At 39.7% G+C, this 60,948-nt stretch overlaps 2 protein-coding genes across 2 annotated transcripts; both read left to right on the top strand.

Moving 5' to 3' along the window:
* The first annotated feature begins 6,685 nt into the window (after nucleotides 1–6,685).
* On the top strand, nucleotides 6,686–19,320 carry LOC119262790 (killer cell immunoglobulin-like receptor 2DL3). Its single transcript, XM_037536021.1, has 7 exons — nucleotides 6,686–6,733; nucleotides 8,123–8,186; nucleotides 9,396–9,668; nucleotides 16,782–16,883; nucleotides 17,356–17,427; nucleotides 17,510–17,584; nucleotides 18,628–19,320. The coding sequence occupies exons 1-7, from the start codon at nucleotides 6,686–6,688 to the stop codon at nucleotides 18,633–18,635; spliced, it is 642 nt and encodes a 213-aa protein (XP_037391918.1). The 3' UTR covers nucleotides 18,636–19,320.
* Nucleotides 19,321–23,520: 4,200 nt separating this feature from the next.
* Nucleotides 23,521–59,288, top strand: LOC119262791. Its single transcript, XM_037536022.1, has 5 exons — nucleotides 23,521–23,539; nucleotides 23,749–23,997; nucleotides 26,586–26,726; nucleotides 58,590–58,703; nucleotides 59,176–59,288. Exons 1-5 carry the CDS (start codon nucleotides 23,521–23,523, stop codon nucleotides 59,286–59,288), a joined length of 636 nt encoding a protein of 211 aa, XP_037391919.1.
* The last annotated feature ends 1,660 nt before the right edge of the window (nucleotides 59,289–60,948 follow it).

The following is a 60,948-nucleotide window of genomic DNA, read 5'->3' on the forward strand; positions in this document are numbered from 1 at the left end:
GTGTCTGCATGGGCTTCCTCTGGGTGCTCCAGGTACCTCCCACAGTCCAAAGACAGGCAGTCTGGCCAGGAGGACTTGCTAAATTGCCTCCAGGTGTGATTGTGTTTGTGGACATATATGTCTGTCTGACTGCCCTGTGATGGACTAGCGAGCTGTCCAGGGTGTATCCTGCCTTCCACCCAGTGACTGTTGTGACTGGCTCCAGCTCCCCCATGACTCAGAAGGATAAGCGGTTTAGAAAATGGGCGTGTGTGTGTGTGTGCGTGTGTGTGTGCGTGTGTGTGTGTGTGTGTGCGTGTGTGTGTGTGTGAAATTTGGCAGGAATTCTTTCTTCTCAAGTCTAATTGATAAAACCCAAATGGCTTTTTCCACTACAGATAAATGGCTTAGTTTCTCTTATAATGTCTGACCTTAATTATTCTATAAAAATTAGTGACGTTCTTTTTTTTATCTTTAAAAAATTCTCTCTCTCTCTGTCTCTCTCTGTCTCTCTCTGTCTCTCTCTCTCTCTGTCTCTCTCTCTCTCTCTCTCTTCTTATAAGAACATCACTTAATCATGTGAACAGATATTAATCAAATGAAAAAACTCATTAGACCGTGAAAGGGTGAGTTGTAGTCTTGTCAAAATGCTGTTTTAAACAGTTATTATTTAGCAGCAGACAGAAAACCTCACTCACACATATACAAAACTGTGGGAACATCTCACTGATCATATATATTTATAGTATATGAGTAGAATGTTTGTTCACTTTATCCACCAAACTCAGTCTCAGAGGCCTGAGAACAGAGAAGAGTTAGAGACGTGTCTGTGGTCTTGTGACTTTTATTCTGGTAAAACTGCAGTAATGACAACATCAACCAAATAAGAACTGAAGCCTAATGATGTTTTTAGGTTGCACTCACTGCATCTTTTACAAGCTATAAATTCCTATTTATTACAAGATAATCTTTTATTCACGTATTTACAATCATACTGATCTTCATCTTTCAGGCTCTCGACATGTCCGTCCTTACAATCTAAGTAGTCTTGTAATGCTGGGTCTCTCTGCTTTGGTGTCTGGACTGAACTTTTCCCTGGACTCTGCACTGCAGTCAGTTCTCACGCTCAGTTCTTTCCCCTGTGGTCTGAAGACTGTCAATGTTTTTCTGATGTATTTTATTGCAGGAATCAATTTCATATGTTAAAAAAACAATGAAGGTGATAAAGTAGAATATTTTATCTTTTCTTTGAACTGTTTAATTTCAATAAAATACAGGTCAAAGCAGATTTAAAGATCAAGTCCTTAGTATAAATAAACAGTGAAAATATACATTACAAATATATATTAATTAATTAAAGATTAAGTGTTAAATGTATAAATGTACAAATAAATGTATAAAGTTAATGTTAAATGTTAAAGCGGCCTCTCTCGACGGCCAGGCTGTGGTCACTCAGTCTGTATTTGGTGAGGATCTGTCTCTGCTTCGTATCTCGGACAGTGAGGAAATACGTGGCCAGGGCGTATTCGTGTTTTAGGGTCAGAAAGCAGTTCAGTCTGTTTTGGGAATGAGTTTGGGTTCTCCAATGTTCCAGATAAGTGTTTTTGCAGTGTTTAATAATTTGGGTTATTCTGATTGGTGTTTGGGAAGCAGGGCTGGTCAGAGAGTTGGGGTTATTAGGGGTCAGTGTGTTGGTCAGTCTCTGGACCAGCTGACACAGGGGACTCTTTTCAGGGTTCAGCTCTTGGGATTGGAGGGCCTGAAACTGTAGGCTTGTTGTGGGACTTGATTTTAGGTGCATCCAGAATTTGAGAGCTCTTTTTTTGATATTAATGATTAATGGGAATCGGCCTAATTCAGCTCTGCATGCATTAGTTGGGGTATTTCTCTGGACACGTAAAATTAATCTGCAGAATTCTGCATGCAGGGCTTCAATGGGATGCTTGTCCTATCTAGTGTAGTCATAACGACTGAGTGGACCCCATACTTCACTACCGTACAGCGCAATGGGCTGGATTATACTGTCGAAGATTTTCAGCCAGATTGGAATTGGGATGTCAATCTTGTTGAATTTGAGTTTTAATTGAGTAGAGGGCTCTGCAGACCTTCTCTTTCAGTGCATCCACTGCCAGACCGAAGCCTCCTGAGGCGCTGATTCTGAGCCCCAGGTAATTATAGGAGAGGGTGTGGTCTAGGGCGGTGTCTCCTAGATAGAAAACATGTCTGCTTTCCTGAGATCTGGCTTTCGTTTGGAAGATCATGATCTTAGATTTATCAGGGTTTACTGTCAGGGCCCAGGTCTGACAGTACTTCTCTAGCAGGTCCAGATGCTGCTGAAGGCCCTTTTCTGTGGGCGACAGCAGCACCAGGTCGTCTGCGTGGAGGAGGAATTTAACTTCCGTGTCGTTTAGTGTCAGGCCAGGATTTGCAGAATGCTCCAGTAACACCGCTAGATCATTGATATAGATATTAAAGAGAGTAGGAGACAAGCTGCAGCCCTGCCAGGACCACGCCCCTGAGTGAAGACCTCCATCGTTTTATTGCCAATTTTTACTCCACATTTATTACCGACATACATGGATTTAATGATATCGTAGACTTTACCCCCTACACCATTCTGGAGAACTTATTATAATCCTTCTTGCCAAATTGAATCAAATGCTTTTTTAAAATCTATGAAGCAGGTGAAGACTTTAGTGTTATGTTGTTGGTGTAGATGTTGGTGGATCAGGGTGTGTAGGGTGTAAATGTGGTCAGTAGTGCGATGGTTTGGTAAAAAGCCAATCTGTCCTTTACTCAAGACACTGTGTTCAGTAAGGAAGGCCTGTATCCGGGCGTTAATGATACAGCAGAACATCTTCCCCAGGTTACTGCTCACACAGATGCCTCGGTAGTTGTTGGGGTCGAATTTGTCTCCACTCTTGTAGATTGGGGTAATAAGCCCCCTGCACCAGATCTCAGGGAAGCAGTCGGATTGGAGGACAATGTGGAAGAGTCTGAGCAGAGCCTGCTGCAGCTGAGGACCGACTGTCTCTCTCTCTCTCTCTGTCTCTGTCTCTCTCTCTCTCTCTCGCTCTCTCTCTCTCTCTCTCTCTGTCTGTCTCTCTCTCTCTCTCTCTCTCTGTCTCTCTCTCTCTCTCTCACTCTCTCTCTGTCTCTCTCTCTCTCTCTGTCTCTCTCTCTCTCTCTCTCTGTCTCTCTGTCTCTCTCTCTCTCTCTCTCTGTCTCTCTCTCTCTCTCTCTCTCTCTGTCTCTCTCTCTGTCTCTCTCTCTCTCTCTCTCTCTCTCTCTGACGTACTGTGTGTGTAAGAACACAGGAAATGCTGAGTGTTGAACACAGAACAGTCAGTCAGTCATTACTGGGACAGTATGGAGCTCAGTTCTCTCTCTGTGCCGCTCTGTGAGTAAAGCTTCTCTTTATATCTTCATTAGATTCAGTGCTGCTGTATGAAGTTATTGATAAAGTGATTGTCTGTAATTCAGCTGCTTTTATTTGATGTCTGTACTTCTCTGATAGGTGGGTTTAGTTATATCAGGCTGAGGGTCCGGCTGTAAGAGCTTGAAAAGTCTAGAAAATTGATTTTTAACAAACACAGCAAACACAAACTCTATAAAACTCCAATCTTTTATTAATATAATATCAGCTGTGCTGAGGCTGAACTTTAGCCTGATTAGCTCAATAGTAAAATGATGTTCATTTGATTTTTCATGTGAAAGAACATAAAGTGATCACATCCTTTACACAGAACACACTTCTGCACAGTTTCATGCACAGCGGCTGTTTATTTGCTGATTTTAACACGCTGGAAAAAAAGAAAACAGAAATTACGACATTTTATATTTCATGTTTATCTTTTCCAATTTGTTAAACTCTACAAATAAATAAAAACATGTTAAAATGTGCAGAAGATTATGTTACATGTCGTATTTAAGCGTCTTCTCTGTAGAGGATGTTCATTTATTTTACACTTAGTGATGTTTAGCAGCTCCATTTTGCTTGATGTCACATTTTATTTAGCTGCACCACCCGAGGTGAGACTTCTGTCACCTACACTCAGTAACAGACTTTTTACAATAAAAAGCTCATTAATATCATATAAAACCATCTTTACTGTTTGTTTAGTGTGAATCTTTAGGAATCTTGAGATGTCTGTCAGATTGCTGTCAAACGCAGCAGATGATGTGACTGTGGGACCAAGAGAAAGTGACCAAAACCGTCTTCACTTTAAACCTGTTGGATTTGTTCTTGAGCTAAAAGCAGGCCTGTGTTTTAACTGTAGATTTTCACTGATTTGTTTACTGCATGTCTTTTGAAATGTACATTGTTTTTTTCTTAATTCTAATCTGTGATGGTGCAGCGGTCATGGTGATGGTGAAGAGCGAGCGCTTTGTTCATGATGTTGATTCTGATTCTTACTCACACTGTGTGATTTGAGCTGATTGTCCAGCTGTGCACGGCCTTTTTCAGACTTCTTCATTCTACCTGTGATGCCAGCTAATACTTCACACTAATGCACCATGTTCTCTGTTCCTCTCCTGCTTTAGTGCTGATTGTGCTCATCCACTGTGGACAAACTCAAGGTGAATCATTACCTGATTCTACTGATTCTATTTCATTGCTTGTTCTGCAGGGTGTGGAGTCGTGATTTTGCTCTGTAGGCATGTTTAATAAGCTAGATGACAGAATTTCATGTTCACGGTGGAAAATATTAGATTTTCTCAGTTCAATTAAATTGAGTATTAATCTTAATCATTTCCTCCCTCTCTTCCTGTGTTTAGAAATACAGGAACTTTATTAATCTCAGATTTACAAGAACTCAAGGAAATAATGATCAAGCCATTTACTATTATTTTTATTACTGCTAATAAACGGATGTCCAGCTGTGCTGACCATAATTTACCACAAATCCATATTGTTGGGGGAAATATTGGCTGTTCATCACCGTCTCTCTGTAGATTATAGATCTTGAATAAGGTCTAATGTTTATCTTGCTGAGCCTTCAGCCAAAATCCTGTCTTCAGCTGGTCACTGATTACTTTGCAGTGCATAAGAGACCCGCCTCCTGATCTGATGTGATTGGCTTACAACCTATGAGCTCTGATATGATTGGATAAACGCTACATTAGCCAATCTTTGGTAGTACAGAAGAGGCAGTGCTGCATTAGAGCAGCAGCGCCTCCCCCAGGTTGTGCCCTGCTATAACAGGATACTGTTAATGAGAAAAAAGTGCAGATGATTTGTACTAGTAATTTTTATTCATGGTTATATGAGGTTATATAAGATTATATGAGGTTATATGAGGTTAAATGAGGTTATATGAGGTTATAGCAGCTAAATTTGTCCTAGTAAGTTTTGGGGAGATTAATTTCATAAAGTTCAGCTGCACTCAGGACTCATTCACTACACAGCTGTGTTGGTGGAACCGCTGCTTCTGGGTTGGTGCTAGAGGGGCTCTAGGGGGTGTTCAGGTGTCCCTGGTAGCAACTCCAAAAGAGTTGATTGGGCTTTTCCTGTAAATGATGTAAATGTAATCAGGCTACCAGTTTATCAACCTTAGGAGCTGCTGCTGTCCACTAATGAAACTAATGACGCCTTGATGACGTAGAACATTCACTAAGCCGCGTGTAACCCGTATAAAATGAAAACAGTGAAACAGGTCAAATGAATAAAGTCTTTCTCGATATCACGTGATCAACGTGCAGATTCTCACAGGCCTCATTTACATATACTGCGGCTGTGTGGCGCGAGCGGCGCGGAAAGTCCGCTGTTCAGTGACCGGCGCTTTCACGCACGCTGCGCGTGCGGAGCGGCGGAGTCCCAGACGCCGCAGTGAAGCGCCGCGGTGTTGAGAGAGAAAACCTGAAATCAGCCATAAAAATAAATGATAATAAACAGAAGATCATTAAAACCAGGCTGTGCTGCAGACAGATCTCCCGGATGTTCTACCAGGCCTGAAACTGCTCTCTAATCCGAAGTCTGAACGCTGTCCATGATCAACAGACTCACCCTGTACATTTAGAGATGGGAGTTCTGTTCATCAGTGACCGAACTGACCACTTATCCATCCGGACACAGGCAGTGAAGAGCAGCACAGCAGTAAAGAAGAGCTGAAAAAGGAGAAAAGGAGAAATCAGCACCTGGAGTTCTGCACATATTCAGCAGTGTGGGTTCCTCACTCTGTCACATTCCTGCTAAACGAACCTCTCTGAGCTCTTAATCCCCATTACAGTCCTGTAGATGAGCGTTCCCTCTGAGAGAAATCAGAGCAGCAGCACACTGAACAAACAGCCCCTGCAGCTGAAGTTATCAATGCACCATAGATCAAAGATGATAAAAGGGTCTTAAAGAGACAAAGTCAGGAGTTACAGTGCAGCCCGAACAAACTCATTCATAGAACAGAGGAACATTAAACTCGTTAGTCTCAGATCACGAGATTAGGATGATAAACTACCTCTTATATTATAAAGAGTAAAGCGGCTCTGCTGACGTCATCATTTTATATCAGCAGGTAAAGCCAGACTGAGAGTGGATCCTCAGAGCTCAGTCTATACTGGAGACACAGTTACTCTGACCTGTGAGACGCCGTATCAGTCTGACTGGAGCTTTTACTGGAAGAAAGACTCTCAGTATATAAATAATCATCATCAGAGCACATACAGTATAACAGAGTCTCATCCAGGAGAAGCAGAGTTTAGTTGTATAGCAATGATTGGACACTATCAGACAGAGGACAGTGATCCCGTCAGGATTACAGTGAGAGGTATGACATGTTTTCTGTTTACTTTTTTTTTTTTACCAGTGACTTGATTTTAGAAAGACTGTTATTTTAATATTACATTTCCAAATTTTCATTTTAATTATCTTATAAAATTATTTCACAGTTTTCTATAAAGTTATAAAATAACTTTATAGAATAAAATAAAATGAGTTTTCAGAGAATTAATGGCCCATTACACTAAATCCTATAAAACTGAAGGTCCATTAAAAATAAATAAATAACTTATTATATTAATTTAATAGATTATTATTATTATTATTATTATTATTATTATTATTATTATTATTATTATTATTATTATTAAATATTAACAGTGATTGTTTTGATGTATTTAAGTCCAGTGTAAAGTAATAAATCCAGGCTAGTAATAAGATAAATAGTTATAAATCAACATTTATAGGGATTTTCTATTGAGAGGCGTCTGTCCTGAACCCTCACCTCTACATTTACACTTGTCTACATAATATTTTCTCTTTGGTCCCGTTTTAATAAAACATTTATTTGATCAATTATAAAAATAATCAGAAATGTTGTCCCTCATTTTCATGTCCTTACTGTAACAGGGGGTCCTTATTTTAGCCACGCCCCTGCATTTTAGAGCAGGCAGTGAGGCTGCATCTCTGCCCCTCATGCTGAGCAGTTTTCACTGTTTTGAGGTAAATTTGCCCCAAAGCTGAAAATCCTAGTGTAACATCAGGAATCGTCAGCACTGAAACACATTTTCTAGAATGAAGTTGATTTTTGTGCTTCAATGAAAAATATTATGGTTGTATGTGTTTCCAGCTGTTCAGAGCTGAGCTTGCTAATCATATAAGAAAGCATTATTGAGTAAAATCCCTACTGAAACACTCACTATGAAAACAGTTGGTAAAGTTCTGGAAGTGTTATGGATGTTTTTCTAGTGAAAAATTGGAATTATTAATGATTTGTTTAAATAAAATAAACTATAAAGTAATTAAGCTATAGAGTCATTCAAGACTAAATGATTTCAGTCTAAATTCCACATCAGTTAAAATAATCCATTTACATTAAAACTCATTTTTGAGCAGAGAGACCAAAAGATTCCACTAAAATCAGCTGTTAATCTTTTTGAAAATCATACAAATATACAGATTTTAAAGATGCTCTTCAGATTTTCATCATATTGTCATCTTTGAACAGAGAGACCAAAAGCTACAGTGAACGTCCAGCCAGCTGGTCATGTGTTCATCAGAGAGAGAGTCACTCTGACATGTGGAATAGAAAGTGGAGATGACTGGAATTATGAATGGTATAAGAATAATAATCTTCTCAGAGATGCTCAAAGGAAGAAATATGAAATCTCTAATGTTGATCAGACTCATGCAGGTGATTATACCTGTAAGGGAACACAGTCAACAGGCCGAAACTACACACAGACCAGTGCAGCTGTTACACTGACTGTATCAGGTGAGTGTGGCGTCTTTCTCACTGTATTTCTGTCATTAACAGTCAAAAATATATTACTGTAATAAAATAAATGTAAAAATAATGAACCACACATATCAGTGGGGCTGGTTTTAGGGTTTTCTGGAAGTGCAGTGAAAAATGTTCTGCTTTCCCCCTTTTTGAGTTTCTCCAGTTTAGTTGAATGTATTTATTTTTCTCTCTCAACCTCCAGAAAGTCACACATTCAATCATGTTGAGATCTGATGTTTAACTCTGTTGTTTTCTTTTTATCTTATAATAATTTTTCAGCTCCAGTTTAGGAATCTTCTGGTTTTTCACTTACTTGGCATTTCCTCTTCCTTTTGACTAAGTGGATTAACTGATCTCCTAGAAGTTTCTCCTGAACAATCAATAACTTATAGGCTGTATTCATTGGAATTAAATAAAGTTTTTCTCTACATTGACCTACAACTTTAGTACAAGTTTAACCACAGACAATAGAAATAAAACATTTGTTTGTTGGTGTAAATAGAGTCTAGTCTAAAACTGGACACTTCCAGTCCTACAAGAGAACCTCAGAAGTGCACTGTAAAAGCATTTTATTTGGGTCACCATATCTGATGATCGATCATCTTGAGAAATTATGCATTAGAGAAGTTCTCATGGTCAGCAATAATTAACCAACTACAAAATCCAGAGAAAGTCCTGCCTTCCTTAGTTACTGTTGCTACGTCCATCATCCTTTTAGTTCTGGTAACCTGGTAGCATCTGTAACACTAACAGACTAAAACATTGAGATATAAAGAAGAATTCAGAAGCTCACAGAGCAGTAAGTCTGGTAACATGTAACATAGAAACTGACTGTAAAAGACAGTGAAGACTTACATGATTAAAATGGACAAAATATGAATGCTGGCCAATTTAAAGTGAACAAAAAATGGGTTGAGGAAACCGTGTTTACATTAGTCACACCAGCAGATTTGTTTAGTCCAGGGTGTCCAGTCTGATCTGCAAAAGTTTGATGTGTCTGTAGATTTTCATTCTGACTAAACAGAAGCTCACCTGAGTCCACTTGTTCAGTCAGTTGGTCTCAGTCTTCAACAACTGACCATGACCTGTGTTACACTGAACATAAGCTGTCTGTGTTACATTAAACCAACACTGCTACATCTCTAAATAACATGAAGCTGAAAGTCTAAATTCTATCAGCTGAACTTTGTTCTTCATCAGCAGTAAAAGTCAAACCTACAATCACCTCAAACCCTGAAGGAGCTGCACTGACAGGAAACACAGTGACTCTGTACTGTAAACTCCATCAGTCTGCTGGATGGACGTTTTACTGGTCCAAACACACACAGAGCTCTGAGAACGAGACCATCACCAACGTCTACACCATCAGCTCAGTTAGTCCCTCTGATGGAGGTCAGTACCGGTGCAGAGCTGGCAGAGGAAACCCAGTCTACTATACACACTACAGTGATGCACTCTGGGTAAACGTTACTGGTGAGTAAGAGTGATATTTTATAGGGAATGGAAAGTGGTTTTACTGTAGCCTCACTCAAAGAATTATTAAAGTGTGAAACATGTAAAAGTCTGAAGACGGCAGAAGCTCAGGAGATACTCTGCAGTTCATTAATGTGAATCAGCATGTCCTGATTGTTAAACTGATTCATTACAGTATTACAGACCATCCATCCATTTAAGGTTGAAAATTAATTGATAACTGTATGCTGTATGATAACAATAAGTACTTAAATACACCTTAATTATACATTAATTAACTGCTAAGTGAGCATTAGTTACAGATTAAGTGCTTAGTAATTAGTAGTTGAGTAAACTGTTACCTGATAGTTTAGTTTGTCGTTAGTTCACAGCTTATTTATTCATTAATTGTGCACTTATAGCTGCTTTTTTACCTGCTAGTGAGCTGATGAATGTTTACGTATATAAATAATGTGAGAAATAACAACTCATATGTTAATTTTCTGTTAACTAATCTACGGAATTATTGATATTAATTAACTACTTCTTTGTGTTCCTCCCAGTAAAGTCATTATTCTTGCCACTAATTAAACTATGAACTCATAATTAGGACTTGAACATCTTAATTTCTCTCTACTTGTTTTTGTCTCCCCTCCAGTAAAGTAGAAAATATACAAACAATATCAAATTTTATTCTAAATGATTCTATGCAATAAATTGGACACTTCAGTTTCTTATTGATTGGAAAGTCCTTCATACTTCATTTCATCAATGATCCAAAATTGGTTTTCCATGGTATCAATTCAAAAAGAATGCTTGTGGCTTGTGGTCACTGCATATCTATCTACATATCGCTGCTGTTGTAACAAAACCTTGTATCTCTGTTTTTGTCATTTTACAGGTTTTGACATATTTTGAAAATGACTGTTGTCGTTTAAATTGTGTGTAAATTTCAGCCCTAAATGACTGTGAGAAGGTCTGGCTCCATTGACTTACATTAAAAGCAAAGTGTGTATTTTCTGTCTCCTGTAAATTTACCATTTTGGAGATACAAGGTTTTGTCCCCACAACGATATGTCAGGCAGCCTGTGTTGTAGGCCTGACCTGTGAGTCCAGTTTCTACAGTGATTCACACTGAAATGTATTTCTGCTGCTTTTAATCATGAATTAGTAGTACAATTAGTAAATTAGTAGTGAAGGTAATCGCTTCACTTGAAGGGACACACAAAGTAGTAATTAATGGTTAAGTAGCATTAAGTAATGAGGAATTCATGATGAACATGTAGAAACAGTTGTGAGTAGAGAGAGGCAGCAGAATATGAGGAGGTGAAGGAGAGTTAAATAAGCTGTGACCTAATGACTAAACTATCAATTAACAATGGACTCAATTGCTAAGTGTTTAATCTGTAACTAATGCTTAATAAGCAAGTACATAATACATGAACGAGTATTTTAGTATTGAATAGCACATATTTATCAATTAATGTGTGACCCATAATATAAACATTTACCATTTAATTTACAGTCAAAATGGCCTTTAAGTACAAGCAATTAATTTTTTCAAGAGATATTTCTTAGGAAGTTACATACAAGGTAATCCTCATGCATAAGTGGGGAAAAAAACAAAAAAAAAAGATAGACCACCAAAGCTCAATGATCAATGCTCATACACAAAATCTAGAGACAATATACACAAGATATAGTGAAATATACACAAAATCTAGAGACAATATACACAAGATATAGTGAAATATACACAAAATCTAGAGACAATATACACAAGATATAGTGAAATATACACAAAATCTAGAGACAATATACACAAGATATAGTGAAATATACACAAAACATAGAGACAATATACACAAGATATAGTGAAATATACACAAAATCTAGAGACAATATACACAAGATATAGTGAAATATACACAAAATCTAGAGATGATATACACAAGATATAGTGAAATATACACAAAATCTAGAGACAATATACACAAGATATAGTGAATTATACACAAAATCTAGAGACAATATACACAAGATATAATGAAATATACAGAAAATCTGGAGACGATATACACAAGATATAGTGAAATATACACAAAATCTGGAGACGATATACACAAGATATAGTGAAATATACACAAAATCTGGAGACGATATACACAAGATATAGTGAAATATACACAAAATCTGGAGACGATATACACAAGATATAGTGAAATATACACAAAATCTAGAGACAATATACACAAGATATAGTGAAATATACACAAAATCTAGAGACAATGTACACAAGATATAGTGAAATATACACAAAACATAGAGACAATATACACAAGATATAATGAAATATACAGAAAATCTGGAGACGATATACACAAGATATAGTGAAATATACACAAAATCTAGAGACAATATACACAAGATATAATGAAATATACAGAAAATCTGGAGACGATATACACAAGATATAGTGAAATATACACAAAATCTGGAGACGATATACACAAGATATAGTGAAATATACACAAAATCAAGAGGCGTTTCAGTTTCTTCAGTGTTTACTTTATCCAGATTCCCAAATTCTTTTTGTGAAACTGCAAACAAACATTGCATATCTTAAGTTTAAGAAAAACATCAGTATAATTATAAAATACACTGACATATTAGTAAAGCACCCTGCTTGTATCTACAAAGAACATGTCATAGAAAGGCATCTAACAGTACTAACAGCTTACAAATGTGTTCAATATACTGCTCATCCATATCTTAAAACAAAATAGACAATGTTTTACTCACAAACAGTGATGTCTAAGGCACAAAACGTGAGGATGGAGAGAGATGAAGTTACATCTGCTTCATTACACACACTCAATCTAAGATGGCTGTGCTGACCTCAAAACTTCATCATGTGACTTAACTAGCGAATCAAATTAATTAAAAGAAAAGTTAACATACAATAGCAGTGCCATCTAGTGGCTGTGAAAGGGAATATCCAGTATATAAAACAACAGTCAGAACACTAGAGACAATATACACAAGATATAGTGAAATATACACAAAATCTAGAGACAATATAGAATAGAATAGAATAGAATAGAATAGAATAGAATAGAATAGAATAGAATTCAACTTTATTGTCATTGCGTATGTCGCAGGTACAAAGCAACGAAATGCAGTTTGCATCCATCCAGAAGTGCTTAGCAGCAATATAAATATATATCTTACAATGTACAGTAAGTATAGTATATACAGGTTAAAAAAATATGAGGGGGTATGAACATGAAGGGGGTTATACAGGTTATAAACAAGAATGTACAGGTTATAAATATGAAGGGGTATGAAGTACTATGAACAGGTTATAAATATGAGGGGGTATTAAGTACTATGAACAGGTTATAAATATGAAGGGGTATAAAGTACTATGAACAGGTTATAAATATGAAGGGGTATAAAGTACTATGAACAGGTTATAAATATGAAGGGGTATAAAGTACTATGAACAGGTTATAAATATGAAGGGGGATAAGTATGTACTTATGAACAGTAGAGTATTTACACAGTATATACAATAATGGGCAGTATATACAGCAGATGTAAGTGCCGGCAAGTGGTGTTGAGTGGTGTGTAAGTCTGTGTGTTATTGGTGTGTGTTAGGGTACAGTCCAGTGTTATTTATTTAGATGTCAGGAGGCAGAGTTCAGGAGTGTGACAGCTGTTGGAAAGAAGCTGTTCCGGTACCTGGTGGTCTTAGTCCGGAGGCTCCTGTAGCGCCTCCCAGAGGGCAGGGAGGTGAAGAGTCTGTGTGCTGGGTGACTGGGATCTTTGATGATTTTCCCAGCCCTCTTCAGACACCGCTTCCTGTAGATGTCCTCTATGGCAGGAAGTGGTGCACCGATGATGCGCTGGGCAGCTTTCACCACCCTTTGCAGCGCCTTCCGGTCTGAGGCAGAGCAGCACCCGTACCATACTGTGATGCAGTTGGTCAGGATGCTCTCAATGGTGCAGCGATAGAAGTTCACCAGGATGTCTGAGGACAGGTGGTTCATCCTCAGCCTCCTCAGAAAGAAGAGGCGCTGGTGAGCCTTTTTTACCAGCTTGGAGCAGTTGGTCGTCCAGGTGAGATCCTTGGAGATGTGGACACCAAGGAACTTGAAGCTGTTCACACGCTCCACTGCCGTCCCCTTGATGTGGATGGGTGGATGTGGGTCAGCATTCCTTCTGAAGTCCACAATGAGCTCCTTAGTTTTCTCAGCGTTGAGCAGAAGGTTGTTTGTGACGCACCACTCAGCCAGACGATCCACCTCCTCCCTATAGGCTGTCTCATCGTTGTTTTTGATGAGGCCAAGCACCGTGATGTCATCTGCAAACTTAATGATGGTATTGGAACCATCGACAGGCTTGCAGTCATGGGTGAAGAGGGAGTAGAGGAAGGGACTCATCACACAGCCTTGTGGTACACCGGTGTTTATGGTGATGGTGGATGAGCAGTGGTTGTCCCACCGGACATGTTGGGGTCGGTTGGTCAGGAAGTCCAGTAACCAGTTGCACATGAGGGAACTAATACCCAAGTCTGTGAGTTTTGTGATGAGTTTTGAGGGGATGACTGTGTTGAATGCTGAACTGAAGTCTACGAACAGGATCCTGATGGAGGTATTTTTATTGTCCAGGTGTGACAGGACAGAGTGCAATGCTATGGAGACTGCATCTTCTGTGCTCCTGTTCTGGCGGTATGCAAATTGGTGGGCGTCCAGGGAGGGGGGGGGGGGGGGTGGGGGGGGGCAGGATTTGAGCTGTGCTAGGACCAGCCGCTCAAAGCACTTTGTGATGATGGGGGTGAGGGCTACTGGGCGGTAGTCATTCAGTCGTGATGGTCTGGAATGTTTGGGTGTCGGGACGATGGAGGTGGTTTTGAAGCAGCTTGGTACCACAGCTTGGTATACACAAGATATAGTGAAATATACACAAAATCTGGAGACGATGTACACAACATATAGTGAAATATACACAAAATCTGGAGACAATATACACAAGATATAGTGAAATATACACAAAACATAGAGACAATATACACAAGATATAGTGAAATATACACAAAATCTGGAGACGATATACACAAGATATAGTGAAATATACACAAAATCTAGGGATGATATACACAAGATATAGTGAAATATACACAAAATCTGGAGACAATATACACAAGATATAGTGAAATATACACAAAATCTGGAGACAATATACACAAGATATAGTGAAATATACACAAAACAGAGACAATATACACAAGATATAGTGAAATATACACAAAATCTGGAGACGATATACACAAGATATAGTGAAATATACACAAAATCTGGAGACGATATACACAAGATATAGTGAAATATACACAAAATCTAGAGACAATATACACAAGATATAGTGAAATATACACAAAATCTAGAGACAATATACACAAGATATAGTGAAATATACACAAAATCTAGAGACAATATACACAAGATATAGTGAAATATACACAAAATCTAGAGACAATATACACAAGATATAGTGAAATATACACAAAATCAGGAGACGATATATACAAGATATAGTGAAATATACACAAAATCTAGAGACAATATACACAAGATATAGTGAAATATACACAAAACATAGAGACAATATACACAAGATATAGTGAAATATACACAAAATCTAGAGACGATATACAGAAGATATAGTGAAATATACACAAAATCTAGAGACGATATACACAAGATATAGTGAAATATACACAAAATCTAGAGACGATATACACAAGATATAGTGAAATATACACAAAATCTGGAGACAATATACACAAGATATAGTGAAATATACACAAAATCTAGAGACGATATACAGAAGATATAGTGAAATATACACAAAACCTAGAGACGATATACACAAGATATAGTGAAATATACACAAAATCTGGAGACAATATACACAAGATATAGTGAAATATATACAAAACATAGAGACGATATATACAAGATATAGTGAAATATACACAAAATCTAGAGACAATATACACAAGATATAGTGAAATATACACAAAACATAGAGACAATATACACAAGATATAGTGAAATATACACAAAATCTAGAGACAATATACACAAGATATAGTGAAATATACACAAAATCTGGAGACGATATACACAAGATATAGTGAAATATACACAAAATATAGAGACGATATACACAAGATATAGTGAAATATACAGAAAATCTGGAGACGATATACACAAGATATAGTGAAATATACACAAAATCTAGAGACGATATACACAAGATATAGTGAAATATACACAAAATTTAGAGACAATATACACAAGATATAGTGAAATATACACAAAATCTGGAGACGATATACACAAGATATAGTGAAATATACAGAAAATCTAGAGACGATATACACAAGATATAGTGAAATATACAGAAAATCTGGAGACGATATACACAAGATATAGTGAAATATACAGAAAATCTGGAGACGATATACACAAGATATAGTGAAATATACACAAAATCTGGAGACGATATACACAAGATATAGTGAAATATACACAAAATATAGAGACAATATACACAAGATATAGTGAAATATACAGAAAATCTGGAGACGATATGCATTTTAAAGTGACTTGAGTGACTCAGTGTTACTGTTCTTTATAGTGGCTTAGTGTTAAAGTGTTATTGTCCATAGAGATGATATGATACAGTAATAATGACAAAGTGACTGACTGAAAATGGTAGTTGGGGAAGAAACCACAGCTTCATAGCTTCTTCAGAAGCCTGACAGCCTGTGGGTAGAAACTGAGAAATCAACCGAAAAACAAGCTCCTCTCTTCCTTCAGCTCTGAAAAGAATCCACAGATGAGCAGCTGTCAAGACGCCGTTACTGAGCAAAGGAAAAAGACAAAAAGAAGAGTTTGTACTAGAAAGCATAAGCTGACCATCTGAGACGGGTTAAGGTTTTATGGACGAGTCTAGAAGTGAGATATTTGAAAGTAACAGAACGCAGTATATAAATCACTGAACAGGACAACATTGTTTAAATACAAATTAATTCATATTTCAAATTCATCTTCCTCTCTCCAGCTTCAGGTCCTGGTGTAATAGTCGGAGTGTCAGTGGGACTGAGTCTAATCTTGCTCCTCATCATCATACTGGGCCTGATTTGCTGTTACAAGAAGAGCAAAGGTTTGAAGACACACTTCCTCTGTCCTGTATGAGTTTATGCAGCTGAGTAAAGACAGATTTCTGTGAGCTGTGCTGTTTGTACTGGTGCTGATATAGAAGTATATAGTTTGAATCTCTTATTCAAAGATGTATCTCTGTCTCCCTCTACTGGAAATCAGCAGAACACCAACCAAAGCCAGCGTCTGTCAGGGTCTGGGGGGTCTCTCTCAGGAAACCCACCACTGCAGGCTGCTCAGTTTGCATTACTAACATAATCACTAGCATTTAGTTTTTATAGCAGTTACACTGTTTCAGTAAAAGATCTCATTCACTCTGTAATAAGCAGTGATCACATTTATGGATTATTGATTTCATATTTAACAGGAATGCGACTAAATTTCCTCTTGTTCATTAATACTTGTTTATAAGTGAGGTGTCTGTGATGATGTGAGAACACAGTGGCGTCTCTGATGAGTAACTTCTTCTGTTCCAGGTGATTCTGCAGCTCAGCCCAGTGATGACACTTACGCTGAGATTATGACTACAATCAGCTACAGAGGAAGCGGTAAGAACTGCATCTCTACAGTAACAGATATATTTTCTCTTTAACTGGTTTTAGTATTAATGTAAATTGATTTCTCTTTCAGATGAAGGAGCAACACAACCAAATGATGTCACTTATTCCCAGATTCAGCTGAAAAACCTGGAACATCATGAAAAAGGTGCGCAATACCACCTGCCCATTTTTTAGAAGAACACATCAGACTGACTGTAGTAGCACAGCGTTGGCTGTTGCTCTACCTTGTGACTCAAACGTTACTGATGAATAAATGATTTGAACAGATTTGAATGAATTTCTTTGTACTCCAAAGACGAATTGTGCAGCGTCCAGTGATGTGCTTTATTCACATGTTGAGACGAAAACATGAAGATGGTTTTTTAAAAGAAAAGATGAATGAAAACAGTGTCTACAATGTTATAGACAAATATGTAATGACACAAGTACTTAATGTCGTGGTATTCGTGTCTAATTTTTTCCCTGTTCTATTACATACACACATAGTGTGGGTGATGACCGTGAGCTGTGTATGAGTTTCCTTCATCTAAATTACATTCAATAAATGTTCTCTGATCATCATCGGTGATATGAAGTGGGTGTCAGAGACGTCCACATCTAATGTGGGAGCTTCTGTGTGAACTGTAGCCTTTAAACAGCGACAATGTTGGCCACCTTTTATTTTGAGGATCCTTAATATCTTAAAGCTCACAAATGCCAACATTGTTAACAAACTAATTCATTAATTGAAGCTCTACCTGTAATTTAAATGATGCATGAGACAGAAGATTTCAGAGCTTTATTAAAGCCTAGACTCGATCTCCAGACGACAGTAATGCCTAAACTATCAGACTCAGTAAAGAAACCTGAGCGTGTTTAAAATACAATTTAAACATTCACAGTAATTTGATTCTGGCAAATAAAAGCTTCTGAATGAGTTGGTTTAAGTAAATGAGCTGGAGTTTAGTGACGTCACAGAGACAATTAATTCAAAGGGCTGTTTTTGCTGCTTTCTTTCCATATATGGAAAACTTCTTCATTAAAACCAAGAAAGGGAAATTTGATTTATAATATATTACACTGATATTGCTGTGAGTAGAGTGGATGGTTCTAACAGCAAAAACATGTCAAAGCCTTGAAGAAAATCTGTTTTTGTAGACTGTCAATTATACACTAACATGTAATTCATAAAGCGCTTTTCTCTTGTAGGTCTGTGAAGAAAACTGCTGCTGTTTCAGTGCAGAACAGTAACCATTCACAGAAACTCCTGGTTGGGTTCTAAGGAGTGCAGACAGAAGAGGACCTGAACACATTTAGACTGTCAGAACTTTCATACGTGATTTGAACAACTTCATTTACTAATCATAACACATTTCCTTTGGAATAAAATGAGTATTTATGTGAACTAAACCAATGTGAGCAGCACATAATCAGAGCTTTGTACAATCAAAACACATAAAAGCTCAGTTTCTCAGGCTGAAATTGAGCTTAATCCTCATCTAAAAACTCTGTTCACAGATAATCTCTGTCCAGAAAACAGACTCAAAATATCAAGAGTTGTTTTTCTAAGTGACGATAAGCAAACCTCAGTCATGTCCGTCAGCTCAGGGGATCAAATCGGCAGCCTTGCAGTCACAAGGCTGGTTCCCTAACCACCAGCCCACGATGATTCAAATAGTGCCAAATTTTGTTTGATGAGATTTTTTGTAGTTATGAGTTTTGATGTTTAATGTGTGTTAGTTTTATTTTTTATCATTTATATTATTCTTTTGCCTAACCCAACTAACAATCTTCATACAGTAATGCTGATGACAAAAAGCAGTCTGGTCCTACGCTGTGCTATTCTTCTTGTACTGTATTGTATTCATGTATTGTTACATATTTCTGTTTTTGATAGAGTTGAATTACATTTATAATAGTCATCCATCCATTTACCAAGCCGCTTCTCCCTCAGGGTCGCGGGGGGTGCTGGAGCCTATCCCAGCGGTCTTATAATAGTCATGTTTTCATAAAATAATACATTACTTTGATCTTTTAGCAAGCTGAAGCAATACATCTCTTCCCGCTGTATTTTTTATTATATTTGCAGATGCCAGAAAGTGGCACAAATAAATATATTATCCAACCACAACAACTTCTGTTCTTTATTCAGAGACAGAAATGAGCTTTGATCAAAGACCTAATGGAACAGTACACATCTTATTTTAGTTCATAAATATACAGTATATTATATATATATATATTAGGGCTGAGGGAAGAACTTGAGTCTTAGATGCTCTGTGATGCGGATGTGAACGATTCTGAATCGACTCATAAACGTCAAAAGTCGATTTTCTAGACATTTAATTTATAAGGTAAAGTTGACGGAACGTAAAAAGCAGAACTTGGAAGTGAGCAGCGCCCAGACAGCCTGTGGAGGCACATAACAAAAACACACATGGAGCGAGAAATCCGACAGGCTCTGCTTTAAAGCCATTAAAGCCAGTTAGGAGTCACAGCCTTTCTCTCTAACCTGTTTGTCTCTAGACAGACAAAGCACTTTTTGTAAGTCGCTCTGGATAAGAGCATCTGCTAAATGCTGTAAATGTAAATCTGTTGTTAACAATAACTGATTTGGGCCAGCTCTGTAATACAACTTTATCTCATACATTTTATTCCTATGTTTTTTGTCACTGTTATTATTTTGGCATTATGTTATTTTTAATTATTATTATTTTTTCCTAACCTGATAATATACCTATTTTTTCCTGTAACAAACAGTATCAAAATTGTTGTTGTATACAAATGTGACCTTTTTACCTCACCTCTGTTGTTTCATCATTTGTTGTCATATTTGATCATATTGTGACTTTGGATCTACTTTATATTTAGATTGTTTACCCAGAAATAGGATAAATGTACTTGAAGTGTAATTTTGTAAACTTCAAATAAAGAATGTATGAATAATTTTAATAATAAATTATGTTGATGCCGTCTATTCTGAATGACTGAGTCAGCCATTCAGAACCAGAAGGGCTGTTCAGCCCCATGTGCTCACATGGGTTTAAGAGGATTTTTCTTCTACTTTTTTTTGGTTTTGCAGTTTTTGGTCAGGTCAAAAATGACAGAAATTACATATCTGCTCATTAACATCCACATCAAACTATAATCATCGAACTCTACCCAACAGAATGAGGCCTACAGTAAATACTGTATGTACAGAAAAGAGGATGCATGCAAACTCAAAAATGAGGCATCTTGAAAATATATGCACAATTAATGAACTTGATGGTGCCCCTAAAATATAACTCAAAACAGTATTTTTACAGGTATTACCTTAAACAATGCTGCACTGCTGATGACTTGATAGAACAGAGAATGAGTATAGCTGGAAACATTAAACGTTTATTCATTAACATATTTACCCACCTGCTGGTGCATGGTGATGTAATCAAAACTCAGAATGTAGAGATGGATGATAAGCACCATATTTGTGTGCCATCGCAAATATTCTCACAACGTTGAGTTTTTTCCCATTAATGGATATTTTTAGGTTTGAAACTGTGTGCGCATGCACATGCAAGTGACTGATACTGGACCAGTCCAGCATTCCACAGTCAGCTTTCAATGGTTTTATAACAGTCAAACAGATTGAGAACAACAACTCAGCCACGAAGTGGTCAGCCATGTAAAATGACAGAGTGGGGTCAGCGGATGCTGAGGGGCATAGTGCGCAGAGGTCAACAACTTTCTGCAGAGTCAATCGCTACAGACCTCCAAACTTCATGTGGCCTTCAGGTTAGCTGAAGAACAGCATAGACAGCTTCATGGAATTAGTTTCCATGGCCAAGCAGCTGCATCCAAGCCTTACATCACCAAGCGCAATGCAAAGCATCAAATGCAGCAGTGTAAAGCACCGCCACTGGACTCTAGAGCAGTGGAGACGTGTTCTCTGGAGTGGTGAATCACACTGCTCCATCAGGCAACCCGATGGCCGAGACTGGGTTTGGCGGTTACCAGGAGATGGTACTTGTCTGACTGCATTGTGCCAAATGTAATGTTTGGTGGAGGGGGGATTATGGTGTGGGGTTGTTTCAGGAGTTGGGCTCGGCCCCTTAGAGATTTTGGACAATTTCATACTCCCATCTTTGTGGGAACAGTTTGGGGACGGCCCCTGCCTGTTCCAACATGACTGCACACCAATGCACAAAGCAAGGTCCATAAAGACATGGATGAGGGAGTTTAGTGTGGAAGAGCTTGACTGGCCTGCACAGAGCGGTCTCTGACTGAGGCGGTCTCTGACTGAGGCGATCTCTGACTGAGGCAGTCTCTGACCGAGGCAGTCTGTGACTGAGGCGGTCTCTGATTGAGGCGGTCTCTGACCGAGGCAGTCTCTGACTGAGGCGGTCTCTGACTGAGGCGGTCTCTGACTGAGGCGGTCTCTGACTGAGGCGGTCTCTGACTGAGTCTTTATGAAAAGTGGGAGTGAGCTGAAACAGTCCCATCCTACCTCAATGCTGTTACATCTGAATGGCACAGTAATGTAATGAAGGGGGGGTTGCAGGACAGATGAACAGGAGAGCAGGTTGGTGATGGTGAGGAGGAGGCCCTCCTGGATGGGAGGACAGTTATTATCTCAGGAAGAGTAAAGATACAAAATTAGTTCTGGTCAGGAGTTTGACTGTAATAAAAAGATTTCCCCCAGAGTGTGGCTGGTGACTCTGGCAGATCTAACTATAACAGCATGAAGTAAAAGGAGAGAACCAGAAGGTAGCATAGATATGAGAGAACCCTGAGACACTGGGATCCCCCCACTCACCGTCAACAAACCTGTGTGATCGCATGAAGTGGTGGGTTATAGTAGGTTACTCTAAAGTATAGGATGACAGTCTAATGTCCCTATAATTCCTTTAGGAAGTCTTATTTAGCCAATAGCTGGTTGTTAATTGGCTGCTTATTACTACTTTATTAAGCAATAACTAACTTAAGTAAAAAGAAAAACGTTTTTTTTGTTAATGCATTATTCAGTGCCACTCCCAAACTGTGGAATACCTTTCCTCAGCTTTCCTTAGCTTTTCCTCCAGCTTAGAATAATGCTGTACTTATATTACAGAGAACACATTTATAAAACTCAAACTGTTGTTTAACTCTTAGATTTTTATCAAATGTCATTTGATTTCAATAAATGTCTCACTTTTGTATGTCTTTATAATATTTTACGTTTACTTGTTTATGTTTACTTGCCACTGTCCACTGGCCACACCACATCCATGAATAAACATACATATATAGATACTATATATAAACATATATAACATATCTTTTCATTCTGTTATTATTATTGTCCAGTTCGTACTCCATTGCAGTACAGATGTCATATTCATATGATGTCATATGAATTTCCCACCCACTGCTCACCACCCTGAGCTAATGCCCTATTTGGTGAAACAACGTGAAAAAAAAAAAGCAGACTTTGACTTTTTTAACTTGTATAGCAGCTTAAGCAGTCTGAGAGAGGCACTAAATGATTAAAATATCTATAAATAATACTGTGCACAATCATTTTCTGAGTAATGGGTCTGTATGAAGTGCACTTACTAATAAACTCTGTGATCACTGTGAGCTTGCAGCTTGTCTGAATTGTTTGTTATTATGTTCAATGCTCTAGTTTAGTATTTTTTTGTTTTTCTGAATGTGCTCTTAGTATATTACCAACCTCTAAATAAAAATGACATCATACTCTAAAATGCAACTGTAGCCATTCAGCACAGTCCAGGCCCACGTGGATAAAACAAACAATACTGGTTTTATTATCATTAACCCAAAACAGGCATGGGTCAAAACCAGAAAACGCAGAGAGATCACAATATTGATCATAACACCAGGCGAACGACGAAGGGCAAGACAAAAGACGTAGTTGGTAAATCAGGTAAAACAGGTACAATACTGAGACCAAGAGCCCAAAGCAAAGGTACCAGAGGGAACAGCAAAACGGCGTAAACAAGTCAAAAGGTGGGAATCAGAAAAAGGCAATCAATACAAACGCTCAGTAAGTTCAAGAAGAAGCAACACCTCACACTGACTCTGACTAAAGCCCGGGCTTATATACTATCTGGACTAAACATGTTACAAATATACACAGGTGAGGATCTTCTAGTAATCAGGAGACTGTGAACGCTGATAGGTAGGCACAAGACTGTCATGAGTCACATGATCCCTGAGAGTGTTGTGGGTAATGTAGTCCATTTCGGTTTGAGGGTTTGTCCTATACGTGACAGCAGCTTTACATTTCTAGAGAAAATGTAAACCTAAGTTGTTACTTCACTCTGTATCACTTTCTCTCTCCTACAGATGGTGATGTGATTCTGGACAGTCCTGTCCATCCTGTGACTGAGGGAGATTCTCTGACTCTCCTCTGTTTATTTCGCTCCACAAAGCCCTCAAACCTCACAGCTGATTTCTATAAAGATGGATCGCTGCTCCAGACCCAGACGACAGGAGAGATGATCATCCGTACTGTCTCAAAGTCAGATGAAGGTCTCTACCACTGTAAACACCCAGAGAGAGGAGAGTCACCACAGAGCTGGCTCTCAGTCAGAGGTGAGAACAGTTTCATGTTATTTGATTCTTTCTGTAACTCTACAGTTTCATATTTTAATTACAGATTCCATCTTGTAGCATGTAAACTATTTTCACCTCACTGTGGTGGTGCGGGGACTCTGTCTCTGTTTTAACAATGTGAGAAACCAGCCCTTGGAGGAAGGTGATAGAGTGCTGCTTCACAATGTTGGATTGACAGGGAAACATAAATTGCAAGACAGATGGAGGTCATTGCCTCATGTAGTGGTTGGGAAAATGCCAAATTTACCTGTGTACCATGTCAAGTCCAAGAGAGGGACTGGACCGGTCAAGACTTTGCATAGAGACCATCTCTTACCAATTGGATATTTGGTAAGAATGCCAGAACCTTCAGGCATTGAAAATGTGCCACAGAGATCTGTAACAAGGGTACAGAGACAATGTGACAGAGCAAAAACTGTAGAGTCATGAGAAACTGGAGGGGAAACTGCTGAATCCGAAAGTGAAGAAATGTATGAACCTCCTCAGATTGATGTTAAAGATGTACGAAGGCGACTAGGGGACATGTTGGAACCCTCTGACAGGATTGATGCTGTGGAAGGGGGTGACTTGGCTCTGAATAATGGTGAGCTGGACAAAAATACTGATGTAGGTGAAATGCCCAACAGCACCAACCTGGAGAATGCTGGAACCGAGGAGATCTCACAGCCACCTACTAATACTGGGGTGGACCCAGATGTAGAGGGGGGAGACGTCCCTGACTCTAATGTGTTAGTGGAGGATGTTGAGCCTGTGTGTACCCGTTCTTCCAGGAGAGAAAGGAGACCTGTCATTCGCCTAAGTTATGATGAGCCTGGGGAGCCTACAGATTCTCCAGTAACCATTATTCATACTGGTATGATTATACAGTTTAGTGACAGCTCAGGAGTTCCTGGAATCTCAAGGCGTACTTGACAGAAACAGCCTGTAGCGGTTTGCTCTGTATGTTCAGTCAGGCTAAGGCCATGCAACAATAAAACCTATTGTCGAGAAAAGAAGGTCATGTTAAAAGATAAAACTAGGCCTAATGAGGACATTAGCCATTTAGAAGGGGGAGGATGTAGCCCCGGCTAAAATGATAATCCTTTGTTTCTAATATAAATGTAAATTTGTCCAAGATAAAAATGTTATGCACAGTGTAAATAGTTTAACATACAGATATTACATATTTAGTGTGTGTTATTTTTGTTTTAATAAAATATAGGCAGCTTAAAATCTGTAAGCAGAAGTGAGAGGGGAGGGGCGCTGCGGGGGGTGAGAGAGAGAGAGAGAGAGAGAGAGAGAGAGAGAGAGAGAGAGAGGGAGAGAGAGAGAGGCCGCAGGGGGGAATGGCCGCAGCTGGAAAACGATAAATGCGTTGAGAAAAGTTTTCCTACTCGGTAAACTGAGCCTGTTCTGCTCAGCCAAGTCTCAGAGCGCCGAATCGGTAATGAAGTGATGCGGCCAGTGAAGCTGAAGAGAGGAGCTCGTGCCGCGTTTCTAACGACATTTCAACCGAAAGTCTGTTTGTTTTGTGCTTAGCTAGCCTTGCTAATAGTGAGCGTATGTGCTAGCTAGCTCTGCGGTAGTTCACTCCGCGCTCAACTCTACCAGCGTTCATAAAGACTGCTGTGTGTGAGAAACGAGAGTGTCACTCTGTCTCTCCTCGACCCGTCGGACACAGAGACTCAGTAATTCCACCCCAGATAGCGCTCAGAGTTCCTCTGGCGACGAGGGAACCGCTCTCATCCCCGCCGTCGCTGCCCGTGGGCGGGTCCGCCGCACCTGCACAACAGCACGCTCCAGTTCTCCATCGTTGCCCGGTGGGGGGGCGGTGGTCCGCCTCGTGTCCAGCTCTTCTATTGCTGCCTGGACAGGTTCAGACATTTGTCTCAAGTCAGGTACTGATCTAATATTTTCTATTGAGTGAAGCGGCCTCCTAAGTTTCGGGTCTCCAGCTCCGACTCAGGCCTGCGACGTTTTCCTTTGTTTACTCAGTTGAGGCTTTTGAGTGTGTAAGGACGCGGCCCACTGGAGTTTAAACCCTTCCAGAGGTTTATACTTTGTCCCTGTGTTCAGAAACTCTTTTATGAGCTGCTCTATATTTTCCACTGCTCAAGTACCATTACAGGTGTGTTTAAAGGGGAAATTCTACATAAGTCAAATTCATGATATGAGTTTAAATTAGAGGTGAATTTATACAAAAGCTACTTGTTTGGCAAGTGTGGTGTACATTGAACATTTGCTTAATCTGTAGCTTGGAAAAGCTCTGGCATCTGGTTACTAAAACTCTGAAGTATAATATAATTTTAAAAATCTAAGCACTGTTATATTGTAAAGGTATTTACAGTTTACATTTTTCTGAACCCTGATAATTCTGAAAAATCCATAAGAGAACGTACTTTGATAAAATCTGATATTTTTCATGCGTGAAACACTCAGTAAACCTCTGGTATTTTGTATCTAAGTCTATTTGAGTATTTACTTTCTCTTGCGTGTTTGTTTTACTTCTGCCAATCAGTTATATAAGGGAATAGGGAGTGATATATTGGATTCAGGGCCCTTATTCGTGCCACATATATTTGGGATAGGGGTTACAGATGGATCACTGCTTCAGAACCAGACGACAGGAGAGATGATCATCTGTACTGTCTCAAAGACAGATGAAGGTCTCTACCACTGTAAACACCCAGAGAGAGGAGAGTCACCACAGAGCTGGCTCTCAGTCAGAGGTGAGAACAGTTTCTTGTTATTTGATTCTTTCTGTAACTCTACAGTTTCATATTTTAATTACAGATTCCATCTTGTAGCATGTAAACTATTTTCACCTCACTGTGGTGGTGCGGGGTCTCTGTTTTAACAATGTGAGAACACAGTGGCGTCTCTGATGAGCAGCTTCTTCTGTTCCAAGTGATTCTGCAGCTCAGCCCGGTGATGTAACTCATGCTCAGATTGTGACTACTGAAATGGTAAAATCTGCATCTCTACAATAACACAGATAATAATCTTTAATTGATAATAATCTTTGTGTTGTTTACTCTTATTATTTTTGTTTTATTCTGAATTATTTCAGTATCAGATGAAGCAATGACAAGACCAAATGATGTGACATATTCTCAAAGAGAACATGAGAACATGCAAACTCCACACAGAGAGGACCCCAGTCACCCAGCCGGGGAATCGAACCCAGGCCCTCCTTGCTGTGAGGAGCTACCCACCACGCCACCGTGCCATAATAATAATAATAACTTTATTTATAGAGCACTGATGGCAGCTCAGTATGCTTTAAAAAGATACAGTGCAGTTCTCCATTGATCTGAGCTCTTGTTTTTGATTTTTTCTTTGAATACCTAATAAAAACAACATTAAATTAATTAACTCTGCTTGTTAACATATTAATATGTGTCTCTGCATCACTATAGACCAGGGGTGTCCAAACTACGGCCCGCGGGCCAAGACATTTTATAAATAGAATAGAATATGGCCCGCACTTCAACTACTGCACTTCTTAGTTTTAACACCAGGGGGAGTTGATCAAGGCAGTTGCTCCACCAAAAAAAATTCCCCCAAGTTACTAAACATGGCAGAACCAAAGAAGCAAAAGGTAGAAAGTGAGTGCAGAAAATTTCAGAAACGGCGGGAGTGTGAATATTTCTTTAAAGAATTCAAGGGGAAGTGTGTCTGTCTGATCTGCACTGAAACTGTGGCACTGATGAAAGAGTATAAGTATAATGTACGACGGCATTATGAAACCAAACATCAGGCCTACGCATCCTACACTGGAGCTGAGCGAGAGCAGAAAGGAAAGCAAACGGTAGCTGTCCTCCAGGGTCAGCAACAGTATTTTATTTGTGCTCAAAAAGTCCAGGAAAAGGCTACAATAGCCAGCTATGAGGTCGCCCAACTCATCGCAAGACATGGCAAGCCTTTTTCAGATGGAGACCTCATAAAACAAAGTGCAGGACTTCAACGTCAGCATGTCCAGAAGTACAGTGGTGCGACACATTGAAGACTTGTCAGCCAACGTTACACTGCAACTCTGATAAAGCTTGTACTTTTGATTTTTACTCCATCGCATGTGATGAAAGCACTGATGCCACAGACACCGCACAGCTGCTGATTTTTTTTTTTTGCGGAGTGCCGAGTTTTTTTGGATGAGAACTCTGGAGTTGCAGAGGAGCTGCTCGGTCTTAAGAGTCTAAAAGCTTTCTGCCCTCGCTATTGAGTGCATCTTGTGACAAATTTATACTGTACTGCACTCACAAACACACACACCCTCACCCACATACACATACATCACAGTAATTTGTGCAGTATTTCCAAGTGCTGTAGGTCTCAGGTACACTTTCTTCTCTTTTCTCAGGAGCAGCAGTTGGTGAACCATCGCCGTGGCATTTGCGCTGTTTTTTCTGCCCTTTTTTTATTTCCCTTTTTTTACTTTCTCCCCCCCCCCCCCCCCTTTATCCCTCCTCTCCCTTCTTTACAGATTCCCCTGGCCTGTCTAGCATGATGTTAACACATTTCATTAAAATATCAAATGTATAAACAAAATGAAATTAAATAATTAAAAAAGAAAGAAACACTGACAAGATGAGCCTATAATCTATAGTGCTCATTTTGGAAAAGTAAATTTGTTTGGCACAGTAAAGCAGTCTGACCATAATTCTGATTGCAAATCTGCCAGACAAGACAGGCAAAAAAAAAAAAAAAAAGTCTAAAAGGCACAACAACGGGTATGGATATTTTTGAAGCTTTGTCAGACTCAATTGACAAAATGGGACTTAAATGGGACAAGCTGTGTGGAGTTACAACAGACGGGGCTCCAGCTATGGCAGGTGCACACAAAGGAATGGCCTCTATGATGTGCTCTAAGGTGAAAGAGACTGGAGGTATGGCTTTTAAAATGCACTGCACTGTTCACCAAGAAGCCCTTTGTGCCAAGACAGTCAATCTTGGAGATGTAATGAACAAAGTTGCAAAAACTGTCAACATAATTCAAACAAGGGGACTGTACCACAGAGAATTTCAGGCTTTCCTTTCTGATGTCGATGCTGAATATGGGGATCTACTCTATGACTCGAATGTGCGCTGGCTAAGCCGCGGCGTTGTGCTGAAGCGTTTTTACTCCCTGAGGACAGAAATTGACCAGTTTTTGAAGGAGAAGGACCGACCTCTTCATGAGCTGAATGACCCTCTATGGTTGGCAGACCTCGCATTTTTAGTTGATCTGACTGATCATTTAACCACCCTGAACAAGAGCCTACAAGGGAAAGAGCAGCTTGTACCACAACTTTATGCGCACATGAAAGCATTTTGTGTGAAGCTCAATCTCTTTAAGACACAACTGCTCAACTTCAACGTTGTGCACTTCTGCATACTCTCCGAGATCAGAACTGCTTGTCCACAGGCCAACCTTTCTGCTAAAGAAGGGAAATATGTGTCTGTGATTGCATGTCTCGAAACGGAATTCAGACAACGCTTCCAGGATTTTTCTGTCATTGAAAAAGAAATCAAGCTATTCATGTCTCCTTAATTGGTGGATCCCGAAGAAGTGGAAGAGAATCTGCAATTAGAACTCATCAAAATCCAGTGTGATGATTCTCTGAAGAATCAACATCAGCAGCTTTCCCTCCCCGAGTTCTACCGGGGCTTGGAAAAGGAAAAGTTTCCTCTGATGAGACGCCACGTGAAAAAAATGATCATTCTATTTGGCTCAACATACATATGTGAGCAAACATTTTCGCTGTTGACACTGAACAAAAGCAGATTGAGAACCAAAATGACCGACAGCCATCTCTATAATGACCTTCGCATCTCAACCACTAAGTTTACTCCAGACCTGCCAGCCATCCTTCGCTCCAAAGCGCAGCAGCACTGCTCCCCCTGAGTGCAATGCCGTTCCCACTTTAGGTGAGTAAAAAATATATTCCACAGTACCCGTGAGTTAATGCATGTGCAAGTATACATGCTGCAAATGTCAATAATGCGCATCAATTCTGTCACTACCCTGCTTTTGCGCACCACTTTCTTATATGCGTTTTTCTTGTTAACACACACAGTACAAAGTCAGCTGATCTCATCTGATGCAGATGTGCTGCTTGATCAAGTTACATCTGTCCGGATTTTTGGCACAAGTGGCGTCGGATCAGCACCACAGCTGGATGGCCTGATTTACATACCTAGCGCAGCTGATACTCACCAGAATAATTTACTAAAACTATATGCACTCCTGTTATTAAGTCCAGTTCAATCTGCTAATGTTGATAACCGTTTCAAACGAATGTTAATAACTTAAATAACAAGCTTAAAATTTACTCGTCCCATTTTCCCCTTTATTGTTTTTTCTCTGTACTGTAAATCTTCTAAGAAGAAATCTGAGCCTGCTGTTCTAAGAGAAATCTACCAAAGTTTTTTTTATAAATCAATAAAGATCCATTTATGGAAAGTTGTCTTTAATTATATTCAACAATATAAAATATTACGCGGCACAGTGGCGTGGTGGGTAGCGCTGTCGCCTCACAGCGAGGAGGGCCTGGGTTCGATTCCCTGGCCGGGCGGCCAGGGTCCTCTCTGTGTGGAGTTTGCATGTTCTCCCCGTGTCTGTGTGGGTTTCCTCCGTGTTCTCTGGTTTCCTCCCACAGTCCAAAGACATGCAGTCAGGCCAATTGGACATGCTAAATTGCCCCTAGGTGTGAGTGGCTGTCTGTGTTTGTCTGTCTGCCCTGCGATGGACTGGCGACCTGTCCAGGGTGTGTCCTGCCTTCCGCCCGAAGACTGCTGGGATAGGCTCCAGCATCCCCCCGCGGCTTGAAAATGGATGGAATATAAAATATTTGACCACTTTTAATTGATTTTTCTAACTTTAATACACTAAAGTTAAGGTTATATATCTCATTTCTAGTAAGTGGCCCAGCCCCTCCTATATTTTTATGTATGTGGCCCTCAGTGAAAAAAGTTTGGACACCCCTGATCTAAAGTGTGAATCTATGTTAACCTGCTTCTCCACTAATGTGAAAAAGAGTCTGAGTAAAATCTTTATAATCACCAAAACAACCAACTACAACAAGCCCTAGTGTATCATTTGGTCTTCTTAAAACATGAGAGACAAATTATTATCTTTTAACAACGTCACCTCAAGGCCTTGGATAAATTAGACGGTTATCAAACAGTCTCTCATGGTCAACGCATTACTTTGGCCATCAGTGAACAGACTCGAGTCATCAGACATCCATGAATAATTAGTAAAACAAATGAACATTAATGATAAACAAATGATATTAATCAAATGAAAAACTAAGTAGACTGAAATTATACTGTGAAAGGGTGTGTCGTGTTTGTAAATGTGGTGTGGAGTGAGGAGGCGGACACATACGCTGAGATAAGCGAATTTTATTAGGGGCAAATCCAGGGTCAAAGTCACAACGGTCCAGGGTCAAACAGCCATGACCAAATGAAAACAGGATCAAACATACAAACAGTACACAACAAAGACCAACACAGACCAAGGCCAACACAGGGTTTATATACACGAGGGTAAACGAGGAACAGGCGGGAACACAGGTGGATACAATCAGGGGTGGAATCACGAAACAAGGGGGCTGGACTAAAAAACCAAAACAAAGAACTCATGGGCTAAGAACACATGCTGCCTGTTACAGAAGCTCCCGTTCATGTTCTTTTGTTTTTGCTCGTTACTTTACCTTTTTAATAGTTTATTTATTTTGACGAGGCAATATAGGGAAGCTGTGCCCTCTCGAAACATGCGAGTAGAGAGTGTTTTTTTGTCTGTTTTTTTCGCCGTGAAAGTGCTACTTTCACTCACTCCCCGTGTCCGCCGCGGCGATGCAGCATGGCCGTTTTGTTTACACTCGGGACCAGCTGATCGCACTGCAGCCGGTTGGCATGGCGACCAGGACAACGAACATCCCCAAAGAGCTTTGGAGATGGACACACAGGGGATGCAGAGGGGGAATTAACCAGCGCACGGGGAAAGCGAGGGAGAGACGGTGGAGGCTTATGGAAAAGAAGGGATATGGGCAATGTGAGGTCACTGGCAAATAAGATGGACAAGCTGAAAGCACCAGCCAGGAGTCAGAGGGAGTACCGGGAGTGTAGCTTAATGTGCTTTTCGGAGACATGGCTACACCAGGACATCCCGGATGACCATGTTTCAATCAATGACTTCCAGACTATTCGGGCTGACTGGGGCTTCACCGAGAGCGGTAAGCGCAAAGGAGGTGGGCTCACTGTGCTAGTCTATAACCGCTGGTGTAACCCTGGTCACATTACCATCAAGGAACGTACCTGTTGCCCGGACATTGAGCTGACGTGAGTATTCGCATGCCATCATCGTGACTGTCTACATTCCCCCTTCTGCCAACCCGACGTAGGCAAGTGACGTCATTTATTCAACTACAGCACGTCTCCAAACGCAACACCCGAGTGCCTTTATCGCCATATCGGGTGACTTAACCATGTCGCTATGGCCAAGGCACTACCACACTTCACTCAGTATGTGGACTGTCCCATCAGAGAGGAAAGATCACTGGACTTGCTGTATGCTAATGTTAAGGACGCATACAGCTGCTCCACCCTCCCCCCTCTTGGTAGGTCAGCTCCTGTTATGTGCCGCTGGTGAAGAGTCAGCCTGTGACCAAGCGGACAGTGAGTAGATGGTCTGGGGAGACGAGGCACAAAGGATTGCTTTGAGGCTACTGATTGGTGCATCACTGAGTGGACTGGTAGCCTGCCCCCCTCTTGTGACAGCCCATCTCACACCTCCATCCCTCCCCCACCCACCACCTCTACAGTGTGTCTCACTGCTGACCAGGTGAGAAGACAACTGAAGAGACTCCACACAAACAACGCTGCAGGCCCTGTTGGGGTTCTACCCAGGGTGCTTAAAGCCTGTGCCACCCAACTTTGTGGAGTACTTCAACATGTCTTCAACTTGAGCCTGAGTCTCCAGAGGGTCCCCATGATGTGGAAGACATCCTGCATTGTTCCTGTCCCAAAGACGCCACGACCCAGTGATGCCAAGGACTACAGGCCAGTGGCACTGACGTCTCATGTCATGAAGACCATGGAGAGGCTTGTCTTGGATCAGCTCCGACCCATAGTGCAGCCTTTTCTAGATCCCCTCCAGTTTGCCTATCAGGCGGGCCTGGGAGTTGAAGACGCCATCATCTACCTGCTCAACCGAGTTTATGCTCACCTGGATAAGCCAGCCAGCTCTGTGAGGGTCATGTTTTTTTACTTCTCCAGCACATTTAACACCGTCTGGCCCGTTCTTCTGGGTGATAAGCTCACAGTGATGCAGGTAGATGCCCCCTTGTGTCCAGGATTGTTAACTACCTGACTGGCAGACCACAGTATGTACGCCTGCAGCACTGTGTGTCGGACAGAGTGGTCAGCAACACTGGAGTCCCAATAGGTACTGTCCTCTCTCCCTTCCTCTTCACCCTCTACACCACAGACTTCAGCTACTGCACAGAGACTTGCCACCTTCAGAAGTTTTCTGATGACTCTGCAATACTTGGATGTATCAGCAAGGGTGAAGAGGATGAGTACAGGGTGACGGTGAAGGACTTTGTCGCTTGGTGCGAGCGGAACCACCTGCAGCTCAATGTGACAAAGACAAAGGAACTGGTGGTGGACCTGAGGAGGGACAAGGCATCGGTGACCCCTGTGTCCATCAGCGGGGTCAGTGTGAACACTGTGGATGATTACAAATATCTGGGTGTGTATATTGACAATAGACTGGACTTGGCTAAGAACACTGACGCCCTCTACAAGAAGGGCCAAAGCCGTCTCTATTTTCTGAGCCACCTGAGGTCCCTTAACCGGACTGCCGGACTATGCTCAGGATCTTCTATGAGTCTGTGATGGCGAGTGCTATCCTCTATGCTGTTGCATACTGGGGAAGCAGGCTGAGGGTGGCAGATGCCAACAGACTCAGCAAACTGATCCCCAAGGCCGGTGATGATGTGGGTGTGGAGCTGGACTCGCTGAAGGCAGTGTCGGAGAGGAGGAGGCTGTCTAAGCTGAAGGACATTATGAACAATGGCTCCCACCCACTCTATGACACAGTGATGAGACACAAGAGCTCATTCAGCTCAAGACTCACTCTACCGAAATGCACCACAGAGCGCCACAGGAAGTCATTCTTACCTGTGGCCATCAAACTCTATAACTCCTCCCTCAGTGTGTGACTCACAAAACTCAATACGAAACTGTTCATATGTGCAATAATACCAATTGTGTGTGCAATAACTCAGAGGGACACTAACTTAATTAAAATAATTTAAATAATTGTAACTGCTTTATACCTGATGTTTCATATTACTATCACAATCACAGCCACCTTACTATATTCTTAAGTACTTAAATCTGATGTACATACTGTAAATTCTCTATATTGTCTTAAATTATTAGTAAAGTGTTTATTTTTACATAAATGGCTGCAACTGTAACAACTGCAGTTTCTTCCTGGGATCAATAAAGGAATCTGAATCTGAAAACCAAAACACAACAAGACACATGGACAAGACTGGTAGGGGCCAATTGTGACAGTAAACTATTATCTCATCAAAATACTGTTTCATTCTACATGTGGGCTAATTTAAAATGACCTCTAAAACAGCAAAATGAAGAACTCAAAGTCAGGAACTCAGCTCTCCACATTTGCTGCATTTCTCATTGATAATTTTATGGAATCATTTAATTATTTAATTATTTTGCAGAGGACAGAAAATCTCACACACAAAGGTACAAAACTGTGGGAACATCTCACTGATCATAAATCTGTAGACTGTGAGTAACATGTTTGTGCACTTTCCCAGCCACATTTAGTGTCAGAGGCCTGAGAACAGAGAGGAGTTAGAGACGCGTCTGTGGTCTGATTTCTATTCTAATAAAACAGCAGTAATGACAACATCAACCAAATAAGAACTGAAACCTGATGATGTTTTTATGTTACACTCATTGCATCTTTTATGTAAAGCTACAAAGTCATATCTCTTACTAGATAATCATTTTTTAAATATATATTTATAACCATACTGATATTCCATACTGACTTCCTGGCTCTTTCCATGTCTTTCCTTAAAATCTAAGCACAGCCATAAAGCAGGACCTCACTGTTTTGGTGTCTTTCCCCCAGAGAAGTGGACTGAACTTTCCCCTGGACTCTGCATTGCAGTCAGTTCTCACGCTCAGTTCTTTCCTCTGTGGTCAGAGGACTCGTATCTTCAGGTGCTACCTATTTTAACACCTTTCTGATCTCATTGACTCTTTTTTCATAGATGTGCCACTTACCCACTAATACCCTCCCATCCCCACCCCCCTAAAAATGACAGACGTTGGTTTGAACTTTACTCTGGTAACAATAGTCTGTTTCTTCTTTGACCCAGAGAACACACCGTTCATTATTTCCATGAATAATCTAGAGGTCTGACTTGTCAGACCACAAAACACATTTCCAATGTGCATCAGTCCATTTAAGATGAGCTTGAGACTTTTGATGTTGTTGAGAAATGACTTCCACTGTGCATAGTATAGTATAAACTTGCATTTCTGGATGCAGCGACAGATGGTACTTATCTTTCTCAGTGTTCCTAGTCTTAAGTTGAACTGTTTTCATTCAAATACATTTCAAAGTAGATTTAAAAATCACTGCCTTCTCTTTTTATTTATATTTTTATATTTTATGGCCCAAATCCAGCAGAGTCAATATCAGACCCTCCAAGAAGGCCCGTTTCGAGGCCCTCGTAAAGGAGAAGGAAGAAGGAAGAGGACTGGAAAGTGGTATGGAGACTGCTGCACTCCACCCAAACTCCTGTTGTGGCCACCATCGCCAGCCTTTGTGCAGTGAGTGGCCGAGGACCATCAGTAGGATAAGGAGGATTGGGCAGTCTGATTACTCCGCCATCCTCACAGGGAAGACCCAATTGGCTACTCAAAAGCTTCCAGGGCGGTTGCAACTGGATTACACGGAGTTAAAGAAAGCCATTTTTCAGCAAGTCGGCCGTACCTCGGAGCAGCACTGCCAGCATTTCCAGACATTGACACTTCAGGAGTTTGACTGACCCTTCGTATTTGTGCAGCAGCTCCAGTTCTCCTGTAGGAGATGGCTTTTAGCTGGGGAATGGGACTCGGAGGAACTTATAGATCTAGTAGTTCTGGAACAATTCATAGCCCAGTTACCAGAAGGGAATGCACCTTGGGTTCTTTAATTTTGGGGACAAATTGGCCAAAGTTTCAGGGGTTAGTAAAGGAACTGACAAAGAAGAATCCCGTACAGAGGAATGGGGTGACAACTATGCAGCTTCGCAGAAAGATGAGCTAGCAGGGTCATCACACACTTCTCCAGACTCAACTTTATTGGGGGGTGGGGAATTGGATAGAGATGCCAATCCCAAAAGGGGGCCTTTCCTCCAGAGCTCCTCCCTAGGGATTCCACTAGGAGATTTTCCCCAGGAACACTCACGTACCCCCACCTCTTGAGCACATCAGTGAAGTGCTCAGGTGTTCTTCTTTTCAGCTTTAGCCTGTGGTTCTCAATCCTGACCCTGGAGTTCTCCTGTTCTGCATGTTTTAGTGTTTTACTTTCTCCAACACACCGGATCCAAGGTGTAATCAGGGAGCAGGGCCGGAAACAACTGGCCTGAGGGATGAATTTACAGCTCACTCTCTGTCGTGCTCTCGTTCGCACATGCGCAGTCTGTCACTCTCTCTCTCACTCGCTCTCTCACTCGCTCTCTCACTCGCTCGTGTTTTGTCTGTGAGTAAAGAGGAAGTGTTGAGGTCATTGTTCAGTCATTACTGGGGCAGCATGGAGCTCAGTCTGCTCTCTCTGATGCTCTGTGAGTAGATTCTCTTTATATTCCTGTTGCTTTTTGTATTTATGTTTGTATTGTTGTTGTGCTGTGTTTGCACTGTAATTCTTATGTACAGGACAACAGCACATTAATCTGAACAAACAAACGGAAAGATTTAGTAAGACCACATCTAGGAGAACAGACATAAATTAGTTTTAATTCATAAAAAAATATTACAACAAAAGCTACAAGTTCACTGAATTTAAAACATCTACAGCTGTCTTCTGTTTTTCACAGTGTAATTTACATTCTGGGTGAAAAAAGAATAAGATACTCATTCCAGTTAAAAAACACTCCATGCATTAAAAAAGCTGGCCATGGCTCTTTCCACACAAGTAAAGTTGTTTTCTGCGCTAAATCAGCCATTAGGGGTGTACTTTGTGTACTTCTGGTGCCGGTCCCAAGCACGGATAAATAGTGAGGGTTGCGTCAGGAAGGGCATCCGGCGTAAAACTTGTGCCAAAACTATCATGCGGATCACGAATATGATTGCCATACCGGATCGGTCGAGGCCCGGATTAACAATGACCGCCTCCGGTGCTGTTGACCAGCAGGGTGCCAGTGGAAATTGGACTACTGTAGGTCGAAGACCATCAAAGAGGAGAGGAGGAAGGCGGATTAGAAGGCAGCAAGAGAGAAGGAAAGGCAGGGGTGTGGAGGTTAGAGTAGGGACTCTGAACATAGGGACTATGACTGGTAAAGGCAGAGAGGTTGCAGACATGATGGAGAGAACGAAGGTAGATATTCTGTGTGCTCAGGAGACCAGATGGAAAGGAAGCAAGGCCAGGAACATTGGAGATGGATCCAAACTGTTCTATCATGGTGTAGAGAGGAAGAGAAATGGAGTAGGGATAATCCTAAAGGAACAGCTTGGGAAAAGTGTTCTGGATGTAAAGAAAGTGTCAGACAGGATCATGAGCCTGAGGTTGGAGGTTGATGGTGTAATTTTGAATGTGGTCAGTTCATATGCACCACAGGTTGGTTGTCAGTTAGAGGAGAAAGAGGAATTTTGGAGTAAGATGGATGAAGTGGTAGATGGTGTCCCTAGAGAGGAGAGATTGGTGATTGGTGCAGACTTCAATGGACACGTTGGTGAAGGGAACAGAGGGGATGAAGAGGTGCTGGGCATGTATGCTATGAAATGTGGAAGGTCAGATGGTTGTAGATTTTGCAAAGAGAATGGAAATGTCTGTGGTGAACACGTATTTTCAGAAGAGGGAAGAACACAGGGTGACATACAAGAGTGGAGGGAGGTGCACACAGGTGGATTATATCCTTAGCAGGAGATGCCACCTAAAGGAGATTGGAGATTGTAAAGTGGTACCAGGGGAAAGTGTAGCAAGGCAGCATAGGGTGGTTGTCTGTAGAATGAGATTAGAAACAAAGAAGAGGAAGAGAGTGAAGACAGAGCCAAAGATTAGATGGTGGAAGCTGAAGGAGGAGGATGGTTGCAGGCAGTTCAGGGAAAAATTGCAACAGGGCAGTGAGGAGCTACCTGAAGACTGGGAAACTACAGCTAAGGTGGTGAGAGAAACTGGCAAGAATGTGTTGGGTGTTTCGTCTGGTCAGAGGAAAGAAGACAAGGAAAGTTGGTGGTGGAATGAGGAAGTCCAGGAGAGTATTCAGAAGAAGAAGGCAGTTAAGAAAAAGTGGGATAACCAGAGAGATGAAGGAAGTAGACAGGAGTACTGTGAGGCTAGTCACATAGCAAAAAGAATGGTGGCAAAGGCAAAGGCTCAGGCCTATGGTGAGCTGTATGAGAGACTGGACAGTAAAGAAGGAGTAAAGGACTTGTATCGTTTGGCTAAACAGAGAGATAGAGCTGGAAAGGATGTACAGCAGGTTTGGCTGATAAAGGATAGAGAGGGAAATGTACTAGTGAGTGAACAGAGAGTGATGAGTAGATGGAAGGAGTACGTTGAAGAACTAATGAATGAGGAAAACGAGAGAGAGAGGAGGACAACGGGGGGAGAGATAGTGGATCAGGAAGTGCAGAGAATTAGTAAGGTGGAAGTGAGGGCAGCTTTAAAAAGGATGAAGAATGGAAAGGCAGTTGGTCCAGATGACATACCTGTGGAGGTATGGAGATGTTTAGGAGAGAAGGCAGTGGACTTTTTAACCAGGTTGTTTAACAAAATCCTGGAGAGTGAGAGGATGCCTGATGAGTGGAGAAGCAGTGTACTGGTCCCCATTTTTAAGAACAAGGGTGATGTGCAGAGCTGCAGTAACTACAGAGGTATAAAGTTGATGAGCCACACCATGAAGGTATGGGAAAGAGTTGTTGAAGCAAGGCTAAGGCGAGAGGTTCAGATCAGTGAGCAGCAGTTTGCCCAGAAAGAGTACCACAGATGCAATTTTTGCGTTGAGAGTGTTGGTAGAGAAGTACAGAGAAGGTCAGAAGGAGCTGCATTGTGTCTTTGTGGATCTAGAGATGGCATATGATAGGGTGCCAAGAGAGGAACTGCGGTACTGTATGAGGAAGTCAGGTGTAGCTGAAAAGTATGTTAGGGTGGTGCAGGACATGTATGAGGATAGTGAGACAGTGGTGAGGTGTGCAGTTGGAGTGACTAATGGTTTCAAGCTGAAGGTAGGGTTACATCAGGGATCAGCTTTGAGCCCCTTCTTGTTTGCAATGGTGATGGACAGGTTGACAGATGAGGTCAGGCAGGAGGCTCCATGGACCATGATGTTTGCAGATGACATTGTAATCTGTGGTGAGAGTAGAGAGCAGGTGGAAGAGAATCTGGAGAGTTTGAGGTTTGCACTGGAGACAAGACGGAATACATGTGTGTGAATGAGAGTGAGGCAGGTGGAAAGGTGAAGATGCAAGGAGTAGAGGTCGTAAAGGTGGATGACTTCAAATATCTTGGGTCCACCATCCAGAGCAATGGACAGTGTAGAAAAGAGGTGAAGAAGAGGGTGCAGGCAGGATGGATTGGGTGGAGACGGGTGTCAGGGCTGATGTGTGACAGAAGGATAGCAGCAAGAGTGAAAGGGAAGGTTTACAAGACAGTAGTGCGTCCTGCTATGATGTATGGTTTGGAGACTGTAGCTCTGTCTAAAAGACAGGAGGCTGAGCTGGAGGTGGCGGTGATGAAGATGCTGAGAATTTCGTTGGGAGTGACAAGGATGGACAAGATTAGAAATGAGCAGATCAGAGGGACAGTGAAGGTGGAGCAGTTTAAAGCCAGAGAGGTCAGGTTGAGATGGTTTGGACATGTGTTGAGGAGGAATAGTGGATATATTGGTCAAAGAATGTTGGAGATGGAGCTGCCGGGTAGAAGGAGAAGAGGTAGACCTCAAAGAAGGTTTATGAATGTAGTGAAGGTGGACATGGAGATGGTTGGTGTGAAAATAGAGGAGGCAGTGGATAGGGCAAGATGGAGGCAGATGATCCGCTGTGGCGACCCCTAAAGGGAGCAGCCAAAAGAAGAAGACCTTAGTGTAGCGCATAGTGGTTGTATGAGATTTTATGCTGTTCCATATTAGATTCCAGGATGAAAATATAAGTAAGAATCAGTGGATTCTGTCATTTAAAGTGTGTAAAACTGACAGGTTACCATCTTCAAAGAGGTCTTTTATCATGGTTACGCTCCTGAAGCTCCATTCTTCACTGTGTTATAGTTTCTTGTTGAAGGTAAAATAGAGGATTGTCCCAACATATTGAAAAATCCTGAGCTTTAAAAATGTTTGTTTTGTATATTGGCATTGCTTTCTAGTTTTCTAGCTATAAACCAGGTTTTTTTGAGGTACCAATGAGGATTTTTTTAAAGAATAGCCTGAGCCTGAAATGAGTCTGATTCATTCACCTCACAGCGATAGATACAGTGTGTTAGATTTAAGAAATGCACAGAATTACCAAACAAATCCACTGAGAACTCAGAATTAACTCACAATTGGTTCAAGGTGTTCAGTAGAAACACCAATTTTGTCATAATAGGAGTGCCATGCAAGGAGTCCCATCTACTGTTTATTGTAAGTTAATCTAAACCAAGTGAATGATAAAATAGTTACCAGAAACTCAATTATTAATTCCACTATAATAATAATAATAATAATAATAATAATAATAATAATAATAATACAACCCCAATTCCAATGAAGTTGGAATGTTTGTTAGAAGAGAAACATTGTTTTTAATCTGTTGGTCTATTTGCTCACGCAGTTGTTCACAAAGTGGTGAACCTCGCCCCGTCCTCGCTTATGAACGACTGAGCCTTTCAGGGATGCTCCCTTTATACCCAATCATGACACTTACCTGTTTCCAATGAACCTGTTCACCTGTGGAATGTTCCAAACAGGTGTTTTTTGAACATTCCTCAACTTTCCCAGTCTTTTGTTGTCCCTGTCCCAACATCTTTGGAACTTGTTGCAGGCATCAAATTCAAAATGAGTGAATATTTGCAAAAAAAGACGATGAAGTTTATCCGTTTGAACATTAAATATCTTGTCTTTGTAGTGTATTCAATTGAATATGGGATGAAAAAGATTTGGAAATCATCGTTTTCTGTTTTTATTTATGTTTTACACAACTTCCCAACTTCACTGGAATTATATATATATATATATATATATATATATATATATATATATATATATATATATATATATATATATAAAATAGACAATTTTGACTTTTTTATTTTTATATTCTGAAAAAAGTCTTGACTTGTATTCATCTCTAGTGGTGTTGATGTGGTAAACAAATGGTATACAATTCCTTTAACAAGGATTGTTAAAGATTTTAATTGCCATGTTCATGAAATAGTTGTGATGTTTGTCAGGAGTAGCTGGTCTCCTCAGCTCTGAGTTATCATGTTCTCACCTGCTGAATGTGGATCTGTGGCTGAAATCTGCACTGACTGCTTTTACACACTCAGCTAAATCATCAGCATTTTGGAATTTGGTTCAGAGCAAAATGAAGTTCAATTGTTTCAGATGCTGTTTTCTTTAAGTACATTATATCGCTGTGATACAGAATGGAGCTGTTAATGTGTTAGTGTGTAAAGGATTCAGTGTGTATTGGTAAAATACTCATTTGCTGCCATGGTAGGAGCCACACACATGTATGAATGACTGCCTACTTACCAATGACCTGAATGAGTTCCACTGCCCATTAAATGCACAAAAGGTCCTGATCCTGATCCAACTGACTTAATTGCATTATAAGCCTAAAATACTGAATCATTTTAGAGTCAACGACATGAATAGAATCAGACAAATTTACTCTGTTTTCTAAAGTGTGAAGGACAGTTCAGAAAATGATTTATGGTCAAATGATTTGAGTTACTTGGTTCACGGCAGTCGGTTTATCAAACTTTCACTTCACTCATCAGTTTTACAGTGTAGTGAATATTTCACACTAATGCATCTTGTTCTCTGTGTCTCTCCTACTTTAGTGCTGATCCACTGTGGACAAACTCAAGGTGAACCATTACATGAAAATCTACTGCAGTGTTTTATTTGTGTTCATGTAAATTTACATATAATTCCATTCCTTTAATAAATGACTTTGACAGACAGCCCAATTCAGTAAAATCATACATGATAACACATTGACTGTAAATGAGAGATCAGCACATTCATTAATTAATTTAGACTTTTAAATAATGACTTATTATTATAGATTAAAGTCCAATCTGGCTGCACTGAAACATTCATAGAACACAGACACATTAAACTCATTAGGCTCATTGTGTTTAAGATGATTAAACTACTTCTTATACTGAGAAAAGCAGCTCTGCTCATCATTTCACACCAACAGACCAACTTAAACTGACAGTGGATCCTCAGAGCTCAGTCTACACTGGAGACACAGTTACTCTGAGCTGTGAGCTGCCGCAGGGTGATGGATGGGAGATTTACTGGAGGAAAAACAGTCAGTATTTAAAACATTTAGATCGTCTGAAAACAATCAGTGTTACTGAGTCTGATCCAGGAGAAGCAGAGTACGACTGTGTAGTGATTAAAGATTTACAGACTACATTTTACAGTGTTAAAGTCAAGATTACAGTGAGAGGTATGTCATGCTTTCTGTTTGCTTTTACAAATTACTTGAATTTAGAATAAGTGGAAGAACAAATCACTCATTCCACTACATCCATGAAGATTTAGAATTTAATGAATGTTCAGTAAGTAGATATTTTAAAAGGATTTATCATCTTTGAACAGAGAGACCAAAAGCTACAGTGAACGTCCAGCCAGCTGGTCATGTGTTCATCAGAGAGAGAGTCACTCTGACATGTGAAATAGAAAGTGGAGATGACTGGAATTATGAATGGTATAAGAATAATAATCTTCTCAGAGATGCTCAAAGGAAGAAATATGAAATCTCTAATGTTGATCAGACTCATGCAGGTGATTATACCTGTAAGGGAACACAGTCAACAGGCCGGATCTACACACACACCAGTGTAGCTGTTACACTGACTGTATCAGGTGAGTGTGGTTTCTTTCTCACTTATAATTATGAAGAGTTTAAAGTGCAGATGGATTTCAACTGAATATCTTTCTGCTGCAGCTGGTTAGGAAGTAACAGAGGCAGCTTTTCTCTTTGAAACACACAGAGGCAGAAGTACAGACAATCGCAGCTGCAGTGCAGAAAGAGCTTTGATGAGATCACAATATGAGACCACAGCACACCTAAACGTAAAGTTTAAACAGCAGAACCTAAAAAAAATTACATCATAGAATCAACAACAGAAATAATATTAATAATAATAACAACAACAAAATATTTAATAGCTTTTTTTGTAAAATGTCATCTTAGCTCAGTTATTTGGAGTTCAGCTGTGAAATTAAGCAAGAAGTGTTTTCTGTGTAAATCCATGACATGAGCAGTCAGAGCCTCAGTGAGCTGCACGGCTGAACACAGACTACCTGTTATATTTACCTTCCTAGACGCAGACGTCAGACATCACTAACTGACCAATAAGAACAGCTCAAATCCCCACATTTAAAATCAAAACATTTAATCAGAAATGATTTCATATAAATGACCAGTTTATCGGGGTCTATTTTCCCTAATTCTGCTCATTTTAATGAACATGTTTTATCTACTTTATCAATGTATTGTGTTTTATCAGCTGCAGGTGGAGAAGCTGTAATATTTTCACTCTTTTACCTGAATTGTTCAGAAAAGTTGGAGCTTCCCGCAGTTTCCCGTTCGTTTTGGAGCAGAAATGTGTGACTGCTTATATAAACATTAATAAGAGATTTAAAAAGTAGCTAAAAAACCTAAATTAGACTGTAGCGGCGCTCCGGGAGTCACAAGCTGCTTTCAAGGACGCAGGGATGTGTTTTAGATCGAGGTGCTGAAATTCTGTGACGTGATGGATGAAGTCACACAAAATCATGTGCTTTCTTTCCAGCGTGAAACAGAGCCTGTAACACGGTGCTATAATTAGACGAGAAACCACATTACAAACATCTAACTGATACATCAAACCACCGCTCTCTTACTCTGCACTAACGTTATGCAAATGAGCTCATCAGATTGTTAATATGTGTTGCAGTAATGATTATATTAGATTATATTAGATTTAACACTGAACACACACAGAGCAGGAGACACAGCACTGATCAAGTTACATGTATTACGTTACACCACTTTCATGTTAAAGTACATTAGGATGCTTTAGGGCTCAGAACTGGCCTGCGACTCTGCACAGACTTCTGCATGTGCTTGAGGACACGTCACCAGTGCGGTCAGCAGTTTTCAGCTCACTGTAATGAAAATATGGTGTTTACTTAAACAAAACAAGGTGACTGCAGATTTTAGAAATATAAAAATATAAACTCTGCTCTAAAGAAAGACAAACAATTACTGTGAAGTTCAGAACAGCATTATTCTTCTTAATATTGTTAGCAGTTGCCCTGCTAAATAAATAAATAATTAATTAAATAAATAAATAAATATTCAGACCTTAGATATTTACAGGGCATGTGTTCTGATCAATACAGTCAATGAGACAGTAACAAGCTAAATATATTATTATATTATTTATTATATTATTTATAAGGTCATATCTGTTGGTTGGTGTCTGTCCCATACCCTAAGTGTCAGTTTGTTAAAATATAGTTTACTTTCTTTGTAATTCTCTTATTTTCTTTGCGATGTTTTTGATTCATATTAAATTGGTGGAACACTGAGATTCATCATATAAAAATAAATACCAAAAAACTATTTAAAAAATGGTGACGTTAACACAGAAACACAGAGTTTTAGTTCATAGGCGGAGCCTTATTTTAGCCACACCTCTTCAATATAGAGCAGGAACTGAGACTGTTTGTATACATCATAAATGTATCATAATTAAGCTGTAGGGTCACTCAAGTCAAAGGAAATTAGTCTGAAGTATGAGTCGGTTATGAACTGTATAAATGATTCATATATTATTCAGATTATATTCATATATTATTCAGATTATATTCATATAATATTTAGATTATATTTATATATTATTCAGATTATATTCATGTATTATTCAGTGTGTTTATGTTCAGCAGCAGACATGATAAAATACCTAATTATGTGGCTAATACTTTCATAACTACCACATACAGATATGCAGAATCATAAGCAGTGAAAAATAAAGTTCAGGACAAGCCCTTGAAGAGGATCCAGAAGTTTGGTCCTCCAGAGAGTTTTAGTGATTTAAATGAAAACTAAGCATGATGGTTCATTCAGAGAATAAAATACAAATAAACAATAATTGCTGTATTGCCATAGATGGTTGGGGGGTCCACTGTCTAATCCTGGTCCTAACACACCTGGCTCTAATACTCAGATGCCTATGAAGGCCTTCATTAAGTCCATGTTAGACAGGGCCTGTGCTAAACTCTGTAAGGTGGTGTCTCTCCAGGACCAGGACTGGTTGCTTCTACTGTAGAATGAGTTCAGCAAACATGCCAATAAAAGCAGTGTTGTAACTACAGGGGGACAGGGGAGTTAGTTACACGCCCCCCAACCCCCCTTTGTGTGATTTTATACAAATAGAACCCAACAGAACCGCCTTCAATCACGTGGAACCTTTTCCTTACGTTTGTAGTGTCTGCTCAGGCCGATTGAAGATTTATATATTTAAATTAATGCTTTTAGAGACATTAAAAGGACTGGCATTGGGGGAATATAGATATTATATCATAGATATAAACAGTTACAGTGTGGATGAATGTCTCACTGAGCTTTTAGTGTCAAGTGTCCAAATACACTGCTCAAAAAAAATAAAGGGAACACTTAAACAACACAATATACTGTACTGAAGTATGAAAAGCGATCTGGTATGGCAATCATATTAGTGATCCGCATGATAGTTTTGGCACAAGTTTTACGCCAGATGCCCTTCCTGACGCAACCCTCACCATTTATCCGGGCTTGGGACCGGCACCAGAAATACACAGAGTACACCCCTAATGGCTGGTTTACTTAAGTATCAAAAGTAAAAGTACTAAAAGATTAATTATGACTAATGTCCTATGATAATTTTTATAACCACACTTCATGAACTCATTTCAGGTGAAAGTCCTCCAGCGTCTCTCTTGGTAAACCAGTCTTTTAATAGAACGTCATTAATTAGTGACGCTGACGTCTATTAAAATGATCATAAGCACAAAACACTGAAGGTAAACAGTTTCCATCAGGGAGAACCGAGTGGCTCTGAAATAAACTGAAACTTTTCTTGTTTGTAAAAAGTTAAGATCTATTTGCAACTTAGTTACAAGTTTAAGTTTAATAAAAACTCAGGATCACAAATGAGGTCTCTGTTCATAAACAAACTAGCAAAAACAAATTTACTATAAAATGTACTATAAAACTGTTTTCATGAATTCAGAAAAAAGCCGCGTCAGTCTCGACTGCATATGTGGACATATTTCTATACTGTGCTCTATTTACACAAAGTTAGGTTAGTTCATCATTTATGTTGAACAGACTCTCCCAAAGTTTTACGCTGCTGCGCTGACGTTACGTGTGCTGCACTGGGTCGGTATGACCATCAGGTCAAAACCAGCTCTAAACAAAGTGACCGCTGGGCCCTGATTGGTTCTCTGGCTTTGCGCTTCTTTCGTTTTGACATGTTACGTTTTTATACACACAGAAAACAAAAGGAACGACAGATTTCTCAAAATGTAGGAGGAAAAAGTCAGATATTAGACTCTGAAATGTAGTGGAGTGAAAGGAGAAAGTCACCCCAAATGGAAATACTTAAGTACAGATACATGAAAAAACTACTTAAGTACAGAAACGAATTACATTTACTTAGTTACTGTCCGGCGGCACGGTGGCATAGTAGGTAGCGCTGTCGCCTCACAGCAAGGAGGGCCTGGGTTCGATTCTCTTGCCGGGTGACCGGGGTCCTCTCTGTGTGGAGTTTGCATGTTCTCCCCGTGTCTGCGTGGGTTTCCTCCGGGTTCTCCGGTTTCCTCCCACAGTCCAAAGACATACAGTCAGGCCAATTGGACGTGCTAAATTGCCCCTAGGTGTGAGTGTCTGTCTGCCCTGCAATGGACTGGCGACCTGTCCAGGGTGTGTCTTGCCTTTCGCCCGAAGACTGCTGGGATAGGCTCCAGCACCCCCCCGCGACCCTGACGGAGAAGCGGCTTAGGAAATGGATGGATGGATAGTTACTGTCCACCACTTGTGAATATTATCATGCATGTTCAGAGTGAATGTGTTTTAAAAGTCTTTATCATCTTTGAACAGAGAGACCAAAAGCTACAGTGAACGTCCAGCCAGCTGGTCATGTGTTCATCAGAGAGAGAGTCACTCTGACATGTGAAATAGAAAGTGGAGATGACTGGAATTATGAATGGTATAAGAATAATAATCTTCTCAGAGACGCTCAAAGGAAGAAATATGAAATCTCTAATGTTGATCAGACTCATGCAGGTAATTATACCTGTAAGGGAACACAGTCAACAGGCCGAATCTACACACACACCAGTGCAGCTGTTACACTGACTGTATCAGGTGAGTGTGGCGTCCTTCACACTTTATCATTAAAGTTGCATTTGCAAGTTTTTTTTTTATTTATTTTTTTTATCAAAGCTGAAAAAGCATGAAATAATTTGAAAGTCAAGACATCGTGTCAGATTCTGTGGGGGGGTTGGGGAGGTAGGGTCTGCCCCTGTCATATGCTTTTGCACATTGATGTTACATTTACAGGCTCATATATATATGTGTATATCTTATATGCAGAATTATGATTTCTGATCTGTTCAATACTGTAATTCAATTCAAATATATAATCAGTGGTACCTCCATCATCTCCACTCGTTTTTTGTGATATTCTTCTGAGTTTTTTGTGACTCTGCCTAAAATATATAAGCTTGATTGAAACACAAATCGTGTTTTTCACAGCCCAGAAACTGCATGTTTGGGCTCAAAGAAAAGCTTCATACACAACACACAGGCAGAATGCATCTGACTTGCATCTGAATTCAGTGCAGTAAGCTTAATACATCCAGCCCACTGTGTCTTAAGCCTTAATCAGTTCATGTAGCTCAACTCATCAACACTAAAAACATGAGCTGATGGCAGTAGTTGGCTTTTGTCTTTGTCTTTGTTTGTCCACAGCCAGAAAGAGGAAGGTGCAGCAGAGCAGCAGTGATTCATCTAAAAACCCATCTAGAATAAAATTCTCTCTGTAAAATAAAAGAGAGGAAATGTTTTTTGAATACTGTAATGCATGTTCAGAGTGTATAAGTTTAAACGTACTTATCATCTTTGAACAGAGAGACCAAAAGCTACAGTGAACGTCCAGCCAGCTGGTCATGTGTTCATCAGAGAGAGAGTCACTCTGACATGTGAAATAGAAAGTGGAGATGACTGGAATTATGAATGGTATAAGAATAATAATCTTCTCAGAGATGCTCAAAGGAAGAAATATGAAATCTCTAATGTTGATCAGACTCATGCAGGTGATTATACCTGTAAGGGAACACAGTCAACAGGCCGAATCTACACACACACCAGTGCACCTGTTACACTGACTGTATCAGGTGAGTGTGGCGTCTTTCTCACTGTATTTCCACCATTAAAGCTACACTAGAGCCCGACTGATAATTTGGCAATATTATCAGCTGATATGAGCTGCAGATAAATTGGTACTGGCATTTATAACAGCCAGCAAATGGCAATTAAAAAAGAAACGGAGAGGCGGAAAACAGATCCTTCAGCCATGTTATGAAGGTTGTTGTTGAGTAGTTTGTTCATCTGCAACTTCACTGTTGGAAACACACACATGGCCAACTTTAGCCTCATGCCTAAACGAAGGAAGTGTCAATAAATGATGTCTTGCTTGTGTTTGTAGTTACAGACAGTTCATTGGAAATGATTAAACCAGAGGGTACATATTATAGACGTGATCTGAACTAACATTAGTCTATAACTGGTAGCCAAACAAACATTTCTACACTAGTTTCTCTGTCAAATGTGTAGTGTGTGCTTTAATGGCTCTATTTTGTTCGAGTGCACAGTGCATTGATATGCTGTGAGACGTTATGCACCTCTAAAAAAGGAGTTGCGGTATAGCTGTGAACAGCATGTCATGTTCAGGGTCTCCTGCATGTAATCTGGTTAATCATTAAATTCTTTAAATGAAATATGATGCATGATTGTATATGTTCTTAACAGTCTATGAGGGGGTGAAATCCCAAAGTTGTAAGTTTATTTTTAAACTGCATTGTGTTTTCTTTGTGAGGAGTCTTAAATAACTACACATAAATGTCAGAGAAAGTCTTTATTTGTTATGTATTTCTGTAAAAAAATATCAGCTGATCAGATGCATCATTTAAATCCTCAAATACAGAAATGGGTACCGGTCTCAAAAATGCTAAATCAGTCAGGCCCTAAGCTGCACTATGTAAGATTTTGAAAGTAGTAGCTGAAGAAACACTATAAAATACTATTTAAAACACTTTAACATGTGATGTGTGTGCACAGGTCACACTGTAAAGCCTGAAATAATCTCAAAGTTTGCAGTAGGTTTTCAGTCCATTTCAAATGTCTTTACACCTTAATGTCACATGCACAGGCTCAAAAGAAGGTCTGGATTTATGTTTAGGTGTCAAAAGCAAAAGTAACATTATACTGATAAAGATATGTTCACAATAGTAGATCATTCACTTCCATTCTCAGACGACACGTCTTTCACACAGAGCACAACAGTTGTAAAGTTTTCTTCCACAAGCAATTACAGGTTTCCACCAGAGAGGTCTCCAAATCCCCCCAAATTACACAGTGTAGCTTTAACAGTTTAAATGTAGAGATGCGTAATTAATATAATTTTACTATGTATACTTAAGAAGAAGCAGAGACCACAAATTACCCTTAGTCTCAATGAGAGCATGCAGCTCATCTGAAACACTGGCAACATCAGCTGATGGTAATAGTTCAACATGTTTGTCCACAGCCAGAAAGTGGAAGATGCTGAAGAGTAGAAATGACGAACCTGAATAACAGACAGTAAATGTTTTTGAATGATGGTCAGAGTGACTGTATACGTTTTAAAAGTGTTTGTCATCTTTGAACAGAGAGACCAAAAGCTACAGTGAACGTCCAGCCAGCTGGTCATGTGTTCATCAGAGAGAGAGTCACTCTGACATGTGGAATAGAAAGTGGAGATGACTGGAATTATGAATGGTATAAGAATAATAATCTTCTCAGAGATGCTCAAAGGAAGAAATATGAAATCTCTAATGTTGATCAGACTCATGCAGGTGATTATACCTGTAAGGGAACACAGTCAACAGGCCGAATCTACACACACACCAGTGCACCTGTTACACTGACTGTATCAGGTGAGTGTGGCGTCTTTCTCACTGTATTTCCACCATTAAAGCTGCACTAGAGCCAGACTGATAATTTGGCAATATTATCAGCTGATATGAGCTGCAGATAAATTGGTACTGGCATTTATAACAGCCAGCAAATGGCAATTAAAAAAGAAACGGAGAGGCGGAAAACAGATCCTTCAGCCATGTTATGAAGGTTGTTGTTGAGTAGTTTGTTCATCTGCAACTTCCCTGTTGGAAACACACACATGGCCAACTTTAGCCTCATGCCTAAACGAAGGAAGTGTCAATAAATGATGTCTTGCTTGTGTTTGTAGTTACAGACAGTTCATTGGAAATGATTAAACCAGAGGGGACATATTATAGACGTGATCTGAACTAACATTAGTCTATAACTGGTAGCCAAACAAACATTTCTACACTAGTTTCTCTGTCAAATGTGTAGTGTGTGCTTTAATGGCTCTATTTTGTTTGAGTGCAGAGTGCATTGATATGCTGTGAGACGTTATGCACCTCTAAAAAAGGAGTTGCGGTATAGCTGTGAACAGCACGTCATGTTCAGGGTCTCCTGCATGTAATCTGGTTAATCATTAAATTCTTTAAATGAAATATGATGCATGATTGTATATGTTCTTAACAGTCTATGAGGGGGTGAAATCCCAAAGTTGTAAGTTTATTTTTAAACTGCATTGTGTTTTCTTTGTGAGGAGTCTTAAATAACTACACATAAATGTCAGAGAAAGTCTTTATTTGTTATGTATTTCTGTAAAAAAATATCAGCTGATCAGATGCATCATTTAAATCCTCAAATACAGAAATGGGTACCGGTCTCAAAAATGCTAAATCAGTCAGGCCCTAAGCTGCACTATGTAAGATTTTGAAAGTAGTAGCTGAAGAAACACTATAAAATACTATTTAAAACACTTTAACATGTGATGTGTGTGCACAGGTCACACTGTAAAGCCTGAAATAATCTCAAAGTTTGCAGTAGATTTTCAGTCCATTTCAAATGTCTTTACACTTTAACGTCACATGCACAGGCTCAAAAGAAGGTCTGGATTTATGTTTAGGTGTCAAAAGCAAAAGTAACATTATACTGATAAAGATATGTTCACAATAGTAGATCATTCACTTCCATTCTCAGAAGACACGTCTTTCACACAGAGCACAACAGTTGTAAAGTTTTCTTCCACAAGCAATTACAGGTTTCCACCAGAGAGGTCTCCAAATCCCCCCAAATTACACAGTGTAGCTTTAACAGTTTAAATGTAGAGATGCGTAATTAATATAATTTTACTATGTATACTTAGAAGAAGCAGAGACCACAAATTACCCTTAGTCTCAATGAGAGCATGCAGCTCATCTGAAACACTGGCAACATCAGCTGATGGTAATAGTTCAACATGTTTGTCCATAGCCAGAAAGTGGAAGATGCTGAAGAGTAGAAATGACGAACCTGAATAACAGACAGTAAATGTTTTTGAATGATGGTCAGAGAGACTGTATACGTTTTAAAAGTGTTTGTCATCTTTGAACAGAGAGACCAAAAGCTACAGTGAACGTCCAGCCAGCTGGTCATGTGTTCATCAGAGAGAGAGTCACTCTGACATGTGGAATAGAAAGTGGAGATGACTGGAATTATGAATGGTATAAGAATAATAATCTTCTCAGAGATGCTCAAAGGAAGAAATATGAAATCTCTAATGTTGATCAGACTCATGCAGGTGATTATACCTGTAAGGGAACACAGTCAACAGGCCGAATCTACACACACACCAGTGCAGCTGCTACACTGACTGTATCAGGTGAGTGTGGCGTCTTTCTCACTGTATTTCCACCATTAAAGCTGCACTAGAGCCAGACTGATAATTTGGCAATATTATCAGCTGATATGAGCTGCAGATAAATTGGTACTGGCATTTATAACAGCCAGCAAATGGCAATTAAAAAAGAAACGGAGAGGCGGAAAACAGATCCTTCAGCCATGTTATGAAGGTTGTTGTTGAGTAGTTTGTTCATCTGCAACTTCCCTGTTGGAAACACACACATGGCCAACTTTAGCCTCATGCCTAAACGAAGGAAGTGTCAATAAATGATGTCTTGCTTGTGTTTGTAGTTACAGACGGTTCATTGGAAATGATTAAACCAGAGGGTACATATTATAGACGTGATCTGAACTAACATTAGTCTATAACTGGTAGCCAAACAAACATTTCTACACTAGTTTCTCTGTCAAATGTGTAGTGTGTGCTTTAATGGCTCTATTTTGTTTGAGTGCAGAGTGCATTGATATGCTGTGAGACGTTATGCACCTCTAAAAAAGGAGTTGCGGTATAGCTGTGAACAGCACGTCATGTTCAGGGTCTCCTGCATGTAATCTGGTTAATCATTAAATTCTTTAAATGAAATATGATGCATGATTGTATATGTTCTTAACAGTCTATGAGGGGGTGAAATCCCAAAGTTGTAAGTTTATTTTTAAACTGCATTGTGTTTTCTTTGTGAGGAGTCTTAAATAACTACACATAAATGTCAGAGAAAGTCTTTATTTGTTATGTATTTCTGTAAAAAAATATCAGCTGATCAGATGCATCGTTTAAATCCTCAAATACAGAAATGGGTACCGGTCTCAAAAATGCTAAATCAGTCAGGCCCTAAGCTGCACTATGTAAGATTTTGAAAGTAGTAGCTGAAGAAACGCTATAAAATACTATTTAAAACACTTTAACATGTGATGTGTGTGCACAGGTCACACTGTAAAGCCTGAAATAATCTCAAAGTTTGCAGTAGATTTTCAGTCTATTTCAAATGTCTTTACACCTTAATGTCACATGCACAGGCTCAAAAGAAGGTCTGGATTTATGTTTAGGTGTCAAAAGCAAAAGTAACATTATACTGATAAAGATATGTTCACAATAGTAGATCATTCACTTCCATTCTCAGAAGACACGTCTTTCACACAGAGCACAACAGTTGTAAAGTTTTCTTCCACAAGCAATTACAGGTTTCCACCAGAGAGGTCTCCAAATCCCCCCAATCACACAGTGTAGCTTTAACAGTTTAAATGTAGAGATGCGTAATTAATATAATTTTACTATGTATACTTAAGAAGAAGCACAGACCACAAATTACCCTTAGTCTCAATGAGAGCATGCAGCTCATCTGAAACACTGGCAACATCAGCTGATGGTAATAGTTCAACATGTTTGTCCACAGCCAGAAAGTGGAAGATGCTGAAGAGTAGAAATGACTAACCTGAATAACAGAAAGTAAATGTTTTTGAATGATGGTCAGAGTGACTGTATACGTTTTAAAAGTGTTTGTCATCTTTGAACAGAGAGACCAAAAGCTACAGTGAACGTCCAGCCAGCTGGTCATGTGTTCATCAGAGAGAGAGTCACTCTGACATGTGAAATAGAAAGTGGAGATGACTGGAATTATGAATGGTATAAGAATAATAATCTTCTCAGAGATGCTCAAAGGAAGAAATATGAAATCTCTAATGTTGATCAGACTCATGCAGGTGATTATACCTGTAAAGGAACACAGTCAACAGGCCGGATCTACACACACACCAGTGCAGCTGTTACACTGACTGTATCAGGTGAGTGTGGCGTCTTTCTCACTGTATTTCTGTCTATAAGAATTTAAAGTGCATTACAACTACAAACGCTTGAATCCGTTTCCCGTAACAGCACTTTTTGTAGTAAAATTAAATCCTGGTCCTTTTACTTTTGTTCATTTTCACTGAAACACTTTTACTAAAGTACTTTATCTTTAATTATATTAGAAATAAATTGAGTGTTTAGCTAATAAAAAGCCCAGTTACATTAAACAGATTCATCAATCAAAAGAGAGCAATCAGAGCAGCTCCCAGCCTCAGAAACACTACAGATGAGTTCAGTGACGTGCAGGTTGGTGGAGAATAAGAGAGGAGAAAGTTAACAGCACACACAAAGAACTTCATCCAATTGGTCGTCCTGATTCATTTTCAAATGAACTAAGAGAACAGCGTTATTATCAGCTGTCAAACACACCTTCACAAAAACCCGCCAAGATCTCCGCTCTCCATAACTCAACTTCGGCCTGAGAGCTAGTTAGCTAATCCTCGCTAAACAGAGACCGCGTTTACTGTTTTCTTCTTAAGTTGCAGTTGTAGAATAATATGACGGCTATTTATTCATCTGTGGCATGTGTTCTACTGTAAGGGCCACTTATGGGCCCCAAAAATACCAAGAACAAAGAAGCCCAGTAGTCAGCTGTATTGTAGACAGCGCTGTGGATGCTCAATAAATGGATACAGCTACAGTCATGTGAGAGCTGATGCTGCGATGTCAGTGTTTTCAGAAAAGCTGTGATTTGCCCGTCCATGAAAACCTGGAATAGGAGATTTCAGTGATCTCCACCCTTCAGTGAACTTTTAGAACCTCCCTTTTTAGGGATTGAAGCTCCATTTTCTTGTGGATGGACAGAACACAGTGTGTCCAGATACACGTGGACGAGGTCTTAGAAGACCGTTGCATTTTCTGCCTCTTACAATCCGAACGATCCCAAATGCTTTCCGGTCTGGACGCTGGAGTGGTCAGTTCATTGTTCTGAGAAATCCAGTAACTTCTTTGTTTGATGATTTCTTTTTTTCAGTAACAGCTTCTTGACAGCTACACATCCTTTCAGACTCACAGTGCTGAGTGAAAGACTCTCACAGTGAAAGACTATCTATCTATCTATCTATCTATCTATCTATCTATCTATCTATCTATCTATCTATCTATCTATCTATCTATCTATCTCCTTTGACTTTCCCCTCTTTCTAATGCAGGTGCATTTTCTTAAATCTAATCCTCAAAATTACCTCTTAAAATTAGGAACAAATATAGTCAATAGCCATTATTTGAAAATAGATGAAGGGTGGTCTCTCACTGGTCTATCACTCTGTGCAGTATGTCACCATATCTGATAATATACGTGATTTTAAAAATGATCTAAGAGAACTCCTCAAGGTCTGTGTTGCCGGCGCCAGACCCGGGGGATATCTGGGCCAGCAACAAGTGGTGCGCAGGCTGGGCAGCACTGAGGACCTGTGGATCAGTGGAGAAACGAGACTAAAACTGTGTCTAGTTTAAGCCCAGACGAGTTTATTTCTGACCTGCGCATGCCTGCAATTTCTTAACCCTCTACAGCTGCACTAATTCACAGAGAGCAAAATTCTGAGAAAGCCCCACCTCTAATTTTACTTGTTACTACGTTTAACAAACTCTGAGCACAAAGCTATCTGGGAAAAGACTAAACAGTTCAATAGTATGAAGGAAAATTAGAAGCACAGAAGAAAAGCTTTGAAAACATTTATTATTAAAAAGATGCCTCTTCAAATGAATGTTGAAGCTAACACTAAAGCTAATCATAGCGATGTTAAGTGTTAAAGAGAACTTGTACACATTAAAGAAACAATACACAGGGTGGCAAATGTACGAGTGGCTTAATATTTGTTTTTACACGTTTAAATCACAAATGTGTGCACCATACAGTTCATCATACAGTTCTGACTGATTTATCAAGCTTACTATCAGCAGCTAATTGACTTTAATATCGCTTTATAACTTTTTTTCTCAGATTAAAATGATGTTTAGTAAATACAGTAAGCTATAAGGTTTAGCTTAACCAAGAGCCAGCATATGTCTGTCTGTTAATGGTTAATTAACACTGAGCTCTCAGTGGGGTCTCCATGCTGGGGGGAAAAAAACCCAAAAATACAAACAAACAAACTAAAAAGATAAATAAATAAGACCAGCATGACTCCCACACTGGTCTAAGCTGGTTCATGCTGGTCTGGTGCTCGATATCAGCAGAACACAACTGTTCTGGTGGTGATCAGCATATCTGAAAGCATTGCTGCTAATCCAGACACCAACATTAAAAACAATGTAAGCTTGATTTACTGGTTTATGCTCATTTTTCTAGTAGGGTGTCCACAAAGTTTAAACCACTATTTTTTTTGCTTTGCTGCAGTTAAAAATCTGTTCTATAATTTCTGATGTAACCGCTTGTGTAAAGATGATAAAACACGTTACAAGTATCAAAATAGCATCAGAACGTCATCTGCCGTGTGCACCAAAGGTCTGCAGAGAAGAAATGCTTCATTTGGTGTTTGGTCTCAGCAAGTTCAACAGAGACAGGCTTCCTGTCCAAGTTTCAGCTGCACAAATCCCAACAGATGAAAAGATGGAAGGGTTCATTCCTTTCATGATGACAAACTTTCTCAGGAGGCCATGAAGTTTAGATATAAGATCATAGACTTTCAAAAGAGACCGTCAAAGAAGAGAAACAAAAAACAAGAGTTTCCAGAACTGGAGGTTAAAAAATTCTTAAAGATCAAGAGAAAATGGGGCAACCGTGCATCATCTAACAGACCACCCAAACTGTCACCATCAGATAATCACTTAGAGCCTCCACCTGGGAGAGATCAAAGAAAATCAAGCCCCAGTTTTGCTTCAGATATGAAAAAAATCTGTTTCTGGACATCATTTATCCTGGATATCCTTTATCCTGAACATCCTTTATCCTGGATATCCTTTATCCTGAACATCCTTTATGCTGGATATCCTTTATCCTGAACATCTTTTATCCTGGATATCCTTTATGCTGAACATCCTTTATCGTGGATATCCTTTATCCTGAACATCCTTTATGCTGGATATCCTTTATCCTGAACATCTTTTATCCTGGATATCCTTTATGCTGAACATTCTTTATCCTGGATATCCTTTATCCTGAACATCTTTTATCCTGGATATCCTTTATCCTAAACATCCTTTATCCTGGATATCCCTTATCCTGGATATCCTTTATCCTAAAGATCCTTTATCCTGGATATCCTTTATCCTAAACATCCTTTATCCTGAACATCCTTTATCCTGGATATCCTTTATCCTGAACATATTTTATCCTGAACATCCTTTATCCTGGATATCCTTTATCCTGAACATCTTTTATCCTGGATATCCTTTATCCTAAACATCCTTTATCCTGGATATCCCTTATCCTGGATATCCTTTATCCTAAAGATCCTTTATCCTGGATATCCTTTATCCTGAACATCTTTTATCCTGGATATCCTTTATCCTAAACATCCTTTATCCTGGATATCCCTTATCCTGGATATCCTTTATCCTAAACATCCTTTATCCTGGATAACCTTAACATTTTTTAAATGTTTCACTTTTGTGTGTCTGTATTATATTTTACCTGTTAGCTGCTTTTTTGTTTATATTTTAAAGCAACTGTCAGCCCAAGAAAAGTATTAAATATTAAAAACTTCTATAAATAATCTTGTGTATAGTCAGTGAGTGAGTGATGGGTCTATATGAATGTACTTATTAATGAACTCTAATTAATATTTGATTAAATACCTAAGTAGTTACATTGTGTCCCATCAGAGTTGATTATTTTATTGTTTCTTATCAAAACAGGACTTTAGTGTTTCCTTTGATTCTTAGTGAATTACCAACCTGATCTCGAACTCTAAAGTGCAGTTTCTAGTTCAAATGTAAACTAAGAAGTTGTTACTTCACTCTGATCACTTTCTCTCTCCTACAGATGGTGATGTGATTCTGGACATTCCTGTCCATCCTGTGTCTGAGGGAGATTCTCTGACTCTCCGCTGTTTATTTCGCTCCACAAGCCCTCAAACCTCACAGCTGATTTCTATAAAGATGGATCACTGCTCCAGACACAGACGACAGGAGAGATGATCATCCGTACTGTCTCAAAGTCAGATGAAGGTCTCTACCACTGTAAAACACCCAGAGAGAGGAGAGTCACCACAGAGCTGGCTCTCAGTCAGAGGTGAGAACAGTTTCATGTTATCTGATTCATTCTTTAACTCTATAGATCACAAACTGTAATAATTCATTGTTTCTTCTGCAGCTTCAGGTTCTGGTGTAACAGTAGTAGTAATAGTCGGAGTGTCAGTGGGACTGAGTCTAATCTTGCTCCTCATCATCATACTGGGCCTGATTTGCTGCTACAAGAAGAGCAAAGGTTTGAAGACACACTTCCTCTGTCCTGTATGAGTTTATGCAGCTGAGTAAAGACAGATTTCTGTGAGCTGTGCTGTTTGTACTGGCGCTGATATAGAAGTATAGTTTGAATCTCTTATTCAAAGATGTATCTCTGGCTCCCTCTACTGGAAATTAGCAGAACACCAACCAAAGCCAGAGTCTGTCAGGGTCTGGGGGGGGTCTCTCTCAGGAAACCCACCACTGCAGGCTGCTCAGTTTGCATGACTAACATAATCACTAGCATTTAGTTTTTATAGCAGTTACACTGTTTCAGTAAAAGATCTCATTCACTCTGTAATAAGCAGTGATCACATTTATGGATTACTGATTTCATATTTAACAGGAATGCGACTAAATTTCCTCTTGTTCATTAATACTTGTTTATAAGTGAGGCATTTGTGATGATGTGAGAACACAGTGGCGTCTCTGATGAGTAACTTCTTCTGTTCCAGGTGATTCTGCAGCTCAGCCCAGTGATGACACTTACGCTGTGTTCAGGTCCTTGTTCAGTCAGTCATTACTGGGGCAGTATGGAGCTCAGTCTGCTCTCTCTGATGCTCTGTAAGTAATGATTATCTTTATATTGCTGTTGCTTATTTGTATTTAAATATGTATTTTGTAGTGTAACTGTACTGTAATTGTTCTGTACAGCTTTGTTCCACATTTCATAGTGTAGTTTACATTCTGGGTTAAAAGAATGAGATAAAATCCACGCATGTAAAGAAGGTGTTTGTGGCTCTTTCCACAAAAGCAGTATAGTTTTCTGAGCTACTAGTGCAGGACAGAAAATCAATGTAGCTGAGACGTCACATACAAGTGTGCACTATAAACCATTAGTCTTGAAGTTAGCGGTATGTTAACATTAATAATTATTATTACCATTAATAATTAGCATATTAAGATTATAATCCTCCTCCAGTAAAGAATAATGCTAAATGTTGTGAAACACATGGTAACAGAGAAAAGGTCCAGTGATTTATTGATGTTGGTGAAAATGGACACTAGTTGGTCAGAGCAGTGCTTTAGGGAAGGATGGAGAGACGCCGTCTGGACCTGGAGCTTTTCTTACTTTGCGTCTGCTGAAAATGTTTAAGGTCCTGCTGTTTAATGTGACTGAGACTGTGCTGAGAAAGACAGAAAGCTGTGTGCGGGACATTTTAACAGTGATTTAATAAAGATCCAAAACATTTCCTTCTCTTGTGGCACACATGACGTGCTGTACTTGAACATGTGGTCAGTTAGATTTGCGCTGGTAAAGAAAACTCTCTGTGAGAGCAGAACAGTTTACAGTTAATGTAAAGTGACTCTAGATGAGGAGTGAATGGTTTCAACAGCACTACGACATTTTTACTCCAGCGCTTGTTGATGTAGAAGCTGATTCCTCTGGTTTTGCTGCTGAGCTGTGCGTCTCTGTCTGCTCTGCGCAGCTGGACGCCTGGAGGAGCAGCACACTGTCTGGGGTCAGATCAGACAGACAGGTCTCTGTGAAGCAGAGGGCAGATATGGTTCAGAAGTCCTTGTTGGTTTGGTTAAGCAGAAGTAATTCTTCCAATTTGTTGTGTAGAGTCACAGACTGGAGAGAAATAAAGCTAGTAAACGTGTATGAAACTCACGCTGCCTCGGCCTTAACAGTGCGCGACTCTTCTACCTCTCCTTCACCTCCTAGCTGGGTTGAACAGAGACAGATCGAATCATCAAACTCTTTCACTTCCCTCATCAGTTTTACAGTGTAGTGAATATTTCACACTAATGCATCATGTTCTCTGTGTCTCTCCTACTTTAGTGCTGATCCACTGTGGACAAACTCAAGGTGAACCATTACATGAAAATCTACTGCAGTGTTTTATTTGTGTTCATGGAAATTTGCATATAATTTCATTCCTTTAATAAATGACTTTGACAGACAGCCAAATTCAGTAAAATCATACATGATAACACATTCACTGTAAATGAGAGATCAGCACATTCATTAATTAATTTAGACTTTTAAATAATGACTTATTATTGTAGATTAAAGTTTAATCTGGCTGCACTGAAACATTCATAGAACACAGACACATTAAACTCATTAGGCTCATTGTGTTTAAGATGATTAAACTACTTCTTATACTGAGAAAAGCAGCTCTGCTCATCATTTCCCACCAACAGAAGAACTTAAACTGACGGTGGATCCTCAGAGCTCAGTCTACACTGAAGACACAGTTACTCTGATCTGTGAGCCGCCG

The sequence above is a fragment of the Pygocentrus nattereri genome, chromosome 29 (genome assembly GCF_015220715.1).
Source record: "Pygocentrus nattereri isolate fPygNat1 chromosome 29, fPygNat1.pri, whole genome shotgun sequence".
NCBI classification, from domain to species: Eukaryota; Metazoa; Chordata; class Actinopteri; order Characiformes; family Serrasalmidae; genus Pygocentrus; species Pygocentrus nattereri.

Bases quoted from the DNA above. Each gene is read 5' to 3' on its own strand.
- LOC119262790 (XM_037536021.1), top strand. From the start codon at position 6,686: ATGATTGGACACTATCAGACAGAGGACAGTGATCCCGTCAGGATTACA. The intron at 6,734-8,122 runs GTGAGAGGTATG...TATACCTGTAAG, and splicing joins GTGATCCCGTCAGGATTACA to GGAACACAGTCAACAGGCCG. The intron at 8,187-9,395 runs GTGAGTGTGGCG...GTTCTTCATCAG, and splicing joins TGTTACACTGACTGTATCAG to CAGTAAAAGTCAAACCTACA.
- LOC119262791 (XM_037536022.1), top strand. The intron at 26,727-58,589 runs GTGAGAACAGTT...TTTCTTCTGCAG, and splicing joins GAGCTGGCTCTCAGTCAGAG to CTTCAGGTTCTGGTGTAACA. The intron at 58,704-59,175 runs GTTTGAAGACAC...CTTCTGTTCCAG, and splicing joins CTGCTACAAGAAGAGCAAAG to GTGATTCTGCAGCTCAGCCC.